Genomic DNA, 68462 nt, shown 5'->3' on the forward strand with positions numbered 1-68462 from the left:
GTAGGTATACTCTCGTCGAATATGAAAGGGAACACCTCATCTATGTTCGAACCGATATTTTTTTCTAATGCGCAAGCCAGAACTTCACCCATTGCTATTTGTTGTGTTCTGCTGTTGAAGAATGCTGCTCATAGAACTTTTCCTAATTACTAGCACGCACGTGGCTAATTCATTGTCCCCTTTCATATTGAACGCCCCTGTGCAAATGATAGAGAGCTGGCTCTCCCCCGCCTTATGACAAAAGTCAATATAGCTCAAAGGTGATGCAGTGTCCAGCCTGAAGCAACTCCTTAGCCAACATGAACAGCTGCCAAAATCAACCTTTGTGAACTCAACAGAAAAAAAATACAGATTGCAGAAACAAGAGAAAAATATTGAGACAGAAGCCGGCAAGTACAGTAACAAATATTTTACTGGCTCAGTCAACACAGCGTGCAAACATGAGTCGAAAGCACATTTTGTTCCCAGAGCCACCCGTGACGTTTCAAAAGAAACCACATTACATTATGGTGGGCTGGAAATGGGCCAAGGCTAACTCTCACTTGCAAAATTCATTTGCCCGACCAAAGGCGCACTCCCCTGCATTCATTTCCTCGAGGCTGCTGCTCCGCTGCCTCTGAGACTTTCCGCTGCCTGTTGTTGCAAGCGCCCAGTGTAAGACTAATTCATGCAGCAACACGAGAGGGCCACCGCAACACCCCCTTTATAACAGGACGGCGTCACATTCAGAGTGCACAGACCCTGCGTTACGTTCCAGATCTTTACTAGAAGTCCATACAATTAAACAAGCATGCCAACTTAGGGACCGGCGCCTTTTATCTTACCAAGTTCATGCTTTTGTCGATCTGTGGATAGCAGAAGAAAAGGCTGCTCATTTGTGTGGTATCACGGCTCGTAGCACAAATGCCTTCTATTACCTAGAGCAGGGCTTGACATCAACGCGTGCAGCGCTTGCAAAACCTTGCAGCGCTGAAACTTCGCACGTCAACGTCAGCGTCGTAACATGCAGCCTAGCGAGTGGAGGAAGCAATTTTCTGATAGTACACCTGTGAGAAAAAGTATACGGACCGCAGGGTGTCCGAAAAAACTAAATTTCTTTGCAATTTGCATGCATAAACTGAAATTTACCGGTAGACTGGAAAGTTCACCATGCCAAGCTTGGACTACAGTCCTCAATATCAAGTTGCATTCACAGGCTTAGGAAAAAAATCGGCTTTATCGCGCAATCCCTGGTCCGTATACTTTTTCTCACGGGTGTACATGGTGCTATTTCGCGTCAGCAAATTTACCGCTCGTCTTGAGGCGCATGTGTCCAGGTCCCGACCTGACTACAAGCACCGGTCGTGCTAAGACGTAGGAGCGTATGCGCTCCTTGCAGCTCGCGTGACCCTGGACAGAGCTTGACTCATGGAGGAATGAAATAAACGATAGGAGGGATAATCAGGACAGTGTAAAATTCCGCCTTATTGTCAAATTATGTAATGGTGGCATTTTAAACCAATCAGAGACGCCAAGAGGGCTGCTACGGCCTCTCTGATTGGTTCAAAATGCTGCCATTACCAAATTCGACAAGATGGCGGAGCTTGGCTATGTCCAGAATAGCACCTTCGGAAGGAGCATCACCTCAAGCAACCAGCGTTCGCAAGTAAATTCATCGTGAAGCCATTCCCTTTGCCTTTTCTTCTTGAAAAGGTAGGCCTAACATGTGACCCTCCTCACCGGACCCGGCCCAGTGTGCTTGGTTCTTGGTGGGGTTCAATGCCCACCGATCTTTATAGTACATGCCACATGGGCCCACTCTGCTTATGTCATAAACAAAAACTTCAGTATAACCTCCAAATGGATATTTTAGAATCAATAAACCTGTCATTAACTCATTAAATAAAAGAACGTGTCATTATCGAGTAGCCTGCGATTTTCTTAGACCCCTCCCCTCCTATTCCACCACCGAGTGCTGTGCACCGGGTCACTCTCCTCCCTTTGGCAGGAACCTTCCGTGTCAGGCGTCGTGTTAAGGCACACAAAAAACTAATGTTTACTTGAGAATTCAAAGAGGCAAATGATATGCGTGTTCACAGCAGTTCAGCTTCCGTTGTTTGCGTGGTGTCGGCGCCGATAGGTTAGCGATGGCAGAGTGTGCCCAGGGTGCACGCACTGTAAATGTCTCTTTCCAGCGCGGCGGTGATAGTCACGAAAACTTATCGCGACATGACCACGTGTTGGGCCGACTTCCTTGGCTTCAATTGCGTTGCGCGTTGCTCGCTCCTAGATCGTTCTTTCCTCCATGGTTTGTCTAACGCATCGGGCTAAAGCAAACGTTAATACAGGAGCGAGACTGTCATCGTTCGAAGAATTGCACCATTTTCCTGACATATTTTCGTTCCGCACTCAAACTGCTGTAGCGCCTTCTGGCCAGTGCTTTTTAGTCATATACAGCTTTGAGTATAACAGACGCTACATAGGTTTTACCTTCAATTTTATTGATGGAGTTGAGAATGCGCTTTAATCCGTGCAATTAAACCGGTCGATGGCATATTTCAGAGGAGTGACGCACTCGTAAACGTCCTGACACAGCATGAGCAGGGAAGGAATGGCTATTTTCATTGCTATGTATTGAAAAACATGAAAGAGTTGAGAGGGCTGCAGGACCCCTCCTTGGCGCTCTTAGTTGCTTAAGCGCTCGTTTGGGATGACAAAAATATTCGGCGACTCAGTATCAGTTACCGCACTATACAACCAAGAAAAATATCATTCTTGTTTTTAATTAGTACCTGTTGCTCATGCTTTTAGCCGCTCCGCGATCGCAACGGCCCGTCAGTCATGTTTTGTGCGTCTTCACACATAAGAAACGTACGTGTATGTGTGTGCACATGGTGGCTCGCCAGTCATGTTTGATAATTCGTATGTGTGTACGAGGGTCACTTACCACGCGAAGCTTTTCCACTGTGTGCTCTCACCGTTGCCTAATAACTTTAACCTGCTGGCTGATAAGTACCGCTACTGCATATACGTGAATTCGGGATATGCTACGGCGTACACCATGCAGTCTGTCGAGTCTCTTCTTCATCCCGATGTTCGTTGCTGCTCACTGCGGAAGATCGGGTACCTCCAGCTTCACGGCTACAGATTTCACGCGTATATTACCATTACGCCACCGCAAAACATCCGGACACCTCGGTATACGATGGTAAGCGCTGTCTCGGCGAGTGAAAACGCGATGGTCGATAAAGCGGCAACCACATGAAGAGTATACGTTTCGATCGCATTTTTCGGCCATGCATCTTCCTTATGCGATGCATTACGCTCGCGCCGAAATCACTGTCGTCGAAATATATTGCACGCAATTCTCGCTTTAAGGTACGATCACACGAGACCCATTTCGGCTGTATAAACTCGAGAAAGCATACTCTGCATGATCATCAGCACCTCAAGCGCAACCATCGCCTCGTTTCCTTCATTTCTATCTGCGTGAATCTCGAGTAGAAAGCCGGAACTTGACGCCCATCAGTTTGATTTCCCTAGAGACTTTCTGCCCGATAACCTCTCCCTCTCTCTTGGTCGTAATTCTGGCGAGGGAAGCGTACTGCGGAACGAGCGATAGAACGGAAAATGTGAAGCCTGCGTAGCGTTGATATATAGAAAGGCACGACAGTGTGTATTAGATAACAAAAGATCGCATGTGGTATCTTTGATGACATTAACTTTCCACCACTCGACACTTTGCCTCTACTACAGAAAGTAAAGTTATGAGTAGTGACCTGAAGTGGTAACTACGGTTCTATAGTATTCTACGGCGATTCCCGAGTGAAAATTTTATAACCATGCACTCCTATCACCTGTTAGAAAAAAAAAAACATGGTTTAAAGTGTCGCTCTCAAGTAGCTCCTCGTCGTCATTAGGAATTGCCAGGTAGCGTCGCTCAGGAGCAGTGTTTTCTTGAGTCGATGGGCGGCCTATATTTCTAGCACACTGTAACGCTGTGCTGCTCTCGGTAACATGTTACTTGGTAGATTCGAGAAAAGCTTCGGAGTCGAGCACCGTTCGCGAATACGCGGCTAAGACGAAGAATTGTGGTTGCGTAGGTCGAGCAGCGTGCATAACAGTTAACCGGTGGTCGAATACAGTAAATAAAATGTGTGCCGAGGATAGGAAAACACAGACAAGTGCGACGAATCGGATGGAAGCGTGAGATTTGAAATGTTCAGCCATAGGATGGAGCCCGTCTGCGCAGGACAGAGAAAATTGGGGGTTGCTGCATGGTACGGGCCAGCGTCCTACAGCGAATAATAAATATGGCTGTGGTGGTTGGCGGTGACTACGACGATGGCGACGACGATGATGATAATGAAGACGATGGCGACGGTGGTGGTCACAAAAAAAAAAAGCAGCGCTAGAACACTGGACGCGACAGAAAGGTGTGCACATACACCGCACTGTTTCTGTATGTGAGGTGACGATGGTTACCGCGCGACGTAAAGTAGACGCGACGCAAAACACGGCCGTAAACACTTTCGACGGGTTTACAACGGGGCTACGCCTGCTCCTCATCATCGAGCTCCTCGTCGACGGAGATCTTCTCCTCGCGTATGGTGCGGCACCCTCCTGCATGGCTGCTCTCCTCGCTGCTGGGGATGGTGCCGCCCGATTGGCTGGCGCCGTCGGCGCGCGAGTCGGCAGCCGAGTTGCTCTCCGAGCCGGCGTCGTCGCCGGAGCTCGGCACAACGACAGCGGCTGCGGGCGGCCGGGGCTTGAACGAACGCATCAGCTTCCGCAGCCTCTGCCGCAGCGTGAGGCCCTCGCTCTCGGCCAAGGAGTCCCAGGAACCACGACTCCGCTTGTCCTGCTCGTGCTCGTACAGGGCCTTCACTTTGTCTAGGGCTGCAGGGTGGAAGGGGGGCGTGTTAGGCTTGAAGCGATTTGGAGCCCGTGTGATATCATATCTATATAGTCAAAGAAAATGAAGTTGTTCTTCAAGTAGATAGTCTTAGCGCAGAGAGATAACAATAATTAAATTGCCCTTGAGTTAAGAAGAAAGTGCACCTTCAGCTTAAGGTCAATAATTTATGGATTTTTACGTCGCACAAAGAGAAAGAAAGCTAGAAGAGGAAAGGTGGGAATGTCAATGAGACGCGTGTCCGGTTTGATACCGTGCACTGAAGGCAAGCAAAATGGACAACAGAAATTTTAAAACGCGGATAGAGTTATCACTTGTCGCATACAACAGTAAGTACAGCAGAACTCCAGACAGTCACTCAGGCCGGTGTGCTTCAAGGCACCGCAAACTTACACAACGGGTTATCAGGGACACTGCAGAATAGAGCTAAGGTTTAATTACTGTGTCTAAGCCTAAAATTTAGTAATTATCACGCCTTTTCGATTCATCACCATAAGAATGTAGTCGAGGATCAAGTATACTAATGGCGGGGCAATGAGAAACACATCAAGTTTTGCTTCAGTTTCTCTCTGCAGTTGACCTTATCACACTCGTTTAGGCTATTAAGCGTTTAGATTAAATGTATAGTACAGCTAAAAGCAACCTGCGTTGTTTGAAATTATTTGTGTACTGCATGTATTCAGAGCGACGTCCCAATTTCACCCTTATATTAATATTTGACCATTATACGTGTTAAAGGACGCCTGCATTTGTTTCCCCGAAAAACTACACCAAATAAAACAAGAGTAGCACTTGATCGGCTTAAAGTCATACCAGAAACGAAGGGACGAAAACTTTCTTATGTGATCGCAAGAAAGGCGGACAGGGCGGATTTACTTCAAGTTGTAAAGTAAGCGTCCAGCCACCCTATTCACAAACTTTATGCTTCTAAATGTCAAAATACATATTGATCAATTTTACGAAAGGAAGGCTATGCTTACCTAGTTTAAATTCGACTTCTTCGACGGGAACTTTGTTCAGATGCTTCCTAAAAACTTGAGTGAGCTTCTTCCGATGGAAGTCCGCCTCTATTTCTTGCTTCGTTCTCGGAATACGGCATTTCATGAAGCAGCACATCACCACCACTGAAAGTAAAGAACACGCACGGATGTCAAATGAGCGTCTTGCCGTTCATTTCGAAATGCTGGTTTCGATTACTATCACTTGCAGAGTCTGATTTTTCATTTAGACAGCAGAAACAAATGTTTGAGAAATATGCGACGTCTTGTCCATTATTCAAAAACATCCAGCCATAACAGCATTTGAACATTTTCAAAAGTAAACTTGGCCGTACTCATAAAACTTCTATTACCGAAGGGGCTTCTTCCTTGGCAGATAGATGAGCATATGCTAGCAGTACATCTGATGAAGCCTTTTCTATCTCTTTTTTCTTTCGCCAATGCAGAGTCCCTCTCTATGAGCACGCACGATGCCAGTGTCGTCAGAGCACCACAGGGCACAGAAAACATTGACGCTGTGTACTCCACGTAGTCTTAATGAAAACGTGTGAGACACCTAAAACCTTATCTCTGCGCAAAAGTAATATTCATAATCTTCTTTTTATTTTCTTTATTTATACCACACTGCAATTTGAATGCCTAGCAAGAAGGTAGGGCTGATAATGAAACTGACAAAAATGCAAGAGACCAAAGGGTATTTAGGTATGGCATTGATGAAAAGTCAGTAGACTCGACCAAGTCATCCACCTATGAACACGTTTACTGTGAACGGCAGCTACTCCCTCGACTTTCCCGATCACATCGAGCTTTGTTAACAGCTCTTGCAAATGATTCCGTGGAAAATTTGTCGACTTTTTAAAACGACTAACACAATGGAGATGACGAGGACGACGACTGCAAATGAGCCTGACCCGGTGTACCTGTGACTATAGGGGTACATTTCTCAACACGAAGTAGCCAGTTGTCTCCCAGACGCAACGGCTACATACCGATAGGGCTGGAATGCAAAAACCATCGCGTACATAGATTGATGTACGCATTAAAGAACTCCGACGCGTCGAAAGTAATCTAGAGCCTCTCCCCCCCCCTTCCCTTCCTTACTATGGCGTCTCTTACAACACATGTGTTACTTCGACACGTTAAAACCCCGTAATTGCTTATATTTTCTCATTCAGATCGGGCTTTCTCTTCAAAAAATATAAAAACTCAATTTGTGATCGGCAAGATTGTTTCACTGCAGACATACTATTTAACAGGTGAAGCCACTTAATACCTCGCAGGGGAAAGAGGTTGGCGTGCAGAGGTTATGATGCTCGAAACTACAAAAGCGACACTGCTCTGTCAACAATAAATAAGTCTGTCGCAGATCCGAAATTTCAAAGATTGTTTCACAAAGTGCGAAATTACACTGATCTTTATTATTGGCTACATGTTTTCCTCAAATCAGAATCAGAGCGCGTGTATCCTAACAATTTATTTCTGCTTGCTTGAGGTAAAAGTGCACTGATGCTCTGAGCTACTGTCGCTGCTTCGAATGGTCGCTCCGCGGCTACTGAACACGCTTTAAGGTACTCGTTAATATGTGATCCCGCTTGAGAGCTTGGTAACCAGTACTTCAAACGCAGTCAACAGCTACAATTCCCCCAAATGGAAGCCAGCGTCACTGCCAATTAGGCGCGGTGGGAATGTTGAACAAAAATCTCCTTCGATCGCACAGAGTGGCCTGATGACCCCAAGATAGCTTATAATTTAAGCCCGCGCGTACAGTCGTTAAGTGCCGTTCTATTTTACTTTCGTGCAATGGCAGCCACGGTGTCCTTGTCTCCCGTCTCGCTGCCCACAGCAGGGACTAAAGAAACAGCGCAAGATGAGTCTTACTGACGACGATGAGGCCTCCGAGAGAGAGGAACATGAGCTGCCATACTCGGAAGCCGGCGATGACGTCTTGCTCCAGCCAGTCTGCCGTGTCCTCCACGTGCAGAGAGGGGACGCACTCCTGCGAACGCGGAAAGGCCATCGTACACGTTTGAGTGACCACCGCTGCCACGAAAGACAGAACACGACTGCGAACGATGACTCGCGGTCAATCCATCTAGCAAGTCGCTCTTGCAGTATCTGCATGAAATGGGCATTCATGCTTACATATAGTTTCGATCCAACGTTACCCCGCGTGGCTGCACAGGCGAATAAAAAGAACCTCATTCGATAACATTTAAAAGAAATAAATACCTCACCCAGCTTGAACAGAACCTGCAAAGGCACTACGCCAGCGTGAAGTACAGGCACCGAAAGACAATTTGTGCTGAACTTGGGACAAAAAGTTATTCTTCTGCGAAACGTTGCGCAGAGACAGTAGGTCTTGCTTGCGGCTCTCTTCTTTCTTTCGTTTCCTTGATTTATCCCCTTCCCTAAGTGATGGTTATAAATCCAGATGTGTGTCTGGTGAACCCTTCTGCCTCTTCTTGCTTCTCTCTCTGTCTCTTTACCGGTGTATAAAAAATGGCAGAGGCAGCACAGCGGGCTTATTAAACTCACAAATTTAGTCCGCTGTTATGACTAAGATAAGACCCGTCCGCAATGCGCACTTAACGATTGTTAGGTGAGGAAACACGGGGCGAATACTTTGAGTGTCTGAAGGCAAAACGGCGGCGGATGCGACGGGTTTCTTTCTTGTCTGTTTCTTTGTTTCTATTTTTATATGCGTTGGAATGTGTGAAACATTTTGTCATTTTGATGGCATCAGTGTAGAGCAACGCGGCGTCCCGTCCTGTTCACGAAGTCAATTTTCTCGCAACGATGGTACTTGTTTGACGTCGCGTCGTTATCACAAGACCATTTGTAATGTGACGAAAGGGAACTTAATCACTGTGAACAAACATCAAACTGTACGTGCGAGGTCCTTTCTGCGCGTTTTTCGACATTGTCTGTCTTCTCATACTGACTTGTAATCTTATTGGGAATGACAGATGTGCATTCAGATAGAAATCACAAGCGCGTAAACTAGATATTTCGACAAGGTCGTGTTTCTTGCCTTTGCATTTCTTCTTCTTTTTTTTTACCTATACCTTCGAAGCCAACGCAGGTACTCTTCGCAGATATGTAGATTCTTTTTCCAACATGGTTCGTTTCATGTAGCACTTTCAAATCTATCTGAAATAGACTATATGCCTTGCGAATCGTCTCAGGCCTGAGAATAATAAAGAAAAGGCTCAAATAAAGTGAAGAAATCATCCCGTTAAAAAAAGGACTCTCGTTAAATTGGTTCCAAAGTAAGTTTCGACAGAGTGACAGATTGCGACCGGAAGCAAAATGCGTAAGGCGCGATGTGTCCCGGTTGACAGCGAACGAGGCCAAGTCTCTGCAGGATGCCGGCTGGGCGTTGGCCCTTGAGCGTGGCCATTTGGTTGTGCGTTATACGTAGCTGCCTCTATCCTTGATCAGCTCGACGGGACACAGTCGCGTTCATTCCTATTGTATGTGCCAAACCGCTCTTCCGGATGAAGCATGGGACAACGGCCTGCGGTGGCGTCGTGCGCCGCCGAGCGAAAACCAAAGGTCAACAACAACAGCAGCTGCGTTGTTCCAGTGTGACTAGTTTCAGGGCCGACTGCGTCCTCGAAGGGCGTGGCACCGACGCGGTGTGCGCGAGTGCTAAGGACGCGCGCGAAGTCTTCAGGCATGCGCAGCACGATAAGAGTGAAGAAGCTACGCACGACAGCGAATGAGATAAGGGTAATTGGCAACGGTCTCGGCGGCTTAACGTTCGGGTGCTTGTAATTCACGGCTGAGCGCTGTAAAACAGCTAGAGAACATGCGAGAGGTTCCCTGTTTCTCGTTAAAATTAATGCGGGAACAAGAAGCTGCCATTTCGCGTATGTGTATACAACCAAGTTGTAAACAGACGCAATTCTATAGGAATAGGAAACAAGTGAGGGTTCGCCATCCGGTAAGCTAATGCCGATAACAAGGTTCGCCAGATGGTTTTATTTTTTTAAATATATTTTCAGTGGTTTTGCGTTCACTGGCGGAGACAATTTAGGGGACGTTCATGGGAGAATAGTGGTGTGAATCTACAGGCTGCAAAAAAAAAAAAAAAAAAAAAAGACGCTGCACCAAGACGAGGATGTTTATGTGCACAGGCAAAAAACTTAAACAGTATCGCACCGATTCCGGGGTTGACGGATGCTAACTCGAGTGGTGTCCTTGAATGCTGTAGCTTCTGGTTGCGGTTTCGCGACGTTGTGTTCAGGGGACGTTGGGTGTCTGCGCGCTGAGCTGATTTCGCGCGAGTTGAGGGTGTGGAAGAGGCAGCCGAAGAAACCCAAAGCAGAGCACTCTCCAGGTTTGCTCGTCGCGTGCCTTAGTACGACAGTCAGTGCATAACGTTGCATGTACTTTCATAGCATTTATTTAGTTGCATAGGGCCGTACCATCGCACTGAGTATGAGCTACAACGCACGACCGCTTTGTCAGCGCTGACGCGTTGAAGCTCGTACTGAGCTCTATAGTGCATTCTTGCATAACGTCATGTACAGTTGCATAACGCCCAAGGGCTCCACCGATACAGGTCGTTCAGGAGTAGTGCGAGGACAGGTGCTGTTTTTGTAGTATTAATTAAGGAAGAAAACCCGTACTTCGTGGCTCTTTTTGAGAGCCACCGGAGGCATACTTAGCTTGCGTTTGTCGGTATCGGAAACAGAATATCCAAGAAACTAGAATTTGCCAGGAATTGCTGCGTAAGATTACTCATGTTTACCACCGTTCTTGGTTTGACATTTTATTCATCATCCAGATCTCTATTTCTGCAGTAATTGTTGCACTCCATTGTGTTTTACAGCCACTTTTAGAACATATGTAAGAAATCATGTCTTTGGTGATGACTGACAACGACAAAGGGTTCTTAGGAACGAGAAGTTTTGTGAATGCTCACTGACCTCTCCAGGTCAGTGAGCATGCAATGCAGTTGGTCTCCTGAGTTACTAAGCAAGGCAATATCATCAGCCAATCGCAAGTTACTAAGGTATTCTCCATTAACACTTATCCCCAATTCTTCCCAATCCAGGTCTCTGAATATCTCCTGTAAACAGGCTGTGAATAGCACTGGAGACATCGTATCTCCCTGCCTGACGTCTTTCTTTATTGGGATTTTGTTGCTTTCTTTATGGAGGACTACGGTGGCTGTGGAGTCGCTATAATATCTTTCAGTATTTCTACATACGGCTCGTCTACACCCTGATTCCGTAATGCCTGCATGACTACTGAGGTTTCGACTGAATCAAACGCTTTCTCGTAATCAATGAAATCTATATATAAGGGTTGGTTATATTCCGAACATTTCTCTATCCCCTGATCGTCCTATATGCACCGTATTAAATTTCGCGTCCTCATCCTCTGCGGTGGCTCAGTGGCTATGACGACGCGCAGCTGAGCACAAAGTCGCGAGTTCGATCCGAGCCCCAGCAAAGGCCTTTCTGGGGAGGGCAGAATGTGAACGCGTTCCGGTACCGTGCATTGGTTGCATGTCAAAAACCCCCAGGTGGTCAAAATTCCTTCGGAGTCGACCGCGACGGCGTGCCTTATAATCAGATCGTGGTTCTCGGGCGTAAAACCATACAATGAACTTTTATTTAATGTTGGCGTCAAATAAAGGTGTATAAGCTAATATCCAATGTGAACCAGAACCTTAGGGCACCAAAATCGGGAAACGGAGCTTAAAAAGAAAGTATTTTAAGTCGCCAGTACACTAGCGTTGTTTCAAAGACTACAGTTCAACTCCGTTTCGACCTACGTCAGGCATGGGGGCCTTGAGCTCGTGCTGTGAGTGTAAGCTGCAAGAATACGGAGCCTGTTTATCTTCTGCGGAGCATTGGTAACGGAACGTCGATGAATGCGGCGAAGGATGGCCGCCAATGCGCTGGAGCGGCGAAGCGGCGTTATCACGCCTCGCTACGGCCAAGTTCAAGCAACATCGGCAGTGTGGTCGATCCATGTCGGCAGCAGACAAACAAGCCTGAGCGAGGAAGTAAGGGGCGCATAAAGGCAGATTGTTACAACGCGGTCGGCTATTACAGGCGCTCCTACCACGCTTCGCCGGAAAGCAGCCAGGTACGTAGAAGGGAACGGTTCCCAACGAGCTTCGACGCGGCGACCCGCCCACGTTTACGCCGATACAGCGAAGACATGAACGAAGACCGCGTGTGCGACGATGCGCCACTGCATATAGAGTGGATGCCGCTTCTAACGCTGATAGATGCGCGCGGGAATTTTCCCGACGTCCGCATAATGGGAAGCGCGTGCATGATTAACGAGCGCGGAGAATTTACGGGCCAGTCGTCGAGGCATTCGGTGTGGGGGCCACCCTTGAATGTCGTCCTACGAGACAATTATATTAGTACATGTTGATTAATGTGTCCCAAATGGGGACCGTGGGTGAGTTTAGAAGAGAAAAAGTAAAAACGAAAAAAAGAAAAGAAAAATTGGTAGCGAGACAAATTACGCTGCAGCACGTACGTCTATTGATCGCCATTATTGCATTGTTCGACTTCGTCAAACTGCGCCGTAGGACCGGCCTGTCGCTGTTAGAAATATTAGAGATCTTCTCCCTTTGTTTCTGGACTAGATAGACAAAAGGAAGAAGGGACAGGAGAACAGAAATTTGAACGGACACGCTCGGTGGCCGGACTCTTCCTCGTGATGTAATGTCACTATTCTTGATCCGCGAGCTGAATTGGTGAAACTGTTGAATCGTAAGATTTCTTTGCCGTCTGTCTACTGCCTTTTGTAATAGTACATTACATACATACGAATACATACATCACTGTCGGTATTGGGTGATTCCTGTTCTTACTAACCGTTCTCGCATACAAACTGCTTTGTGACTGTGGTCCATGACTGAAAATATATTCACTCACAATGTCACAGATGTTCAAGATGTTCACAATGTCATTCGAACGTAAAATGACATTGTGAGGGCGAGCGCCAGTCAAGTGCGATAATGAACGAAATATCGGCGAGAACGCTACCTGATGACAAATAAGTTGAAGCCCTATCCAATATGTTGCGACAAGTCATGGTATTATGTAACACCAATTTGTACCACTATTTCTAACAACTAATTTGTAACTAATTTGTAACAATTAATTCGTAATAGGGTGCCAGCCATGAGGCTGCCAGGCTGTTACAAATTAATTGTTTCAAAGAAAATGCTTTCTGATTAAGCCCTGCCGCCAGGTGTTGGTGTTTCGGATACGAAAGCAAATGGGCACAACGCAATTCGGTCGCTAAAGTCGTTCGTAAAAACAGACACGTAAGAAAGGCTAGAGTCGGTGGTCATCTTATTAGTCAATGGTTTTCTTATTGGCAAAGACAGAGTAGTTTTTACAAAAGGAAGCTATTGTAAGTTCGGTCCCTGGTCAATATATTCAATAGGATGTCGCTTCTGGCTTACTGGAAATGTCAGCTGGCTAGGCTGGCTTTTCATGAAAACCGGCAAATCTTACAATACAAGTTTGACGCACAACTTTCGCAGACTAGCGTTGGGCGGATCTAAGTGTCGCGCTAACTGTGATACAACGACAACAAGAAAAAAAAGTAAAGCAGTATCGGCCATTATGTAACACACGCTCTGAAGTCATTGGATATTCCAGGCAACCCACGAGCACGTGTCAGTTCAATGAAACAATTGCACTTAATTTATAAAAAGAAAACACAAAAGGCGCTGGTCACGTGGAAATTGATATATTACGTAGCTACAGCTGTGTTCACTGAAGTGCAAAAGTACTTGTTTCAGTTGTTTGTTACTCGCGGCTAGCCACTAGATATTGCTGCACATGTTGCAAATATCTGCACATATTGACGAAGCTCTGCTCGAGCACCTCCCTCAAAACGATGAGGTTGGACACTTACCTGCCATGCCTTTGTCGCATATCTATCTATCTATCTATCTATCTATCTATCTATCTATCTATCTATCTATCTATCTATCTATCTATCTATCTATCTATCTATCTATCTATCTATCTATCTATCTATCTATCTATCTATCTATCTATCTATCTATCTGTCTATCTATCTATCTATCTATCTGTCTATCTATCTGTCTATCTATCTGTCTATCTGTCTGTCTGTCTGTCTGTCTGTCTGCCTGTCTGTCTGTCTATCTATCTATCTATCTATCTATGCGTGCGTGCGTGCGTGCGTGCGTGCGTGCGTGTATTTGTGTGTGTGTGTGTGTGTGTGTGTGCGTGCGCGTGTGTGTGCGCGTGTGTGCGCGTGTGTGCGCGCGTGTGCGCGCGTGTGCGCGCGTGTGTGTGTGTGCGCGTGCGCGTGTGCGTGTGCGTGTGCGTCTGTGTGCGCGTGCGCGTGTGCGTGTGCGTGTGTGTGTGTGTGTGTGTGTGTGTGTGTGTGTGTGTGTGTTTGCGTGTGCGTGTGTGTGTGTGTGCACAATTTACCTAGCAAGTTATTCGATACAATACTAAAACTGGTGCAGGACTTAGAGAAAAAGTTTTTTTTTACGCCCACGTCAGGCGTTTCAAGTTCCAACGGTGAACCAGATACTTCGAAAGCGTAGAACTCTTCTCAAAAAGGACTGCGCAACTTGGACGCTCAGCCGTTAGCGGCCCCTTTCTGCGAAAAAAAAAAAAAGGTCGATAACCACTAAATCTCCCGCTTTCGTCGTTAAGGCACGTGGCCTGCGTGAAACTACGTCGCGCACGCAATGACTGTAATTCCCAGAACCACCACCAGAGCTCGGCTGTGGACTAGGCTTTTCAGGAAAACATGGCATCGCGTGCTCAAGGACACGACACACTAAACAACCACAGCTGACTCGCAGTGGCAATGAACCAGCAGCTATCGAGCAGCGACTGTTGTTGCTGCTGTTTACTCTGTGATTGCAAGACGGAGACGGCTGTAGGGTACTTTAGCGCCTCATTCTTAAAAGCTTATCTCTAATGTGCAACAATGCGAACAAACGAAGTAGCGATCGATTAGATAGGCTACTTGTCAGTTGCAACACAAACGGTGTACGATAAATCAAGCGGGCTCACTGGTGGATTGCTCTAAATCGTAGCTACCTTGTCAGCTTGAGCCAGCAGCTGAGATTTACGAGTGTGAGTGATTTACTTGGCTGACACTGGAAATGTTGGCAGCTGTTGCGCCACCGGCTTCTCCACAAACAATAAATTGTCCAGTTATTCAGGATGACAACACAAGGTGATATGAAAAGAAAAAGAAAAGAACGTTTCAGTGAAGCTGTATTGAGAACGACGGGAGAGGAAGGGGGCATAGCCAAAACGGGGTCCAGAATTCTTATTTCTAGCAATTCTTGACATTTTACAATAGCGCAGGAGTCAAACACTAACAAAATAATAAGAACAATAAAGATTACGGAACACGGCACTTCACATGCATAGGACTTTACTCAATGCAAGGCTGACTATTTGATTGCGCAGCCTTACATAAATGTATAACTTAACTTCTAAGCGTTATGTAGAGAGAGAGAGAGAAATAGAAGAGAGGAAAGGCAGGGAGGTTAATCAGACGTACGTCCGGTTTGCTGCCCAAACGTGCGTTATGTATATGTACAACTCGGCTTCAGAGAATAAACAGCGCCTGCGTAACGCATAACGGCAAGCTTTGAGACGAAAAGTTGTGCGCAACGTATTTTTTTTTCTTTCGCGCTTCTTTCCGACCCTGTCCAAACCGCGTGTGTTCGTTTTTTTCTTCTCCTTTTCTTTTCTTGTAATCACGATACACTTGCAGCGAAAAAAAAAAACATTTAGTGTTAAATGCTACAGTTAATTATTCTATACTGAGCGCAAACGAAACTATCCACACCTTACGGAAAGCGCCAACGAGCACGCCAGCACAAGCAGATGGCCTCCCCGTTCTCTATTTGCGGGGTCGCGCAACCAGCCAAGGCCATCGATTGATCTCGCGGATACCTGAAGCAGATGGGCTGCGAGGTTCAGCGGTTAAAGCTATGGCAGTTCACCTCGGCGGCCAACTATGCAGCGGTAGAGAGGGAGATTAAAAATGTACACCGTCCAGATTACTTAGGAGCTGGCGCGAACGCTTTCACCGGACTACGTGTACAGGTAAGAAACTTAGTCCGGAGAACGCAATTTTTTTTTTAATTTACAACATATACAGTGTGTAGCGCTTTTGGTATTTTATTTTCACAGAGCTACGAGTACGACTAGATCATACGCCGCTTACCTCATTCGCGTACACGATATATCACGTTCTCCTCGCGCCGCCATTCTTGGTGCATTCGTGACATTCACTTAGCGGTACACTTTAGCTCAGTAGGGAAAGGGTCGGTGGTGCTTGCGGTAAGTTCTAGAACACTCCCTTTAGTCGATGGCTGATCCGAAATTTGCCTTGGGGCCGGGCCTAGGTGTAAGCTGTCTGTAGGTGCAAACTAGGGCATAGCTGGCCTTATGTGCAGCGGTAAGCGATAACAGCCTGCAGGCGGGCTCACCGTCGCCGACTTGTTTCTTTGTTAAGCTCGCACAAGTCCCCTTCTCGGACAACATCTTTGAGACGGCATCATGGGAAATTGAGAGAGCCAAGTCACCGCGAACACTTCAGTCGCTGTCTCTCTCTTCTTTTTTTATGTCCCTAGCAATCTACGAACTTTAAGTTGAAACCAGGGGTCAGAAGGCTTTTTTTGTTAATTTCCTTTACTGCCAGCCAAGTGGCCGGTATGTAAGGCACTGCGTCCTGTTTTCCAATACACGTGATATTGGCTAGACAAGAACACAGCATGCAATTAAGTGAACGCGAGACCTGTTTCAGGGAAACCCCGCTAGCTCTTCAGAGAGAGGACAAAACGCAGCGCGAAAAAAAAAAGGGCGCAGACCACGACGCGAAGAGTGAAAGGAGGTCGCGGCCCCTCATTTCCCGCAGCGAAGTACGGGCGCCGCCTCGCTCCCTCCCCAATGCCGCAGCTGCATTATAAATGAGGAGAGTTCTCGCATCGCACAAATCCGAAGCGCTTGGCCTGTTGTGGGCGCTTCACTCTTATCATTATTATCCTCCTTCCTCCCTTTATTTTGTCCTTTTCGTCTCTCTCTTTCTTTTTTCACCTAATACTCCCTCCCCTTCCGCGCGACCTGTCAACCTGGTCCCGGGACTCGAAAACGAATGGGCATTCCCCATTACGGCTGCCAGCACGAGGCCGAGCTCAGAGCAGAGACGTCGGCCGGTATGCGCGTCGTCGGCGTGTATCGCTCACCAAGATAGATGTAAGCCCCAATGCACGTGTGGCGTGGCGCTCGTTGGCGGCTGGTCGCGGATAACGGAGAAAGGTTCGACCGGATTTTGCTTCGATTTGTTGCATTCTAAGTACACCGGGCTTTTCCTTTGTTCCGACTTACGGTCGGCCTTTGCTGAAGCAAAGTGAGAGCGAGACAGCAGTGCTCGTTTTTTTTTTCTGAGCGCGCTTATTTCGACACATCGCTACGCGTGTTCTGTGTCGTAGGACATCCGTCTTCTGTTCAGCTCTTTGTACACAGTCGCAAGGAAAGCACCATCTTTGTCTCTACATCACAGAGCGAGGAGAGGACGATATTGGGTCGCTATTCTTCCAGTTTACTAACTAACGCCGCTACATCTACGTCGTCGTCACAACTTGCTCTTCCCTTTACATTCCTTATCCTACACTTACGTTTCTTACGCCCAGGGCCGAACTCACTGGTACAGGTGTAATAATTTGTTTCAAATATAGTCTGCTATCTATCTATCTATCTATCTATCTATCTATCTATCTATCTATCTATCTATATATATATATATATATATATATATATATATATATATATATATATATATATATATATATATATATATATATATATATATATATATCTATCTATCTATCTATCTATTGCGACACACGGAGTTACCACCTTTATCATTTTTTTCTGGCAGCGCACAACAATCAGTTCTGCCTTCAACATTCGAGTCTCTCGCTATGCACTATTCATAATTTAATTCCAATGTCTCCTTGTTTTATACTTGCATCGCTATCCGCTGCTGTCGGCATATATCTGAGGAGGTTTAAACACCTGCATGCATTTCGTCAGCGCAACTTCGCCCAGCTGAAATAGCCCGCGTTAAAGACGTGGAGCGTAGCAGGAACCCATTAGCACCCGCGAGCACCGTGGCTGAACAAGCACAGATTTAATGCCCTCATATTACTAATGGGCGCTGGCTGCTTCTTTCCGAATGAATCCGGGTCGACAAAACTACAGCAACGCCGCAATATTTCTGTGCCTTGTCTACGTCTGATGCCGCGTCAACGCACATACGTGTACGGACCAGACGTACCAGCGCGAGCAGTACAGTGACATATACAAGCGCGCGTTCTCGTGTGCGGGTGTATACACGTGGTGAGCTAATCTGCGAGAGCATGTTCCGAGGAAAGAGCGTATATATTATGCACACCGAGTGGAATGTACAGAAGAGCTTCCTGGCAAAAATGAAAGCGTCGTGTTAGTTGTTTGGCGACCACCAGCGCCACATCTAATATTGCAATCTGGACTTTTGTAGTTCCTGAGTCGGGATCAAAGATTTGGTTTGTCGAAGAAGTAAGTCACATGTTATGCGCCTTGCTTCAGAGAATATGCATATGTTAAATGCATTATGTCGTGTGCGCGTGTGCATATGTATGTGTGTTTTCTTTCAAGGCGAAGTGGCTCGTCGCAATGGCTCCTACCCGAAATAAGTGGCGTCTAAGTTAAAAAAATTTCCTACTAAGTCGAGTGGTATAAAAAAAGTTGACGAGTGGTACAAAAAATATCATCATCAGCAATGGCTCATACCCGAAAAAAATTACATAATCTGGAATGGCTCACACCTCAGTAAGCAAGCAAAGATGCAATGGCTGAATATGAATGAATACACGAAAGAAAAAAAACGAAGAAAAGAAAGAAAGGAAACATCAATATCAGGAATGGCTCATACTCCCGTAAGCAAGCAGATATTCAATGGTTGGATATGAAAGAATACACGAAGAAAAAAGAACGAGAGAAGGAACGAAATAAAGAAAGAAAGAAAGAACGGACGATAGAACAAAGGAATAAAAAAAAGAAATAAAGAGAGAAAGAGAAAAGACAGAAAGAAAGAAAGAAAGAACTAAAGAACCTCTGTATAGGGCATTAGGTACTCGCATGTATCGTTAAGGAAGTCGATTCAAGCGCAATACCTTTACTTCGCCCTGCAGCTCGTTATGTCTTGAAAGAAGCCTCACCCCTCCGATTGGATAACCTAATGCATTACCACCTGTGCCAGCAGGCTTTCACCTTCACGTGTTACAGGAGTCTAACATGCTGCCGATTTTTACTTTTGCGCTTCCAGTAATGCACTTTCCTGCAAAATAGCGGCAGGAAACTTTGGGAATGCGATCGTACGGCCGTTATGATACCTCGAAAATTGTGCATTTATCTATGATTTGGCATGGATCCACCGATATAGTATGACACAGCTTTCCTCATTGTGTGGGTTTTCTTTTCTATTTTTGTTTCTTTCTCTCTCCTCCTTTTTTCAGTTCTATTGCGTGGCATGTTACCCTCTCAACGTTTCCTTAAAGCGAAGCTTTCTTGACAAGCCATGCCGGACGTTGCTGACTGTAGCTGCTCCTGCTACTGCTGTTACAGTGCGGTCTAGCCGAACCACTCACGCACAAAAAAAAAAAAAAAATATACGTGTCTGATGGCGGTATGAAACCTGGCTATCCAACAACAGTCCGATGCTCCAACCACTGTGCCAAACCACGAGTGGATGCGTATGCTTCTCTCGTGCCAACAAGTGAGCTCTTTGAGACGATTGCCGCGTACTCCAGGTCAAGCGGGAAGGTGAGCACCGAGAACACGAGCGCGCAGAAAATGCACGCGCCAGCTTTTATAAGACGCAGCTGCTCTTGCGCGAGAACTTCGTATAGCGCACGAATACTTAGCTCCTGCGGTCGGTTTGAACGCTATGTCGTCTTTTTATCGCTACCCTGGCTGACGGTTGCGGTCCCCGCTCATCGCGGAAGTCTGCTACGTGTCTCTTATCGAGGCGCTCCGTTTCGTCTTTCGGGCTTATCTTATAACTTGGTTTACATCGATTTCCACGGTGTGCGTAATCTTCGGGATTTTTTTTTTTTACTGTGGGTCAGTGTTTAGGGGTCACAATTATTACATTTCATCCCGTAATTCTCAGCGCGTTTAAAGGGATAATTAAAAAGAATAGGTTTAGATAAGGCTCCATTACATTCGCGCGCCAATTGCTCTGCCCTTACCGCCATCGAGCTGAGCGAAATTTTGTCCACCCCGTGAAGCAGTCGCACAATCACCTGGTAGTGCTCGCCGAAGAGGCTGATGAAATTAACGTAGCGCTGGGCGAAAAGCAACGGTGAACCCCGTGCACTGAAGCCGCCTGGCTTTGCCTAACATTTGAGGGTAGACTGCATTTTGCATCTGAATCAAGGACGTGCTTGTTCAGTCATAATGAGCCCTGTACGTCACCGTAAAGACTCAGCATATTTTCTGAAGCGAAGGGCGTTGAAAATTTTTTTATAGGAAGTGTCGGCCGGCAACCGCTGTTGGAGAGCGCTGTCCTCGGCCTGTTACTAAAACGGTGAAGAAAGCAATTCCGTTAAAGAAATCTTTCCGTCAGAAGAGACGGACAAAAGCCGCTGGGAGAAAAACACAAGACACACCACAGGTTCACCAGCGGTGTGTTGACACCAGCGGTGTGTTGACACCAGCGGTGTGTTGACACCAGCGGTGTGTTGACACCAGCCATGTGTTGACACCATTGGTGTACCCTGTGCCTCCTTCCCCACTGTTCAAATCACTGTTTCCTGACGGAAAACGTTCTTGTGCTGTGCCGACCAACGAGCTCAGGCTCGGACAGTTCCCACGCATGACACGGAAAGTCGAAGTGCGGATTCAGTAGGGCCATTGTGTAATACGCATCCCATATATCCTAGTTCTTGATCATCATTTCTCATTGGCCTTGCTCCAATTTTCTTCTTCCCCAGTGCATTGTAACGCTAGCGCACCTGCCAGAGCTAAGGTCGGCTTCTCTGGCTTTCTGGTGAATAAAATATCTTGTCTCTTGCCAGCCACTCACTCTTTGCGGTCCGTTCTTTTCGTTGCAGGCGAGCTTCTTTCACTTCGCCGTTTCTTTATCGTCGATCTACGTATACTGCCATTCTTAAAAGCGACGCTTCTTCGCCTCTTCCCCCTCATTTTCCAGCCAATCGCCAGTAATCGGTCATCACGTCTCCAGAGACGCGCGTGGCGGAGAAATCACCACTCGCGGGCCACGCATGCGCCGTCGATACCGTGACAGCACGACGGCGCCGGTGGCCCGAGCGCACCTCGACTGTCCGTGTAATTGCTGTCGCAATGAAACGCTCGTGTATTTAGGTGCACTATAGACAACAGCGGCCGGTGGTCAAAAAAATTATCCGGAGGCACCCGCAACTGCGGCGTCCGTCGTAGCCCACTATGCATTTTCGGGACGTTATAGCCGCATTTATTTAACGTTATTATTTTTTTTTTTCGTAAAACTCTTACGCAACTGCCGTTCCCGATTGTGCATCACCGCGCGTGTCATTTCTTTATCGTACCGGTCCATAGCATCAGTATCCCGCCGAACGCCAGATAATGACGCTACGCTCCGAACACCAATCAATGAGCAAACGTTCTTGCGTAAGATACATTTTGCGAATATTGACCCTAAGATTAATATTGTGACACCACCGACGCACAAACCTCAGCTGGCACGCATTCGAATGCATGGTCCTACTGCTTTGTATTGGCAAGCTACAATTTTCACAGAGTCTCCCTCAACGAAACGCTCAACAAACACGTAGCAATTTAAAGCGAAACTTTCTTCACCTATTTGGCTCATATGGATCTATATAAAGCATACAGAACTTTTCATAGGATAGCGCATGATATCCAACGGCTGCTTTGATTTTCTCAGATTTCTTACACTTGAAAACCCCACTAGTGGGTCACCGGATACGTGCCCATATGCTTGGCCAATCTTCTAGAATGAGCGCATGCCAGTGTGACACAACGGGTACAAAATCCTTACATGCACTTACATGTGTGTTGTACTTTTCTGTACGTACACCTCTCGTCACCATTCTGCACTCGACAAGCCTCACACGTTGCCTACGTCCTCGTGGCGTATCTGCGTCGTGTCGCGGTGCGTATTCACGTGCGCTGGGAGTTTGCATTTCTGTGTAGCTGACACGTTAAAGAACCCCAGGTGGTCCAAATTATTCCGGAGTACCCCACAGCGGCGTGCCTCATAACCAGATCGTGGTTTTGGCACGTAAAACAACATAATTTAATTTTTTTTTCTGTGTAGCTCGCCTAATTTTTTTTTTTGGAAAATAAAGTTTCATTTCCTTCCTTCCTTGTCAACGGTGCAGTGCATAAATATAAACGTTGCATGAGGTTAAATCTGTGACACGTGTTGTGTATAAACATTAGCACTGCATGAAATTACACGTTTCATTGGATGAAAGTAAACACGATGGTAAGAATCGCGTTCACTTGTAAAGCACTTGCACTTCGCCAAAGCTTCGTTTCAAATGGATTCCAACATGTGCGTGGGAGTTGCATACTGTTTGTCCACCTATATGGATAATGATTTTTTTTTAAATGCTGCGTACAGAAAGAAGTGCATGTGCAACTGACTCTTTACGACATAAATGTTAAGGTAATAAACTTACGCATTGTAAAATGTATTGCTCGCCTAGGAAGCTGTAAAGGAGAACCGGCAGAAACAAGCCGCTACCCCACTTTAAGTGGATGCAACCTTCCTCTTGAAGAGTGGCGCTTATCTCGCACGTACCCCCCCCCCCCCCCTCCCAACGACTGCTTCCTCGTACCTTCTTTATCTAATCGTCACGGGTTCTTACCCATGCCGTTCTGCCCGACGAAAAGCCACGAAGGTCGCGTTTACGGCATAGTTTTCCCGTGGTAAGCGATGTTGCACCTCTTACGCAGAAGTGTGCTAGTTGAAACCTGTTGCGCGGACCTATCATCATCAGCAGCAGCAGTAGCATCAGCCTATTTTAATGTCCACTGCAGCATGAAGGCCTCCCCCAGCGATCTCTAATTCCCCCTATCTTGCGCTAGGTGATTCCAACTTGCGCCTGCAAATTTCCTCAATTCATCACCCCACCTAATTAACTTTCTGCCGTCCTCGACTGCCCTTCCCTTCCGTTCGCACCCATTCTTTAACTGTAGTGGTCCAGCGGTTATCTACTCTACGCATTGCATGGCCTGCCCAGCTTCATTTTTTTTTCTCTTAATGTCACAATATCGAATATCCCCGTTTTCTCTCTCATCCCCGCCGCTCTCTTCCTGTCTCTTAACGTTACACCTAACATTTCTTTCTTTGCATCGCTCTTTGCGCGTTCCTTAACTTGTTCTCGAGGTTCTTTGTTACCCTCAAAGTTTCTGCCCCATATGTTAGCAGCGGTAGAATGCAATGCTTGTACACTTTCTTTTTCAACGACACTGGCAAGCTCCCAGTCGAGATCTGGTAATGCCTGCTGTACTCTCTCTAACCAATTTTTAATTATTGCGTGTTTCTTTCTCATGATCACGCGGACCTATATGTTAATTTAACGCTGCTACATTTCTGTGCGTCGCCACTGTTTATCATAAACTTAGCAAAAGAAAGTCACGCTACAATTTTACCTGAATTTAGCACGAAGTATATCCCGCTCGCGCACGCTGGCAACGCGAGAGCCCAGATATATTATACGGATATTTCGCGCACGCGGGATGTTAAAAAATTTTTTTTTGTTTTCGCCCTTGCACAACCTTTTGTGCGATGAGACGCCCCCCCCCCCCCCCCCCCCCCCCAAAGAAAAAGGAAAATCCGCCGCATTAACTCAGTGGAATTCTCGACCATTGATTCGGTCGTGGATTCCATTCCGACCGCAAGTGCCATATTTTATTGAAACGAAACGCAGAAACGCTCGAGTACTTTGATTTAGGCGCACGTTAGAGAAACCCCGATGGTCAAAATTATCCCAGCTCTCTCTCTCTCTCTCTCCTCAGTGCCACATGCATGTATCAACATGTTAAAACACCAGTGATCGCAATCACTGGTACTGAATAAAGCGGGAGAGAAAACAAAAAAAAAACTAAGAAAACAGACAAACACTGCGGCACGTTTTAGGAAGCAGCTCACAAACAATGGCTGAGCCTAACGGGTGACGTCAGTGAGATAAATTAACGTCAGTAATATTGCCATTGAATAGATACTTTAATATACGAAAAGACGAAAACATTACGTCATTGCTCCTTGTCCAGTGACTGTTGGCTTGCCTCTTAAAGAAGAAATGAGTGCGTTTCAGCGCCCACGAAGGCGGGGAAAACTAATTAAACCAATAAATGCGCCACGCGGCGCCCGCGTGCCCGACCACACTGCACCGGGCCACGCACGGTCGGGCACTCCGCGTTGACGAGCACCGCATGGTCGCGGAGTCTGCACGCGTGCTACCACCACTGGCGGCCGGCGACGTGTGGCTACATGTTTGTTGGATTGCCGGTGGTGTGGTTGGCGCGTCCCGAGTAGTCGACCGTGTAGCCGTAAACGTCGAGCAGGTAGTAGGCGAGCCCGCCGATCGCGTAGAAGAACACGTACAGGCCGCCCACCACGAAAACGACGATCCAGCGGTCGTTCTGCTGCTGCGCGCTGAAGGCAACGTCGGCGGCGGCCCCGTGGGGGTCTCGCTGCGCGTGGCGCAACCGCTCGAACATGTCGCCGGTTTCGGAGCGGCCTACCACGGGGCTCACGTCGGACGACCTGCCGAGGACGCTGGAGGAGAGTTCTTCCTTGGAGGCGCTCAGCAGCAGGGCGTCGTCCGAGGGCCCGGAGCCGCCGCCACCGGCCCCGCTGTCGTCGGTGCCTTTGACGCCGAAGCCGCCGCTCGCACCGCCGCCTCCATCACCAGTGACGTCGCCACCGAGATCGTCCGATCCTACAGGGCCACCTGCCGCGTTCTGGTCGGGCGCGAGGCCTTCGTTGCCGCCGCCGCCGCCGCCGAGGTCGTCGACGTTGCGATCGTCCGCCATATTGAAGGCGCCGAGGGTCTTCTGCTCGAGGGACCTACCGAGGTCTTCGCGGCGGCCTCGCTATTAGGAGCCCGACGACAGCGATCGAAGCGCAGGTCCTGGGTGGCGATGGAGCGACAGGGAGTAATCGGTCCACTCGTGGTCGCGGTCGTCGTCACCCGGAGCAAGAAGGCTGAGAGCGACTGGGGAATGGCCTTGGCCGTGCTCCTGGCTGAGTGGGTTTCTGCCGCAGCTGTTACTGCTGCTGGTGGTGGTGCACGTAGTAGAAGCGGAGCCGTTCGAACCACCGGTGCCACCGTCTGTCACGAGCGGCTCGAGCTCCTCGCGACCAGTTTCGTCTTCGCCTGACCTGAGCGAGATCGCGCGCCCGAGTCACGCGACATTCGCCACTGCTTTCTTCTTTCTTTTTTTCCTTCGCATGAAAAATCTTGCTGATTGTTAAAATTAATCGTCCGTGTTGATGAGCCGGTCGAGTTCGTCTGTATAGCTCCGAGGTTTCATGGACATGCAGATTTGTCTTCTTTGAGTCAAGGGTGAATGTGCTTCCCTTGCCTTGTAACACATCTTCCGATTGTGGCTCGAGACTAAGCAACGCGTCTGGTTAGATGCCCGCATAGACTAACAGAACCATATCTCTTCTTTTTTTTTTTTTAAGAGCAGAACAAGCCTATATATGACACGCGACATTCACAGAAAATTGCGCTCATCGGGACTTGCCAGCCATCGTTGAGTTGACAACCAGCGGTCGCTGACTTTTTCACGTTCCCGACGGGGCACGACGAGCTTGTGTTCTACAAGGCTTCCCTGAGGTTCTATGCACGCTTTACAGTCCTACACAGCAGAGCCCTCATCTTCGCGTACTGATAAAGAATATGACAAGGGGTCTGGCTCAAGAAAGAAAAGCAAGAGCTTCAAAAAAAAAAAAGATAAGGCACTTGAGAACGCAGGTATAGCCTATATCGCTTCCTTTAGCTGTCGTTCTTTCTGTCCAAGATTTACTTCTGCATTGCGCCATGTGAGAAGTTATCACAGGAGATATATCTTACTGTACGGGTTGCCTGGAGTTGCCCCGAAGCACGGCCTGCCTATGGTCATCACAGCGTGTTCGCACGCTCCGCAGTTTGTTTTGTTGTTTTATTTTTGCCACGTACCATCTCAAAAATGAAAATGGCGAGAACTTTCGTACTTCGCCTATCCACGTCGAGTCGTCGCGGAAAAAAAGTAAGTAGAGGTGTCGCCGTGGGCCCTTTAACTTCAGTCGACAACGACTACCCACTGGTTGAAATAGTAAAATTAATTAAAGTGTAGGATTATACCTGCCATAACCAGGATTTGATTATGAGGCACGCCGTATTGGTGACGCCTTGTTCTGCTAAGCAACCAAATCTTTACGTAGCATTTGAAGTGCTGGATCAAGTTGCGGTCGGTGGACCAACCGGCACTGTTGGACAAAGATAACCGCCAAGTTGTCCTTCTCACCTTTCTAAATACGCTTGGTGTGTGTGTGTGTGCGAGCAACCCACGGTTTGCCTTCTTCTCGTTCACGTTAACTTATTAAACCATCATAAGGGCTGGACATCACACTGCAAATACGAGGGCGAATCAGAAAGTATTAAGTATTTGCCCCTATTTCTTTCAGCCAAATTACAACTGTAAATGCGGAGTCAACATATCCATTACCAGCCGTGGACCTTTCTTGGATCGGCCCGGCCTTATTTGCAGGTATCTCCGTGGCACGGCGCTGCTGTCAGTTGTTGAAGGTGGCTGTTGTGCTTCACACGTCGAAGCCGTCCGAGTAACGAAGTGTGATTCGTTTTCTAGATGGAGCAAGAGACGAACGCCCATCGACATTCACAGGGAAATGCAGCCCACGTATGGCGAAACGTGTCTCGCTTTGAGAAATGTGAGGTGGTGGTGTTTTGAGTTCGCAAAAGACCGTGTTGCAAAAGGCCATGTTCACAAAAGGCCGTTGATGCGTGCGTCGCTGACTGACGACAGCTCCGGTCATTTCACTGGGAGAGTCTGGACCACCCACCATACCTCGCCCCTAGTGATTTCTACGTTATCGATCCGCTGAAGAAGGTCCTGGAAGGACAGCGATTCACGTGCAAGGACGAAGCCAAGACAGTAGTGCGACGCGACGGTGGTTCCACAGTCAACGTGACGAATTCTACCACAGGAATATCTCAAACTTAGTGCTGCGATGGGACAAATGTCTGAATCGGTGTGGGGGCTATATGTAAATATAGAGTAAGGTACGTGGAATGGTACGTATATGTGTAATTACACGTATGTAGCTTATTTTTGCTAATAAAAAATAGGGGCAAGGAGTTTCTGTTTCGCCCTCCTACAACGACAAAAAAGCAACATACTATTCAAACAAATTTCTAATGATGTTTGGATCTGTAGTAGAGGCGATGAGGTGAAGAAATGGTTGCAATCTTTACATGTTTGATGAATGAATGAGATAAAGTGTTGCTTTGCAGGACAACGAGAAACGGATACGTTGTGACGATGATCTTTTCGGGATGATGTAAATGAAAGATCAAAAAGTAATACACTTTTAGAATGCGGATTGCGATTACATATCTTGTGAAATCGGAACATACGTGTTGTTCTTCCGCGTGGATAAAGAGACGAAAGGTGTAACCCTCTTTCCATACTGTAGGTGATAGGTTGGAGAGACTGGAGCACTTCTATAAGGCTAAATGTGCGCTACGGTTCTGTAAATAGCTGTTGAGTGTGTAACCACAACCACATGAAGCGGAGAGATAATGAAGCCAAGGAAAGCATAGAGGTAGTTATTTGTAGCTTTTAATTGAAGTGCAGAACGGATACGCTTAGACGGTTGCGGGTTCGGCTACCACCGGCGGCAAGTTGTTTATTTTCGTCCACTTTCATTTCCCCTTTGGTTTATCTCTCCATCTGAATTTAAAAAAAAAAATACAAGTAACTTGCCGCACGCTTTTCTCGGCTTCATGCGGTTTGGGGCTAACGAAGATTGCGCTCCTCGGTCCCCCTTCTTCTGGCGAGAGTTTGGCTCATTTAGTCCCGGTGCCCACATTTAGTGGGTGCAAAAATCCGTTTTACAGTTGTGTAAGAGACAAAGAAAAAAGAAAGCCAGGGAAATTGAGCTGCGCGAACTGATTGATCCCTATCTGCTCACCCAGCGTAGCTCCATTTCCCTTCAGAGTATTGCTACACGTGACCCTAAAGGTGCTATGCCGTCTTGCATTTGCCACGTTCCGTCAGCAATGGTGAAAACAGTAGTACTAAAGCGAGAACTTTATTCGCGAATCATCAAGCACTTTCCTGACCGTGACTGCTGGCGCTGTCTTGCCAAATAGCTCATATATTTGAAAAAAAAAAAACTGAATCTGGAATTACGTGCCCGATGGTGGGATCAAACCTGGGTATCACAGCAGCCAACGCCAACTAGCACTTTGATATGATCGCTGCATGTGTCACATCGCGTTTGACACGTGCGCGCGTATCAGTTGCTTTTACGCCGAACATGTAGAAATAAAATGGGCACATTTAGAGCATTTCATTAAACGCTTCACACGCACACACACACACACACACACACACACACACACACGCACATATATATATATATATATATATATATATATATATATATATATATATATATATATATATATATGTAGATTCGAAGATGTGCGTTCAGATCTGCACTTTTTTTTTCTTTCGTTTCCTAGGGAAATAATTAACTTGTACGTGCGGTTTGGACCGGCGATTCAAATCTTCGTAGTGAAAAATAAAAGATTCGACATTATTTACTGTACATATAGTCAAAATGTAATTATTCATTAATTACTATAAAACTGACTAGAAAGTGCAGAAGTGATCTTCCTGACAGCTTTTCTTTTCTTTTGCAGAGTCTTGAGCAGCTCAGAATAAAATTATGATACTTGAAGGCATTTATTGACAGTCTGTCGTATTTCGTGGCTGAAGGGATTAGATGCTTAGTTCCCACGTGTCAGACGCATAGTATTGTTTAGAATAATAGTGGTTTTCTAGAGAAAGAGCGCAAGAGAAGAATGGCCACAGAAGTTTCAATGTGTGTGTCTAAGCACATGGTTAACGTTATAAAAATAGCGATCCACACTGTAATCTGGCTTACGCCAACATTTTAATTAAAAATTCCGCACCATTCTTACATAACACCACGAATTCTGAGTGCTTACGTTAAAAGCCTTCACCTACAAACGAAAAAAAAATGATATAGAGAAATGATATAACATGAAAATGTCAGGTGGTACTTTACTATTGTTATAGTGCTTCACGGTAGGCAGCTGTCTCCCGTCAGTAGTCATCTACGAACACACTGCGACAATGAGCAGGCCAACGCTGAAGCAGAGATAGCCTTGCAAAATTCCTGTGAAGCAGGAATTTTTGGCCTCGCAATCGGATACAAACGCGCTACTTCGTTGAACCATGCGAAACCCTGTATGTTTGAGCACTGGACTCGACCAAATCGGCGTCACAGGTGTCTGCATAAAGTGGTCTCAGAAATGTACTTCCATGTGCTCCGTAAGCTCGAACGCAAGTCAGACAAGTAGGCTGCACGGGTTCGCCTTGGTGTCGCGTTCACCGGACGTTATAGACGCCTCACAGGTTGTCGTGACACTGGTCCGAATTGGGAACATTATCAGGAGCCAGAAACACTTACGCACGCGTTGTGCTTATGTCCTGCGTACGCAAGAGAACGGCAGAAAAGCTCTGACTTTTTTTCAATCGCACACGTCGATAGCATTATCTGATCAGTTCATTATGGGTCCGTGGCATGATGCAAACAGTGCAGTCATAATTATAATGACAGTTCTCGCTTTTCTTTTTTTGAACACAGTAGACCAAACACATAGCTTTAGAAACGCTTCGACTTGACGTACTTGGTTTTGTTTGGTTTCGTTGGGTTTCTCTCCAGAGAATGGCGCTTACCCTCCATGAGGACAGTCAGGTGCAGTGAGAAAAGAGACGTTTAGGTCTGACTAGAAAACAACGGGAATATTTGTGAAAGAATCAAAGGAACGGGGAGTGACATAATGCAATGATATTTAACAAAGAAAAAGAATGCGTTGAAACAAGCTGAAGTTTTTCAACGACTGAGCAACTATCCCCGTGTAAACTTGTATAAACGCTCTTTTATTTTCATAATCAGCCTCATTATTCATTTTCTTCTCCGTCCCCAGTGTCTCTCTGTAAATAAATTATCACTGTTCATTGTGCGCGTAATGTATGGAATCGCATTTGTCATCTCTCTGGCACCTGTCGACATTCCTTATGTGAATTTAAATTATCTTAAAGTCGTGCCTTACAGTCCCACACGGTACAACAGGAGCCAGGTTTTTCTTATAAAAAATACTTACGCTTGCCAGTTGGGTGACGCTTATACAGAACTTCTCTTAGCACCACCAACGGGAAGGGTTCTCTTCATTCCCCAACCACAATGTTTCTAGAATATATGCGAGCAACTGTGAAACCAGGTTAGGCCGTTTCCCAGTCTATTTGCTGGCTGCCGATGTTCCACAACGTTTTCGGAACGCTGTTTTCATAACATCTCTTTCCTATTACCGTTTGCTTCTTTTAGGGGAGGGGAGTTCCGGAATGTCGTCGTAACACCTCGTGTTACCACCAACAATTTACAGTTTGTGCAAAAGTAGGCGACGAAATAGCTTCCAGCATTTGCATTTACATGCAAATAAATAGATGGTGGTGGCACGAGTCACACGGCTATAGTCCCCGTGATACAAGCCCTTGCAAGCAAAACTTGAAGCACTTTTTCGTTTGACAGCATGAGTAACCGAAGAGGAGAGTGCCTCTTCTTCCAACCGAGTTTATGTTTATTCCGTAGCTCATTTTGCCTATCCAACTCGGCCATCACGGACACCCCACACATAACCAACGTGCAGTGTACAGAAGATGGGCAGTTTGCCTATTCGTCTTACCATTAAAATTAATTTGCAGCTGATTATAGAGATTCCGGTTTCGTGATTTTCGCGTCGTGTCTGTCAGTTTTGCTTTCAACCTTGCTTGTCAAGAACGAAGGCCGCTGCATCGCTCGACCCCAAAACAGAGGCGAGTGTCGAAAAATTATCGAATTTCGACTTAGTCACTTCGTTCGGACATCATCGAGAGAAAAGGACGGCTCAGACGTGTGCGTAACGAACTATATGTAATTAATTACTTGGGATCTATTACAACTCTTGGTATCTTTTTTTAAGTTAAGGATTACATTCCTTACTAGGTAACGCCCACTGTAATTCGGTAACATTGTTTTTTCAGTAGCCAATTATATGTAATTAGTTACTTTACTAGTCAGACACGCTGTAATAGTTGACGCAATTTTGGGAAAGTGAATTTGACGGAAACTACAGTAGAACGCCCGAGATTGCGCCATGCGGCAGCTAGTTGAGACAGGATACAACCCGGGAGCTCAATGCTTGTTTTCTCATGTAAAGCGCTCCACCACCCGCCGTGATTGCCCAGTGGCTATGGTGTTGGGCTGCTGAGCACGAGGTCGCGGGATCGAATCCCGGCCATGGCGGCCGCATTCCGATGGGGGCGAAATGCGAAAACACCCGTGTACTTAGATTTAGGTGCACGTTAAAGATCCCCAGGTGGTCGCAATTTCCGGAGTCCTCCACTACGGCGTGCCTCATAATCAGAAAGTGGTTTTGGCACGTAAAACCCCATAAATTAATTAAAGCGCTCCACCAGTTGTCGGCCGACAAATTGAACCGATCCTTGTATGTCTCAATATTGAAGGACACTTGGAACGTTAACGCCGGAATATCACCTAAAGACGATTTTTTTACAGTTTTTAATTGGCCCAACCGGAAATGGTCTTCAAGTCGCAACATCAATGACGCGGCGCGCGTCACAGAGGAACCAGATGCTGGGTAATTCTTGTGCGCAATATGTCCGTACGTTACAACACCACCGAGGTTCGATCCCACCGCCGTCGGTCACGTAATTCAATGTTGTTGTATTTTTTTTAAGTATATGAGCTATTGACAATGACAATGATGTTTATTTGCTTCAGTACATGACGCGAGGGGCATGCAGAAAAATCTGCCACATGGACAGCTTGACGAAGCCGCAGGCCCCCGCATTGGCGTTTGCGCGGCATTAGCGAGCACAAATGTAGTACATCATTGTTTGCAAATGTCCTTTACACAAAAATTGAGCATCGCAAACCATGCGAAGCAAATGAAGAAAATAAAAAAAGTACAAAAATTCTACAAGACATCAGCACCCAGCAAGCCATCGGTCAGGAAAGTGCGCGAGGGTACGCGCAAGGAAAAGTTTCGCCTTAAAAACAAAGGACAAGTAAACTTCGTTCTCCCTCACCATGGTTGTCGTCAAGTCCTCGCGGATCTCTGGCGGTGAGTCGTCTGCCGCGGTGCGTCGCGCATGCTTCATCGGCGTCGTCCGTGCTTCTCACAGTGTTCCGCCGTCCGCCGCCACTCATGACCTCCTCGCGGTGCTCGCGCCACCGTCGAAGCAGCAGCGGCACTCTTGAACCGAGCGCGCGAGAAGTGCACGGCTACGGACGGCCGGGAACAACCACGCAGCGGCAGGGAAACCCACTCTGGCAGGACGCCTCTCCTGCGCCACCCAAGAGGAACGGCGACGAGGACTCCGAGCGCGCATGTACGGCGAACAGCTGCGTTGACGCCAACCTCCTCCGCCGTGGTCCTAACCCGGCTCTGCCCGAGGGCCTCGAACCACCCCGATCCACGTACGTTCGTTTTGATACCGCTTTCCCGAACGCACGTTGTTCCCTTTCCTCCACCTGGTCCTCGGGGAGAGGACCTCGGCGGGAAAAAAAAAAAAGGAATGGAAAAGTCGCCGTAACTGCAAAAGACGGCCATCGCGCCATTGGCTGAAGGGGTTGTGACGTAACGATATGGCGCTTTCATTGGGTGTGGTGGCCCCCTTTAAGAGAGGCGACGACGGGCGAAAAGTGGACCCCCCGATCAATGTACGCGCTCCGTCGGCCGTGGAGTCTCGAAGTACGCCGTGCTTGCACGGCGGAGTGCTCGGTCGCGTGGCAAATATGCGGGTCTCTAGGTGACGCCGTTTTTCTTTTTTTTTTCTTTAAATTTTCTTTCTTAACTGGTTGCGTCGTAACTTTTTTTTCTGACTTTTGTCTTAAGAATTTAATAGCTCTAAGAGGGACGGTCAAGACCAAGTGCGCTGCAGCTGCGCGATGAAAAGGCGAAATGCGGGACGCAGTGAAAAGGCAGGAAACAGAAAAAAAAAAAAAAGTTTGCAACATGATTACTATGTTGCAGGAGCTCTGCGACGTTTGCGGCCGACATCTTGTTTGTAACCAAACGCGTCTCTATATTTCACTATATGTTTTTCCTACTTGTTTTATCACTCGTTTAAGATTGTCACTTCTCTGATACTAGTAAATCATCGCTGATCCGCTTTATCTTTGCCCATTTTAATTTCTTGGAGGCATGAAATATGGACAAAAAACACAGGAAATAATATATACATTTTTTTCAGTTCATGAAATGAACGCTTTGCAGAGTGGTGCCAGTGTGGTTACTCGCATTGGCGTTTACTGCGTTTTGTGGTGAGCTAATGAATTTCATTTCTCCTTCTTTCTCTTCGCTCACACAGTGTAAGGTAGCAAACTTATAGAACAACCTGGTTATTTTCCTTCTGTTTCCTTGCCTCCTTCTCAGTCTAATGGAGGTTTAGGCGTTTACCAGGGGCGTGCTTGCACTTGCTTACATTCGGTTCTTCAACTGTTTTTTACTCTCTTCGAATGAATTTCGAGCACGCTCTCGCCCCTCAGGGACAGTCTCTCTTATGCGGCGACCATACTGAACGCATTACGGGTGCATTACGGTGTGGCGCAAGCAGCCGGTGGGTGCGTCCAATTTCCGTTGCGCCGTGATTGTGCAGTATACTGCCAGCCTAAATTCGTTTTACGTATAACGTTCTCAACTACGGCAGAAACCCCCGAGTCTTTCTGACCTAATAGCAGCAATGTTTCCGTGTAGTGTGGTGTGAACGCGCCGACGCGGGCCGGCGTCTCACCGGTAATGCGTCGGAAATACGTTTCTTTCGGTTGCCACATTAAAAGAGAGCACACATGAGCGAACTTACACATGCGAACGCGGGGCGGTTCCGAACGCAGCATTTCTGCGCAAGATTTGGTCGTCTTCCGCCGTTTTTCTCTCGACGCACAGTTCAGCATTAGAAAAAAAAAATCAGTGCCTGTCTGGCGGTAAATGCCACCGAAATTCGTTAGCATTAGGTCTTACCTCTTTGGGCATCTGGATCCATGCTGCAAACAGCATTGACCACATTGCAAAGTGTTCGTCAGTAGCTCACTCGACACACGTCCCGCCCTTTCGAGAAGTATATATATATATATATGTGTGTGTGTGTGTGTGTGTGTGTGTGTGTGTGTGTGTGTGTGTGTGTGTGTGTGTGTGTGTGTGTGTGTGTGTGTGTGAGTGACGGCAGCAGCATGCACAGGTGGTGACGAGATCGCCTTCCATTGGTCGCTTACTATACTGTAGTTATGAGACACCAGTGGCGGTAATTATGACACGTCACGATTATGATTGATGATAATGATGACAAACGGCTACGAAAATGGCGCTGCAGTAATGTCGCGCTGCCCAGTTCTTGGCCCTTTGTTCTTTCGGTAGTCGCTCTCAGCTGCCGTCGAACATGAAGGGCTGCGGTATCGGTTATGCGATCGAATTCTATCAGCATACCTGATAAAAACAGCCCGTATTCACGATAGCGCTCCTACAGTAGAATTGTGCCTAAGATCAAATTTCTGCCAATCCTGATGCCAGGCATAATATTAGCGAACATTACCAGCCAAAAAGAACGAAGAGGTTTGTGAATTCGGCTCAACTTTCGCCTTCTTCTTTTTTTTTTATACGTCTTCGCGTTTCCTTAGCTTGCTGCCTTTTTTGTCATGTTCGTGAACGAGTGCGTAGGAAACTCTGAAGGAATGATTTAGCGCAAAATGAAACGGAATGTGCTTACAGGCGAGAACGTTCTCAAAAGAGATAAAGTTTATTTTAAATAGCCATTAGAAATCAGCAACTGTACGTGAATTGAGGGGAGGGAGCGAGGGCGAAGGGAGTACTACAATTGTTCTTAGCTCCTTCATGATACGTAAGAACATGCGCGTCCCTAATGACACCCGTGGCACACCTCACAGTACATAAGTTAGCAGCATGATGGACACTTAAACTGGCGCGGACATGAGGGGAAGCCCTGACGATGTGAAGTCAGGGCCAGCCAGAGTTAGCCGTAAGTAGCAGAGTTGCCATAGTAGGGACGCCCCTGACACCTACAGCAGTGATGAGACATTCGCGCACCTGTCTTGTATCTGTCCACGTTACATTGAAGAGAGGCAACGAGGTGCATGCATTGCGCTTGAGAGACTGGACAATCGCCCACTGTTAGTACAGACAATAACACGACAGTCGTCTGAGCGGACGCATCTGCCAGGGGCGGATAGTTCATTCTCTTCTTTTTTCTTTTTTTCAGTCAACGGGTCTGCTAGATAAGCTGTACGAGTGACTCGTGCGCGTGATTATTTTTGCACGTGATTGAGATCCTTATCTTTCCCACTTCCCCTCTCTTTACATGCCTAGGTCCCCTGCAGAAGTCGTGTTAGGCAAGTGGCTATGGCGCTGTGCTACTGAGCGCGAGGTACCAGGTTCGACTACCAGCCACGGCAACCGCACTTTAATGATGTTAAAAAAATTATGTGGTTTTACGTGCCAAAACCACTTTCTGATTATGAGGCACGCCGTAGTGGATGACTCCGGAAATTTCGACCACCTGGGTTTCTTTAACGTGCACCTAAATCTAAGTACACGGGTGTTTTCGAATTTCGCCCCCATCGAAATGCGGCCGCCGTGGCCGGGATTCGATCCCGCGACCTCGTGCTCAGCAGCCTAGCACCATAGCCACTGAGCAACCACGGCGGGTCTTTAATGATGTTAGGATCCAAACTCTCTTTGTGCGTTGAGAATTGGGTGCACGTTGAAGAAACGTAGATGATCGGAACAAGCCCGCAGCCCTCGACTACAGCGTTCTTCGTAGGCTATGTCCCTTCAGAACGTTACATACGCTTAATGAAAACTTACTTCCCGTTTTCCGCCAGGCAGGGATATCAACGGGACTTCTTTCTATAGACAACCTCTCTACCTTTTACTCCTTTCTTCCTAACTGCCTCTCCAACACGTTTATTAATGCGATAGTATTAAGGGCCCCGTGTCACAGAAAATCGCGTGTCGGTGTCGACGGAGTTGTCCGTGAGCGAAAATTTCCACATATATTTGGGTATATATATATATATATATATATATATATATATATATATATATATATATATATATATATATATGTGCCACGCCTTGCAATATGACATGCGGTGTATGCGGGTTATGTTGCCACACTAGTCTATCACTAGAGTTGCTCATACATTGCCCTACATTCTTGACAAAGCTATTCCTCGGAATTTTGAGTATGAGAGTCCACAAACAAATGTCACGAAACAAAACACTGACAGCGCGTGCCTTTTACGTTAAATGTTCTCAGACTGAAATATTAACAGCGCGAAACAATAACAGAAACCTGAAAATTATGTAATTTTTGGCACGGCTGCGCAATACCTCAGTGATTGGCCCACGCAAGAGGCCGCGTTTCAACCAAAAAGCTCACCTGCGTGCTGTTGGAATCGTACCGCTGGCACGAGTTGTTGGGGTCTCGGTTCTGACGCCCGTTATTGCCAATGGGTCGCAAGCCCCAAGGGTAGCGTTGGCCTGGCGGCCTGGGGCACTGGAAGCATCCGAAGGTCCCGGCAAAGCATGAGAAGACTGGTAACAAAACAACTTGTTTATTCTAACATAGCAAAAGAGCGGCCGGTCAGGTCGACCGAATTGGAGAGACGGGAGAGCACGTAACTCAACAGTACAAATCGGAGCCTCTCCTCTGGCGTCCGGGGGCAGCTGCTCTTATACCCTCGGCGTCGCGGTCCAAAAGGGAAGGAGGGAAGGTCACGGGATGAAGGTCACGGGACGGCGGAGCATGAGCCCACGACGGCGCGAACTGTCGGGCCGAGAGACCTGCTGAACCGAGTGTAGTGACGCATCGCCAACCCTCACCCACACGACGGCGCGAACAGTTGAGCCGAGAGACGTCCAGGCTCCTCATTCGGGGAACTCCGCTCCCCGGCTGCCGCGCTTTGACAAGCGAGGGCACACACACACACACGCACACACGAAGACACGTGGCACTGAAACACGCCTGGACACGCTTGGCGGGTAGGCGTCGCGGCGGCGTCGGACGGGCCAAAATGTCCGCCGCTTTGAACAAAGCCCCGGCGTCCGTTGCATCCGCGCCGGCATTACCGCGCGTTGTAGGCGAAACGTAACAGACCGCCCCGCCGGGGGAAGGAGATCCCGAAGGTCAGGGGACTGCATCCGCTGTCCGGAGGGATGTCACTCGATGATGCTCATAACCGAAGTTGGGCGTCCTTGGGCGTTTCTTGAGCGCAGCGCACAGAGAAGGCCTCGTTCTCACGTTCAGGTGCACACAGGACACTGCAAAGTGACTTCGGGAGAGTTGACATTTTTGTCCTCGTTTCCGGCAAGCGTTAGAACCACGCCAAAAGTCAACCGCTCAGTCAGCAAGCACGGCACAACCCTCACTAAGCCCTGCCAGGCTCTTTCCCCCTTTTTTTTTTACTGCTGCCTAGTTCCTTACAGTAGTTTAGCAGCACTCAGAACGCGTCCACAAATCGAAAAAATTGCACTAAAAAGCACATCATCACTTTGAAACACTACACAAAAGCAATAGGTTAAAAATCCTGCCTCAGGAAGAAAAACATCAGTAACAAGCAATTTTGAGGCTGATTCCCACGTTAGGGGCTTCGACTTAAGCCATCGGCGTTACCGTTGAGACTCCCCTTTTTGTAACGCACCTCAAAGGAATATTGTTGCAAAGCGAGGCTCCAGCGCAGGAGGCGGCCATTTTTGGGAGAGATGGTCTGCAGCCATTGGAGAGGGCAGTGATCCGTTTCAATGATAAACCTCGAGCCGGCTAGGTAACATGACAATTTCTGAACGGCCCACACGATACACGCACACTCTTTCTCGGTGGCGCTATACGCCTGCTCACGACTGGTCAGCTTACGACTAGCATACAGGACGGGGTGTTCTACTTCTCCATTTTCCCGTTGGCACAGTACAACGCCCATGCCTCGCTCACTAGCATCACACTGAACAACGAACCCTTTTGTGTAGTCGGGCGATCGTAGCACAGGCTGGCTTGTTAGGGCGCTCTTTAGGGCGCTAAAAGCTCTTTCCTTCGTCTCATCCCAGACGACTGTTTGCGGCTCTGTCTTTCTTAGAGCATCCGTTAGGGGAGCCGCGATATCAGAGTACCTGGGGATGTACCTCTGATAGTAGCCGGCGATACCTAAGAACGACCGAATATCGGTCTTCGTGCGCGGTTGCGGGAAGTCTCGCACAGCGGCCACCTTTATTTCAGAGGGGCGGCGTCGACCCCGACCAATCACTTGTCCGAGGTAGACAACCTCGGCCTGTGCTAACTGGCACTTGGGAGCCTTGACTGTCAAGCCCGCATCGCGCAGGCGGGTTAGCACTGCCCGCAAGTGCGCCATATGCTCAGGCCAGGATGCGGAGAATATCGCTACGTCGTCTAGATACGGTAAAGCGAATTCTTGCTGTCCCCGCAACACTTTATCCATGAGGCTTGAAAAGCAGTATGGCGCGTTCTTCTAACCAAAACTCAAAACTTTAGGACGGAATGTCCCCATTGGTGAAATGAACGCCGCATACCTACTAGCCTCTTCTGTAAGTGGAACCTGCCAATAACCCCTGACAAGATCTAGGGTGGAAATAAACTGAGCGCTACTCACTCTCTCAAGGCGCTCCTCGATGTTAGGGATCGGATAAATTTGATCCTTAGTGATGGAATTAAGCCTGCGGTAGTCGACGCAAGGACGAGGTTCCTTGCCCGGTACCTCAACTAAAATCAAAGGGGAGGTATAATCACTCTCACCCGCTTCAATAACACCGAGCTGTAGCATTTTCTTTACCTCAGCCTCCATAATATCGCTCTGGCGGGGTGACACCCGGTACGCCTTGGATCGTACTGGCTCTGGGGAGGTAAGTTCTATGTCATGAGTAAGGACAGAAGTCCTACCAGGCCTCTCAGAGAACAGACCTTGAAACTCTTGTAAGAGCTGGTGTAGTTCGGTTTTCTGCTCAGGCGACAGCGATGCTTTACTTATTAAGTCACTAATGACTTGATCGGTGTCTTTCCTGTTCGTCACTGAGCCTAGTCCCGGAAGCTCGACCGGAAGCTCTTCTAACTTTCCCGCATCGGGAATTTCCTCTCCAGTATCTGGTGACTTTAACGCTACAGGCTCAATTTTATCCCGTTCGGGCGTGCCCTGAATACCAGCTTGCTGCGCCTCTGACCCTTTTTCATCGTTCAACAACGTCGGTCCCGCATCTACCGCCTTTGCAGCGAGCTCCCGAACCTTCGATCTGGTTAAGGCCTGAACGCTAGCCTCACCAAACAAAAGCCCCTTCTCGCGCAGGAGGTGATCGGACCTGTTCGAAAATAGGTACGGGTACTGGGGGGGCAGCATAGATGACACTGCGGCCTCCGTCTCAAGTGCTCCGAAAGGTCCTTCAATAAGCACTTTTGCTACCGGCAGACACACGCTATGAGCTTCCACTGCTTGCTTGATCCATGCGCACTCGCCCGTGAACATTTCGGGTTCTACGTAAGAGGGGTGAACGACATCCATCGTAGCTGCGGTATCGCGAAGCACTCGGCACTCTTTCCCGTTCACGAGGAGGTCTCGCATGTAAGGCTCGAGAAGCTTCATGTTCTCGTCAGTGCTGCATATAGACAAAAACACGACTTGTGTTTTTGTTTCTGGACACTGCGCCGAAAAGTGACCCGGCTTCTGGCACGTATAACAAACGCGCGCTTGCCTCGTCTCGAACCGCTTTCTGCGTTCGGCTTCGGTTGCCGCCGTCTCCTTACGTTCGGTCGGACTGCTTTCACTCGCATCCGCACTACGTGTATCCCCCTTTGCTCTCATGGGTGTGAACTTCGGCCTCTCAAACTTGGAGCCAAATTCACCCTTTTGACCGTCCTTAGCTCCACGAGCCCGACGCGTCACAAACTCTTCGGCTAACTCAGCGGCTCTAGCCACCGTACTAACGTCTGGCCTATCCAAGACCCAGTACCGCACGTTCTCAGGTAACCGACTATAAAACTGTTCTAGCCCGAAACACTGCAGAACTTTCTCGTGGTCACCAAACGCTTTCTCTTCTTTGAGCCACTCCTGCATGTTTGACATAAGCCTGTACGCAAACTCTGTATATGACTCACTTTTGCCTTTCTCATTTTCCCGAAACTTCCGACGGAACGCCTCCGCTGACAGCCGGTACTTTTTTAGCAGACTCGATTTCACTTTGTCGAAATCCTCTGCCTCCTCTCTCTCCAAGCGAGCGACTACGTCGGCCGCCTCGCCGGGTAGCAAAGTGAGCAAGCGCTGTGGCCACGTTTCCCGAGAGAACCCCTGCTTCTCGCACGTTCGCTCAAAGTTAACCAGGAACAAACCAATGTCCTCTCCAAGCTTAAACGGCCGCATCAGGTCAGTCATTTTGAACAATACTCGTTCTCCTGCACCGTGTGCCTGACTTCCATTACGAGCGCGTTCCATCTCTAACTCGAGACGCTTCATTTCCAAAGCGTGTTGACGGTCGCGCTCTTCTTTTTCTTTCTCTTTTTGTTCTTTAAGTTCGCGCTCCTGTCTTTTTGCCGTCTCCCTCTCCTCAATGGTCTCAAGGCATTCCGACAGCTCGTCATCCTCAGCTTCTAACTCAAGAATAGCCCTTAGCAGTTCTGGTTTTCTGAGTTTGTCTGAGACATCCAGACCCAACTCTCTTGCAAGTTCCAGCAATTTCGGTTTGCGCAACGACTTCAAATCCATGGCTGCTCTGAATGCTGCTTTCTCTACTGCCTACTATTGTCTTGCCGCAAACTAACCCGGTAGCAACGACAACCACAATTACCAGCTCTGTTTCTAACACTAACAAAAGCCTGGCAAAACTCAGAAGAAGAAAGTCCCGCACTCACCAAACCTCGCAGCCAAGACTTCAGCGCAGTCGTTCCGCTGCAGGCAACCAGTCATCACACAGGGCTCGTTGCGCTGCTCCCGGATGGTCGTTGAGCTGCTCAGCATACAGTCAACCGCATCTCTTCGCTGCTGGCCTCCGTTGTCGCGATCTCTCCGCTGCCAACCAGATGTTGTAATCGCACCGCTGGCACGAGTTGTTGGGGTCTCGGTGCTGACGCCCGTTATTGCCAATGGGTCGCAAGCCCCAAGGGTAGCGTTGGCCTGGCGGCCTGGGGCACTGGAAGCATCCGAAGGTCCCGGCAAAGCATGAGAAGACTGGTAACAAAACAACTTGTTTATTCTAACATAGCAAAAGAGCGGCCGGTCAGGTCGACCGAATTGGAGAGACGGGAGAGCACGTAACTCAACAGTACAAATCGGAGCCTCTCCTCTGGCGTCCGGGGGCAGCTGCTCTTATACCCTCGGCGTCGCGGTCCAAAAGGGAAGGAGGGAAGGTCACGGGATGAAGGTCACGGGACGGCGGAGCATGAGCCCACGACGGCGCGAACTGTCGGGCCGAGAGACCTGCTGAACCGAGTGTAGTGACGCATCGCCAACCCTCACCCACACGACGGCGCGAACAGTTGAGCCGAGAGACGTCCAGGCTCCTCATTCGGGGAACTCCGCTCCCCGGCTGCCGCGCTTTGACAAGCGAGGGCACACACACACACACGCACACACGAAGACACGTGGCACTGAAACACGCCTGGACACGCTTGGCGGGTAGGCGTCGCGGCGGCGTCGGACGGGCCAAAATGTCCGCCGCTTTGAACAAAGCCCCGGCGTCCGTTGCATCCGCGCCGGCATTACCGCGCGTTGTAGGCGAAACGTAACAGTGCATAGCGTTCGCCGTCAGCGTTTCCCGGTAAGCATAAGCTGCAGTTGCCGGGAAGCGTGAGAAGCAGTCAGGGATCTTTGAATGTTAATCGGGCTCCACTCTTAAAGGCGAAGCTTAAGCGTGCTCCAAGTTTTGTGATTAAAAACTGATTATCGCAGCGTTTTGCCACAACCTTCAGCCAATTATCGATAATCGAAAGTCGAGAACAATAGTCTGAGCGTTGTATTGTGCATGGCTTACACCAAATAGTAGAAATAACACTTCGTCGACGAAGATAAGTGGCGTTTCAGCGTCACTCCTCGGAAACTTTGCATGTATTTGAGGCAAATCTTTTGCAAAATAAACATGCATTTTCCAATACCGCCGTCCATGAGTTTGTATTACATACATCATGCAATACATCATCACAGGGGGCATTATTTAATTGCTTTGATTGCCTACACTCTAAGAGCATTCCTTCGCTATACAAACGGACCGGCCCTCTATGCAGTGTTCTTTCTTTCTTTTTTTTTTACTTCGAACAAACTAAAAAAAAAAGGCCAGAAAGGTTACTTGAATCACGCCCTTACAGATTATTTATGTGACCAGGCGAGCATCATTCGGAAGAACGAAAAACCAAAAATATTCATTGCCTAGGTAAACAACATACATGGACTTCCTAGTTACAAACTTTACGCCACATATTTATATAGGAAAGTTGAAGCGAATCGCCATAAATGTCAAGTTCCGATTTTTAACATTTAAGAACGGCCGCGTAAACTGAAATAACTTGCTTTAAATTAGTCGTTGAACTTACCTGATTGCGCACGTAGCCATGCGAAGCGCGGATACCGGTGCAACCCTTCTGTAACGTGCAGAGCGGCGTTAAACGTAGCTTGTCTATGCGGAGCGATAAAGCGGGCTGTCTATCCTCTGCTGCTGAAGCAACTGTGCATCCAATCGGCAGTTACGCCCGGCGTCAAGCGAAATAAGATCGCGGGGAGAGGGAACTGTGGTCCTAGCTTCGCTTTACGCCGCTCTGCTACGTCACAGGAGGGTTGCACTGGTTGCACCGTGAGCCGCGCTCCGACTGCTGTCTGCGAAATCGGGCAAATTCAACGACTAAGTTGAAGCAAATTATTTCGGTTTACGTTCCCACTTTTAAATGTTGAAGAGCAGAACTGTATTTTTATGACGATTCTCTTCAACCTTCCAACATAGATATGTGCCGTAAGGTTTGTAACTAGGAAGGTAATCAATGTAATTCGTTTATTTATTCAATAGATTGCCTCGACTTTTCTTGCAAATGATATCCGCCTGGGCGGATATTTAATCTGTAGTGACGTTATTTGAGTAACTGCTGTGGGCTTTTAAAAAATAAAGTGTTCGAAATAAAAAAAAACAATATAGGTAATGATTATTGCGCATTTATTATTCACGTTGACTCGCCTACTACTATTAGAGAACTGCTCACTTCGTCGACAAGTGCGGGAAACTATTAAAACTATGATAATTATGATGGTGCTCATTGTGATGATGGTGTGGTGATGATGATGATGAAGAACTCGAACTATGGCGCATATTCACTAAGGATTGACCAAGAATCGAATGGTGCAGGCAAAAATGTATTAATCGAAATTACTTCTAAATCTAAAAAAAAGAAAACTGAATTGAAGAAGCGCAGAAAACGAACCGCGTAATTTTGCACTCGGAAGCGGGTGATATAATACCTGTGCTTCAATTAAAATGCTTACATAGCACCCCACAACAGCGTATAGAAATACTTCTTCTGTTTAACTTCGACGTTCAATTTTGAAATGATGTTGCTAATTTTTTTTCTGCTAACATAAATACATTACCGTGAACCTTTCACAATTTTATTTAATTAGATTACTGAATGCCGTGTTGAGAACAAAACAGCTGGATTAACATACTTTTAAATTACCAGCTGCGGAAGCTGATGTCTGTCAACTGGCAGCCATGGTGGCTGCCATGACCACCTGACCTGGGCGAGCAGTAGCGCGTCCTCCTGCCAGTGGGACATGCTGCTTCAAGCCTGCGCAACGTTGAAGTCGTCCACCTATATTACAGCTCGCCCAGGTAATACAGTGTCGTTAGGCAGAGTTGCGATTTACGGAAAACCGTTTTTGATGTCGAGGTCCCTAAGGCGCGCTGAAAATTTCAGCGCGAGTTAACAAATTTGGTGTTTTCTGGCTATCCACAGGGCAGTTTAGGCACAGTGGTCATTGCCATAGTGACGAATGTTGGTAGTTAGCCAACCTGATTAGGGAGTAAACAGCCATGCAAACCAAACGCAGTACATCTACCCTAAGCTCGTCATTTGGGCGCAGCTATGCATGTTCGAGTGCTAATCGCACTGGAAGGGAAGTCGTCACTGTCAGCTTTTTACGGAAATTTTCTCTTCTTGTGAACTGTCAGATAGCTCAACCGTCTAAATGTGACGAGACATACCTAATATGCTCCCGACAGGTTGTATTGTCAATAGCTCGCTCTTTATAACGCGATATGAAGCTCAATAACGTTAAATCAGTGGTCACATTTTCGCTTTCAAAGGCTTCTCGAGGCTTTGGAGCAGATACGAGACGGGTAAACATACATTGGGCAGAAGCATCAGATGTTCATAATATGTTCCTTGAACTTAGCTTGTCATCTCGCGCCTCACAGAACTCTTCTTGTCGCGCAGTGGAAAGCGGAGGGAGGTAGACCCTCCTGGATGGTATGCGTCCATGACCGGTCACCAAGAGCTCGTTCCCTCTGCGTGCGATCGCCACGGCGCCTGCGATCAGGGAACGTAACGTCGTCGCCGGGCTGTGAACACTACACACTCCGCGCTGTGTCATGACACGCCATCCCTTAGACGGTGCTCGTTCAAGCGGCCAAATGAGAGCGGCAGCATGCTGACGACGTGTAGCTTCGCGTGCCTTTTGCTTCTGCTGCAGCTCACGGAATGTTCACCCACGGCTTACGACCTCAGCAGCTCCGAACAACCGCTGACAAGGGAGAAGCTACAGCTAGTGCAGCAGCAGCAGCAACAGCAGCAGCAGCAACAGCAGCAGCAGCAACAGCAGCAGCAGCAGCAGTCACCATCGCCTTCGTTCAAGCCCGGCCGCAGGACCAACTACGGCCTGCTCAAGTCCGAGCCGTGCAGTTCGGACCAGACGTGCAGCATGCGGGATCCGGCTTCGCGCTGCCTCGAACAGTTCTGCGTGTGCCAACACGGGTTCACGGACCAGTTCGGCGACCGCTGCAAGAAACTCGTGCCGCTGGGCGAGGTCTGCTCCGAGAACCTGGTCTGCTCCGGCGACGCCGTCCAGTGCTCAGACGAGCGATGCGTCTGCGAACGAGGCTTCGCCGAGGACGAGGGAGCCTGCATCAAGGTACTTCGGGCACGCATTCGACTGGTAGCTCTGGAACGTTTCTGAGCGCTGTCACCAATTCGGTTTGCATTTGGCTGGTCGAAAGCGAGTGTTCGGAACGAATTAGTATGGCTCCTTCAGGGCGCCACAGAGGCGCTTTCACCTTCGGGCTGACAGCGCGACCGAATTCTGACAGAATATCCCGTTCACGAGACTCGTACGTTTGCCCTGGGAGCAGGTGGCTGGGGCAAACGTTCTCCGGCTCTATTCTCGAGAAGGCGCCGCATCGCTCAAACAGGGTTGTAGTGGAACCAGTCGAATGTACGAAAAGCCATGCCCTGCAGCAGCTCATTCGTGGTGCAACCATTAGAGAAAAAAAAACTAATTTTGGATGATTTGTCGGTTTCCCACAAAAGCGAGGGTTTGCATCAAGTTGCTGCCTGCTTGCAGTATAATTTCCGTACCGCTTGTACGAGACCACTTAGTTGCCCATGCATACTGGCTTGCGTGTGTGATTGCGACAGCCGCGCGTCAGGCGTCTCAATATAAAGCGCATTTAGCTCAAAGTTTCCAAATACTTGTTTCTGGATGCCTAATTTAACGCAATATGCTTCGCTTTCGGTGTAGATATCAGGGCACCGGCGAGCGGCATTCAGATATTTTGCCCTTATTTTGCTTCCCATTACCGCCAAGCGGGAGGTATCGTTGACGCAGCAGCTGAAAGCAGCCAGGGCAAACCGCAAGCATATTCAGGCATTGGCGAAACTCCATTTTACGCCTCCCGTGCTGTTAACCACCATTTTGTAATTTCCGCTTTCCTGGTTCCGGTTCTCTCTATTGCTATCGAGGAGGTAGCTGTGCCAGCACGGCGTGCTCAAGCTTCCGCAAGGCACTAACTAGGCCTTTAGTTCAAAAGCATGCGCAACTCGGGACCGCAGGCCATTCGCATTTAACTGACTCAAGGTACGGAGAAGGTGGCTCTTGTCGCACGTCGTTTTCAGCCAGGTATCCTGGTACACAGAAATCTCGGGGGAGGGACAGAACGCTGCCCTGGCTCCGCCAGAGCCGATTGAGACACCGTGTCACATGACTTTGTCGCTTTCGCAGCCAAACGCACTGCGCGTCTCTGGAAACATTCCACGTGCGGTCCGCGCATGCGCGGCAATACCGTGACAGCACGATGGTGGCGCCCAAGGCACGAATGTTCCTCAAGTCGTCATCGTCATCATCATATTATTATTATTATTATTATTATTATTATTATTACGTCCACTGCCGGACGAAAGTCTCTCCCAGCGATCTCCAATTAACCCCGTCTCGCGCTAGCTTATCCCAACCTTCGCTTGCATATTTCCCAATTTCATCACCACACCTAAATTTCTTCTGTCCTCAACTGCACTTTCCTTCCTCGAATTGGGCCTGCCCGGATCGCACGCCTCCGGATCATGCCCTCGAGCTCTGGCGAGCACTGCTGCTGTTCCTCCAGGACACGGCGGCACCACCGGTCGGCGATCGGCTCCGCGACAGCCACAAGTCATGCGGCCCCCACTTAGCTGCCTCCAGGACGTTCGTTAATAAAACGGAGGCAGGCTCACCCTTCCCCTTTTGCAACAATACCCCCTCCCTTTCCACCGCAGCGCCCTCGGCGCATTCTAACGTGGAATAAACGTGGTTTCATTCATTCCTCGAGTATATCACATTAAGATGACAGGGTACAAAAGTATTCACGCTCGTCGCTGATCCACCTTCCGCGTGCGCGTCGCAGGTAGACCCATCGCGGGCCTCCAGCCGCATCCTGCTGTACGTGGTGTGCGCCGCGACTGTGCTGTTTGTGGTGGGCGGAATGTCGTCCATGCTCTACTCACAGGTCAGGCAGCGCCACTTCAAGGACCAGGCCTGCGACAACTGCTTCCTCGCACAGTGCACGATTCTCTGAACTGTTGTTGCAGCCTCACGAGTACATTCCTTCCCAAACTGCAGCTTGCGGCGTGATTGCCGTCGCCATCGATTGCCGTCGCGCATCTGAGACATGGACGGCTCGGCGGTCAAAATGACCACTGGACGCTGCGGATGATGCTTGTTAATAGCAGACCGTATCAAAATGCAACGCAACTTGAGAGCGACGAGCTTTACCTGTTTCACTTGAAGCCGTGCTGATAAGATGGACTGACTGGCGTCATGCTCCACATTAGGCGCACTGCTTCTGATGTGTCGCGTGAAATGTTCGTGTCGTTTGTGTGACTTGTGAAAACACGTTTTATGCAAAAGTCACCCGTGTTTACAGTATTCGATTGGACAAGTCCTGCTCTTCCTGCCCTCTATTATGAAAGCTACTTGCTTTGTCAGTTTTACGTTTTATTGGACCTGTGCAGACATGCACCCTATAAAAACACAGCATCGCACAGCCGGCTTCCTCGCCCCCCTTCTAATGACGGCACTGCTTTTAGAGAATACCAGCTGCGTCTTGGAACTGCATGCCAGCTTTGCGGCTACCAGCACACGCCCCCTACCACCGGTTCTTGTACAGTCGGGTTCAATATGAGTTGCAAAAATGCCCGTACAAGGACCCCAAAGCGTACGCAGTGCCGACATATGAAAAATTGAAGAGCTATACGCCGTTTCAAATAGTGAACTTATTTAACCGATTTTTTCCGTGTTGCGGCGCCGCCGTACAATCGTGGAGCTCTTTCGGCCAGGGGGACCGACCATGTTGCAGCTCATATTGAACGTGAGTGTACGTTCGTGTCATTACTCCAAGCTTTCGTCAAAACTAAAATCTATTCTGCTTAGCGGTAGTGCACTGTATATTAGCGAAGCTTGTTTCATTATCTAAGGTTTAATCGCACATACACAAACAAAACATACACGAAAACCGAACAGGCGCGGACGCATCGTTCTTGCATTGTTTTCTATGATAATCGCATACAAACTAGTTCACCTTAGTGTCCCACTGAAGTTTATTAACGATGATAAACCAAGAGGTTCAACTGCCTAGCTAAAGACCCACAGGCTTGGTAGACTTAGCTTCATTCACGTTTCAATTTCTAAAGCCACGGTCACGGGAGAATAGGCCGCAAGATGACGCGTATGAAGCATTCGACGCTTGGTACACAGGGAGGCAACGAAAAAGCAACATATAGGTCACCACATTGGGACTTCAACAGGATTGGATACGGAACGTACATTATATCACTGCATCGAGCCACCAGAAACAACTTCCTGGTCACGGTCCATGTCAGCTCCAGGACGCACAAAGAGCAACGAGGCGTCCAGCAGCTAAACGAGTACACATTGATACCTGGCCGGCTCCTCGCAACGTACCGTGTACAGGGAATGACTTCATAGTCAAGAACTCCTCAGAGACCTAAGATTTCTTAATTTAACTATAACGAGCTATATGTATATGAAGCGCGCGAGACAAGAAGCAGCAGCCGCAATTTAAAGGATGGCGCAGGTGACGATGAAGGCTCCCTTGAGTTCGTCGTTGAGGTCGTATCGCTTCTGACAGAACGTGTAAAAGAGAACGAAGCCGATGGCAAACACCGTGACGGCGATCGTCGTGTATATCATCATCAAGTTTAAAGTGCTTGGAGGGCTCTTGTCGCCGCAGTCGTCGTCCCGTTCGCCGATATCGCTGCTACACTCGCAGACGCCCTCGTTGCAGGTCATGCTGTTTCCGCGGCACACCACCTGAGGTCCGCAGCGCTGGTAGCGGCCCACGCGTTTGATGCACTGCGCGTCTTCCAGCGTGAACGTGGGGGCGCAGATGCAGACGCCACCCTCGCACAGGGACACCGGGTCGGTCGCCGCGCACAGCTCGTCGCTGGCACACGCCTGACCGTGCACCAGCCTGCTCGGCGTGCTCCGCCAAGGGCGGCCCACCGGGCGGGGCCGACCTACGCAAAAATACAACAACGGTAGCGGTAGCGTACATCTCACAGCCAGGAGCTTCGAGCTCTATCGCGAATTCCGAGCGTGAGCGCCCACGATGGATCATGACCCGAAAGTGATGCCGGACGACCGCCGTCTTTAAGAAAGGGGGAGGGGGCACGATAATGCATTAGCTTATATGATGCGGTAAAAAGAAAAGCATTTTCATGTACTTCCTACGAGTTTAGGGTGACTGATTTTGCCGTAGGGATAGTACTGGCCGACGTGTCTCGTCGTGTTACCGATTTCAGTATGAAGCCTTAACGTCTTGAGAAATTTTATTGCAGATCACGTCATCGTTGCTCAGCCGAAGGTAACACTTTTGTCGGGAACAACTAGCCTTTATTTTCTAATTAACCTAGCATATACTATAACAGAGCAAAATAACCTGATCTGTGAGCCGACACCAGCCGACGAGGCTCTATTTCAGAAGTGAAGTAGGGACAAACGGTGGTCTCACTTCTAATGACAAGCAGCTGCGGGAGCTTGCCCTTCAGATTATTTTAATGCGTTAGCAATAGGAGCGTCAAAGTGGGGGAAAAAATAATGCGGCGATATAGCGGTAAATTCGAGAGAAATGCGTTAGGATTAAGTTGCACCTCTTTGAGGTCACGGATCCATTGTTTAAACCGCGTTCACGACATTGTAAGGTGTTGTGCAGTAGCTCACTCGACACGCGTCCTGCCTCTTCGAGGAGCTAAGTGCATCTGCCGGTGGTCCGGAGCAGACAACCGGTCAGTTGCACACTTTATGTTATACTGGGCGTCTCACGCAACATGAGTCAACATTAAAGATATGTAAATGCCACGTAGCTGGGCAGAACCAATGTAATGCTGTTTAGCGTCACTTGGAGATACTGGAGATAGATTTTTTTCTGCCGATAATAACATAATTAGCATTAGCTAATTAATAAACTTCATCAATATTATAATTAGATGAACAACGTCAATGAGAAAATTGTAGGGCAACAAGAAAAACTCCCGATACAGCTTTGTGTCCAGGTTTCATATACAGCTTTGTGTTCGGCTTTCGATACAGCTTTCAGCGTTCGCTGCACTTCGCAATGTGGTGAACGGGATTTAAATCTTGGATCCGGGACCTGAAAGAGGTGCCACGTAATGTTACCCCATTTCTCTCCCATTTACCGCTAAATCACGACTGAAGTTTATGCGAAGTATAGGGAGCTCTCAGCAACCTCATGCAAGTTTTACTTTCACTTTTTCGTTCCACCTTAAAAAAAATATCTTTTCCTATCAAACATCCGGAAAAACAATGATACAGTCTTAAACGAGACCTAACAATGCACATAAAACTGAAAAATCTTGAGGATATATGCAGCAGTTAATTATTAAAATATAAAGTAAATATCACTTTCTTCGCATAACAGTGAGTCGGCCTAGTTGGCACAGATTCATTCTTAAAAAACTTTTCGTGCGAGAAACAAAAAAACAACAACAAAAAAAACAAACAATCATCATATCTTTAACGCATTTTCATCGTAAGAGCTTGTTTTATGCGCCTTGCTGCTTTTATGTTGACCGGGTAGCGTTGTTCCGCGGCATTTTATTACAAGTGTTGTTATATGCGCTATAGGCGTGCTCTGTTGACTAGATCGCGCAGATCTGTGGGTATTTAAGCAGGTGCTTCTTCGAAAATAAAATCAGTTTATAGAAAGCACTCGTCCTTATGTTGCTCCTTTTCTTCGTCCCTGCTTGTTTTGCGCACAAAAAAAATGATTTTTTTTTTAATGAATCACTTTCTTCGTTTTGTGAGGCGTGTGAAGTCATGAGCTAGCTTTGGGGTTTGAAAACAACCATATGTATTATCTACGTAGTAAAGGTTCATTTAAGGTTAGTCACATGATCATACAATAATTTGGGATTCCTGGGTCGTCTGGGCACGAAGGCCATATCACCCGCAACAATGTCCAAAGCTCCGCCCTCTTCACGCGCTAGAGGAGCAGATACCGCGCAACTGGCACGCATCCATCGCAGAGACGCGCGCTCATTGGTGCAATGAGTGAACACCGGACGCCACTCGTCACTCTCCGCGGCTGCTCCTGATCTCGCGAGGACTGCAAACATGCCTCGACCTGGTGAGCATTGCGTCTACGTCATGCGCCAGAACGGCCACGGATAGGTGGCGCTACTCTAATCTAACGGAAGAGAAGTGAAAACCTTTAGCTCGAGAACGTGCAAATATACAATGCAGTTGCTCACACCCTGATCATGAGAAGAAAATTTACAGAAGAATAAAAAATGTGTTATAACTAAGGTATATTCGAAACTACAAGGTGTGAAAGATTGAAGAAGCAGTAGAAAATGGCCGCAGCATGAAATCAGTGAGAAGAAAACTTGCCATAGGACATGGCAAGACTTGTGCAATGAAAGAAAACCAGGGTAGTGTCGTCAACAATTTCGATGATGAAGATGATGATGATGATGATGGTGGTGGTGGTGATGATGATGATTATTATTATTATGATGATGTAATGCTTCGCACCCCGATAATTCTCCTTAGGGGAGTTTCGACGGTTATTCTGTAAGCTGTCTTGGCACCCACTCCCCTTGTCGAGGAAAGAAGGTAGGGGAACGCTCCGTGGTCGTTGGGAAGAAGAAGCGAAGATGGGGGGTGGAATTCGGGGGCGCGAGTATTTTCTATAAGCTAGCCCGTGCTGGACTCTAACAGCAATGCACACGTTATTGTAGCAAGCTGGACGTAAGCACGCTCAAGTTGGCGGAGGTCGCTCGGTTTCTGCTGCGCCAAAGTGTTGGACGCGATTCGCCATGTGTTTCACTACATCACATGCTGACCCGAGCAGCCCGCCTGCATCTTTTAAACCCGGCGCGAACTTATACAGATGCGCTGCTTCCATATATGTGTGCTGTAAGGTGGACATTTTTAAACGTGATAGCATTTCTTAGCTACCCCTCGGGCAAAATTTCCTCGTTCTACAACGATAAACAAAGACGTACGGGAAGAAAAACGGCCATTGTAAAACATGGCGTCAAAGATCGGCAAGAAGCACTGCCGTCCTTTCAAAGCCAACCAGATGGAGGTAAGAAAAGAGATTCATGCTCTGCTTCTTGTCCAAAGAAAATGAGAAGAAGATAGAAGTTGAACGAAGTGTCACGACGTTCAAAGCTTGCCACGTGACCATGAATTATAAAAAAATAAGCACCACTAATCTACATTGGTTATATTTAAAGTGTGCTAGCATTCATTTGCAATTAATTCTGGGCAGCGCACAAAAGAAACACGAGAAAGAATACAGGACAAGCGCTTGTCGTGTATTCTTTCTCGTGTTTCGTTTTTTATGTGCGCTGCCCAAGAAAGGTTACCCGCCGTGGTTGCTCAGTGGCTATAGTGTTGGGCTGCTGAGCACGAGGTCGCGGGATCGAATCCCGGCCGCGGCGGCCGCATTTCGATGGGCGCGAAATGCGAAAACACCCGTGCACGTTAAAGAACCCCAGGTGGTCGAAATTTCCGGAGTCCTCCACTACGGCGTGCCTCATAATCAGAAAGTGGTTTTCGCACGTTAAACCCCATAATTTAATATTTTTAAGAAAGGTTAGGTTCCAATGCGTCCACTTTTCAGTCCTTCTGCAACTATTCGTAATTCGTCTGCCCTTCTAGTATAAACTGTGCAATAGACGCGCTAAATCTGTTAAACAAACAAGGTCGAACATAGTCACGATGTTTGACGCTAAAATGCTGCCGCATATCAGAACAAATCAACGCGGATTAATGTTGCTTGAGTATTTAGAGTTCGCCACGTGTAATGGTGGAGAACGCTAAGCTGCTGTGAGAACTCGCTTGATGATGATGACAGTAACTGTTATTGAGAACGACACTCGAAAACACGAAATACACAACTGAAATAGCTTTCTCCGCATATTTTCGTCTAATCAATGAACGCGCGCACCTTGTAAACGTGCACAAAGTGTTCAGTGGCTACTTTCACTAAGAAAGCTTATCGCTGCAGCTGAATTAAGACCTGCTAGCGTTTGATGCGCGTGCGTCAACCGTTAACCGTGTTAGATTGTCTCCTGCATACGTAAATTAAATCAAATTAGGGAGGTTATAACGACCCAAAGCTCCGCAGTGGGGTATATGAGCGACGCCGTATAGTGGAGAACTCAAAAGAATAATTTTCACCACCTGGGGTCCATTAACGTGCCGCCAAAGTGCGGTTCGCGAGCATTTTTATTTTATTTTATTGCATTCAACTCCCATAGGAATGCCGCCCCCGCGGCACGGAATTGAACTCGCAACCTTGTGCTCAGCAGCAGAACGCCGTAACCAATGAACCACGGGCGTTGGGTTGATGTACACGAGCGTCTGTGGATACACTTACGTGTGTTACGGTACGTACGCTCGCGCAAGTGGCCATGGTTGAAGATACATGTTATAAACACCGACCGGACAACACGAAGTGCACGCCCTTGGACTCTCAAAGTCTCCAGGCGGGGAGAAGTTCAAGCAATGACGCGATATGCATTTTTTCCCACAGGTTTTCGCGGTCATTTCATTTCATTATACGGGCTTGCGGTCCCCTTTCCTGACGTCACAGCTCGGAGCACTGATACTGTTATTTTACCTCGCATATCGATTATACGAAGCTCTTTAGCAGGTGGCTGGAAACTTTACATTGCACTGGACGTAATACAACAATAGTGCAGCACAAGCTCCATCATAAGCTTTTGACTAGACATGTATAATATAAGGGTCCTTTTCACTCCATCGTACTCGTTTCTTATCCACCGCCTATATACGACCGCTGCCTAAGCGCAAAAAAGGAAAGAAAAGCTTGAATAGCGTAGTTACATTCATTCGGCCCGGGAGTCCACACTATTGCGCCACAGGACTCGGCAGTGTATTCTGTAACACTGCGAGTTTCACTACGGTGCGTTGGGCATAAACTTGGTTTCGCCAAGATATATACTGCCTCGTCTGTGATCAAAACATTGGCGTGTCGACCCCCCCCCCCTCCTCCCTCACGCTAATGCGTACCACTCACCTCCAAATGACAGCGCCGCTGGCACGAGTTCTGGGCGCGTCAGCGGGTCGCGACCAGAGGCCGCTGTCAGGTCGGTTTCTCGGCGACTGCCGGCAGTCACACGTACTTCGAACCGCAGCTCGTCCACGACCACGCCTTCCACAATTATTCGGCAAGAGTACATTCCCGCGTGCGCCGCGCCGCAACGACCCATGTCCAAGGTGCTGTAATGTGTCGCGTGCGAATGGCGGCCAGCTTGTCGCCCGTCAGCGACCTTGTACCGATAGAGTCCTGCGCGGGGATCCGAGGGTATAGCGAGGCCGTTGAAGAGCCAGGCAAAGGTGGCGTTGAGCGGCGATGCAACGGTACTGTCGCACCGCAACCGAAGTACGTCTCCCGCCTTCAGCGACAGGGTGCGAAGCGGCCGACGCTCTGGGACGACGGCGGTGGAAAGGCGCTCTGGCCCAGCAACGTCGCCTCCCGTCGCCAAAAACCAGGTCGCGTTTACGACAGTGATCCAGTGAAGGTTCGTCATGACGATGATGACAACCGCGACGACGAAAAGGAAAATTCGCGTCTCGTTCGCGTCTTTGCTGAATTGCGGGCACGCACTCGCTATGATGCAAAACGTGTTGCAGAATATCAATATTTTTGTAGCGTTTAATTAACCACTTCACATAGATTCCAATATGTACGTTGAACATGCTTTAGTCTTTCTTTTGCTTTATTAAAGTGAAGCTTTCATTGCCGCTTCCCCCTATACTTTACGGGTGCTGTCTTTTTTTTTTTCTTGCTCTGCGGCATAGATGTTTATCTAAATAAAAGCGCGTATGCCATGCTCAAGCGTAAACCACATTAGTGGCTTAACGAACTTATCGCTGCTGTCCTGCCGAATAGACAACAACTTGCGATACTGGGTACGTGCCCGAAGGTCGACAACTTTGGCCACCAGGTATGCGCCGTCGAATATGCGCCCGAATAGGCAACTTGGGCCACTGGTTGTGGGCTAGCTGGGTATGCGCCACTGCGGATGTGGCCTATATTCTGGCCAATGCTCCAGAATGGGTATGCGCCACGGTGCGTGCCCGAAAAGACGAGAGGCAAGAATTGAAGAAGTCAGCAGCAGAAAATTAAAGAAGTGACGAAATGGGCAGCAGAAGCGGCCGAGCGGAGAAAGAAGTGAACAAAATGGTTCATGCATGCAGCGGCTGACCTCAACTATCCACACAAAGTGTCCCGTAAGCTGAATCACAGTGTTGTGCTGCAGGGGATGACCGGCCCAAGGTGGCATAAAGGACAACGCGAGAGGCGATTGTTGTGTTGGAACTGCACCGCAGTAGCTCCACCCGTGCCAATGTTCGCACAGATCATTCGACATGACGCTGCTACTCTTCAGCCAGCTGTTGTGTGGCTCTCCGACGTTAATTCTTTGCGGAGTGATGAGTAACGTCAGCGTGGGCCTCTTCGCAATACTGACCCGAATTGCGACTTTCGCATGCTGCGTGGCCTCCACAGGAGTCATCGCGCGTGTTTGCATCGCATTCGGCTCAACGACGCTTTGTCGCTCAGTATGGGAACGTCCTCATTTTGACGCGGCACAGGAGTTGAGGCGTATAGGCCAAGTCTAAGCGTTGGTGATGGAGGAGCGTTTCGAATGTGCGGTCAATCATTTGGTTCCTCGAGAACCAAGGGAATGGTTCAACTCTGCACGGGACCGAAGACGTTGAGTGTTCGTCGAACCATATACCATTGCGAGGAGCGTTCTCGGCGTCTGATACGGAAAATGTAGCAGGAATTAAGGTACTTAATGCGCGTGCTGGAGCAGATAATTTGTCTGCTACCTCATTCTCGTGCTATATACATCCATCCATTCCATATACAGCTTCGTCGTCTTCGATGTATCAGTTGCTCAGATTGTCATGCATCTGTGACAGCGTTTTCTTTTTTTATAATTGACATTCGTAATGATCTGTCCATTATGAACCTCAAAAAGCTAGGCCGACTCGCCATCTTGTTAGTTTATCATTTCGCCCTTGGACGATAGACAAGCTGAGGAGGAAGGGGTGGCATGACAACACAATAACTACGATGGCTTGACGACGCAAGTATAACGAATAATACAGACACAGCAAGCCCTCCTCCTAGCTTATCACTTAGGTCGCAGCAAGTGAAGTGATCGTTGGCGTAGTTCTCATTACGGAACGGGCATGGAGAACAGGGGGCCAGCCTATGCAGTACGTGTTCAGGAAGGGAATTCGTCAGTATAATTTATGATCGAACTTGCTTTAGATGATCACTTGCTTTTGTTTTACGCAATATGAGGCAATGTTCATAATTGTAAATACATCTTTCCCTTATTTCCTGACTTCATTGATTCGCGTCTTTGCATGTTGTTCCCATTATTTTATTTCATTTCTGTTATACTTACGCCACATGATCGAGGAATATCCTTGAACGGGAGGCTCACTTCCTACGCACTTGTAGATATTTGGTTTTATGTACGCCCTTCAACACTGTCCCTCCATGAAACCAACGGACAACAGTAATAACAAAGCGTGCATGTCGAAGCGATGACCAATGTTGGCTGCTCGTTTCATGCATGTTTCCCTATACGTAGGACAATCCTAAGTGATACCTGGTTCATTGATCTTCACATCCGGGGATTTCTGTTTATAAGATATGATTGTCTGGAAGAGCAAGCGTTGACCCTTTTAATCACGGTGTACACATTCGTGTAAGCCAGTTGTGTTTGCAAGTTCTGTATAGCAGTGACAAGGGAAAACACACACACACACACACGCACACGCACACACACACGCACACGCACACACACACACACACGCACACGCACCCACACACATACACACACACTCACGCGCACACGCACACACACACACGCACACACGCACGCACACACACACACGGACACACACACGCACACACACACACACACGCACACACACGGACACACGGACACGGACATTAGGCTTCGGGTGAACTGAACCTTCGATTTTCCCAATGTCATTCCATCATTCCATTTCCCTTCGGTCTGCTGTATATATATATATATATATATATATATATATATATATATATATATATGTGCAAATGAGATAAAGGCAGGGAGCTTAACCAGAGTTAAGGCCTCCTGTTTGCTACCCTACACTAGGGGAAGGGAAAAGGGGAAGACGGAAAGAAGAGTGGGGACAGAAAGAAAGGCGTGAAAAGAAAAAAAAGACGGGATCATTATATTCTTTCTAATAGGCCATTGCCACGTAAAAAGGTCAACAAAGCCCTGACCGACTTTCAGTGCGACGACAGTTCATGTCGGCATTCTAAGACTGTCTGTTCTGAAAGTGGCCTCTCGTAAAGGCGTGCCACACACTACCATATCACTACCATGTTTGACGGGGCTTTCGACGTGCCGCGTACAATCAGCAATAGCAAATGATTAGTTTTTAGTCCCTCGCAATGCCTGCAGCCAGTAATTCATTTGTGCATCTGCTTTGATCATGTGATTCGATTCCTTTTACGAAAGAAAAAAACGACACATGGTTGACTTGGTAATAAAGCCCTATTTAACCGCTCTGTGATAACGAAGACTAACTTTAATATACGCAAAAGATGACCCTGTTACCTAGACTTTCTTTCAGTGGAGCCTGCCACTCCTTGGAATAAAACTATGTAACTTTGGCGCACAGCTTATCATAATGAATGAATAAATGGGTTACTATTAAAATCACGGCAACATAAGCGAAAGATGATCATAATGACGACGGTCATCGACTACGGTACGTACCCACTACTTAAGATACGCCATTGTATCTAATTCTCAAGGCCCTATCTGGCACGTATGAGAGTGTGCGAATCACTTAAAACTACGTACTCGCAATAGGGCATAGGGGCGGTTAGTCAAGAATCTTGTGACATGCGGTCACACCTCAGCCCTGTCACGGTTCGCCAGCGGCAATCGGAAATAGGAAGAATGAAAAAGTAATAAGGCTTCTCGCCATGTGTCAACCCAGTCTAGATAACTACTCTACGTTCATCTGGTCTCGCAACTCAATTACGCATTATTCCGTTATTTTCGAGTATCCAATAGATAAACTTTTTTTATCGTATATTTATCCTACTAGTAGTTTATTTTTACCACCCGATTCTTGTCCGGTCCCCCTGTTTGGTATACGTGCCAGACACGTTTGACGGTCTTCAACTTGGTTACTGATCGCAGTATATCTATGATCTCGAATTTGAAGTGTCATTATTGGGCAATCCTTTAGAGGCACTTACTTCATTATTATGAAGTAAGTGTTTTGGTGTATTACCAGAGTCCCTCAAGGGACTCTGGTATTACTAAAACATGAGGAATTAATTTATTTGCTCTTTCTTTTTTATGCTTTGTGGATCACATTCATATATTAAAAAGAAACAACAACTTCACTTTTCTTTTTTCTCACTAATAAATCGGACCAATGCTAACTAACGTCTCCCCCGCATGGTCAATTTCCTAGCGCCCTCTTTTCATATGTTTAAGTAACATCTCTTACAAGGATGAAAACGCGTTACGAAGTAAGAATTATATCGAAATAAATATAATGCATGCCAAAACTACAATCTAATTATAAGGTACGCCGTAGTAGAGAGACACCGGATTAATTTTGACCACCTAGGATTCGTTGACGCGCAGCTAAGCAAGCAAGCGTTTTCTCACTTAACCGCGGCCGGGATCGAGCCCGCAACCTCGAGTTCAGCAGCGCTACGTCATAAGCACCGAACTACCGTAGCGGGGGCTTACAAACTCATTTTTGGGCCTAATTCATAAGTTTGTTGTTCTACAAAGCATTGAACTGAGCGTATCGGTAAACAGTACGCATGCCATGGAGGTTGGCCTACGCCTACTCTTACGAGCAGCATTGGCGCACGAAATGCGTTGCGGACGTGGCCCTCGTCTTCTGGAATTTATCCTTTATTTTCTGTCATTTTTTTCTATAACCTTCATCACCGTCCGTCCCGAATGGGTTTGTGGCGTAATCTGGGAGCAACAGCAGCAACAATGTGCAGCCTCCCGCTGCGGGTGATACGCGGTACAGTTGTGGTGGACGAAGAAGAAAATGAAAGATGAGCTTCGCTACGACGCCGTTTCTCGCTGCCGGCCGACACCGCGGCCCGCCGATGCAATTCCGACGCCCCGTTCACAGCCTGTGGCTGGTGCAAGCAGTGGCACCGCTGATTTACCACCACTGCTCCGCCGCCGATGAAACCCCGACGACCGTTTCCGGCGCAGCGTGGCTCACCACGTCCAGTCCTCAGGCGACGCTGGGTTCGGTCGTCCGGTTCACTTGTGCGGCGCCCGTGTCCTGGGCGGCCACCTTCCAGTGGTACGCGAACGACGCGCTCGTCGAGGGGGATCAGTTCGCTCCCGGGCGGCCGTTCCGCGTCGCCCTTCGCCGCGGCGAAGACCGCGGTTTGATGCCCGAAGAGCTCGCGTACACCGTGCTCGAGGTGCGCGCCGAACAACCGAAAGTGGGCCGCGTCAGCTGCCTCGTCACCACCAATGACACTCGCGTTAAGCGGCCGCGAATGAGGATGTCTTCGCCGTACATCGTAAGCTCGGACGGCGGTCGCCAGCTTCACTATTCGCACAACGCCACCTGCGGCCGCGAGCGAAGGTGCGTGGACGGGAATTCCAGCTGCTACGCCGACCTCGCCGCACAGGTACGAGCTAAGAGTAGGCAGCGTGGCACCGAAAGCGGAATGAATTCAACGTTCATATGATAGCAATGTTCAAGATGATGTAGTATAAAAGTCGCGTTTCAACAGATACGAGAAGTAGCGAATAGGAAACCAAAGCTGAATCTCTCAGCGGACGAGTACCACAAACTGTACCTCGAAAACAAACAGCCTGGGGAAGCGACGGTATAATTCAGAGGCCAACTTGGACCAGCATTGTATCAGGCTTGAGGGTTATAGAGGTGGTCAGGTCCTGATGCAGAAAACGGGGAAAAATAAAACTCTAGAGCAACCAAAAACCTGTTTCGGAAATATCAATACATCGTGTGTATAGGGCGCACGAAGATGCCTTTACGTGTCTGTGCGGCTGCGCCACGCTGACGCTTACGCAGGTTCGCCGCTGCCTGTGCGTGCGCGGCTACCCGTTCTACTCGGAGCCGCGAGCCACTTGCCTCAAGCACTACACGGGCCTGGGCTCGCACTGCGTCAACGACCTCGACTGCAGGGACGAGCCGAACTCCGTGTGCGGCTCCGCCGGCCGCTGCGTCTGCGCGCCTTCGTACAGCGGGGAGTACAAGTTGGGACAGTGCGTGCGCGAGGTGCGTGCGAAGCGCCCCAACAATGGTCGACGCGCCAACCACATGGAACGTATCCTGCGTTTTTGGAGCGAACAGCTTCTTCTGGCGTTGGTGCGCCCGCGTCGCGCGTCGCGACCGCACTCTTATCTCAGCCACAATTTGTTCTTCGTTAATGCAAATTAAAGTGAGTACTCCCCCATCCTCCTCCTCCTCCTCCCCCAATCGAGACCGTATCAGTGGGGTGGAAGCGTCATTTCCACACGCCGCAAACTGCGGATGTCGACGGCAGAAGGCACGGCTCCGAAGATACGTCGGAAATACGCTCCATGGGGTTACCACATTTTAATGACATATAACGGCCCATGCATGCAGAATTGACTTTCTTTTTCGCAACGGTGCGCTTAGGGGATTAGTAAACGGCAGTGCTGATGCCGGTGGTGCTGAAGCCTTAAATCGAGCCAGAATCTGACTCGTGAATGCCACCATCGTTGTAGGGCAATGCAAAATCAGTGTTCGCCAAAACTAACCTGTTGGATTATTGTTCCCTTTTTTATAGAACAGCAAAAAAGCTAGATTGTAGTGCTTAATAATTCCACAAGTTACGCTTGTTAGTGTTTTTTGCACATTGTTGCCCGATGTTTGGTCAATTTCTGCCGCTATTTCTTAAACGTTTCAACGGACTTGTTACGCTATAGTTACTACTCCCGCCGCCTCTTTCACTTATGTCTATGTTATTCTACAAATGAATTAATGAGGAGTCAATTCTAGCCAGAGGCTGCAGTGCCATAATCTTTGACAGTTCAGCACGAAACGCGTCTAAAACCACCGAACGGAACCCCGCAATGACCCATTTAGGATTCGTATAGAACCGCTGTCATAACTAAAAGTCGAAATATCATCGATTTGCTTAATAAACGCCTCCAATATATGCACTATTTTGCATTTGCACAAATACGAGACCCTAAAACATCTTCCCACCAGCACCTTCACGGGAAGAACACGGGCTAGCCGTTTCGGTGAGAGCGCGTTGTCGCCACTGATCCTCAAACAGCGAGATAGCCTTTGAACGCGGTTCCATTTTTTTCACGCCCTAACAAACCTGCTATGTCGTCCCTCCCCGCTAACCAACAAACCCCCTGCGATCCTCCTCTTAAAATACACCCTAGCCATAGTGCGTTGCAGGGCTCCCTTGTTTGCAAGCGCGCAGACTGTTTGCGATAAATGAAAAGGACAAACGCCGACCACAGAAAATTTAGCGAAGTTACGATCGGGAACCTTGTTCACCTGGCGCGAGTCTTGTTTATTTAACTGGGCTCCTGCGCAGTGAACAAGGCTCCCTTGCAGGAACCGGGAGGTACACTTTGCTATATATTATGTGCTCAGGGTTTGTCTTCTTCATTTATTGTTTGTGGTCCTGACGCCTCTGCCTTGCGTTGCCTGGCCCTATCTGTCTGTCTGACTGTCTGTCTGCCTTGCCTGTATGTTTCTCTGTCTCTCTTGTCTGCCTTGTCTGCCTGTTTGTCTGAGCGGAATGCATGGCGCCACTGTACCTGTTCGCAGGTGGGCCTCATGGGCGCCTGCAGCGCGGAGACCATGTGCAGCGCGGAACATTCGCACTGCAGCGCAAACCTCACGTGCCAGTGTTACCAGGGCCGGCGTTACGACGGCTCCAAGTGCGTGACCGACGTGCGCGGCGAGGGCCTGCGGCTTCGCGCCGCCTTCTTCGTGCTCGCCGGCGCGTTGTGCCTCATCACGCTGGCCGCCCTGGTGGGCACGGCGTTCGCGCGAGCCGTGTGCCAGCTGCTGCCGCTCAGGCACGGCGCACGGGACAGCAGGCACCGCCGGCTCGCCGTCAGGCTGCTCTGAGGGCGGGCAGGCATCGTCGTCCTGCGCCTGAGTCCCCTCTGTCCCTGGCGGGATGTTCTGCAGGGAGCGCTGGCAATAAATATGACTATACGCCGTCTCTTTTTCTTTCCGCGAAGAATCGCTGTTGAAGGCATACGAATGAATTCTGAGGCTGTACGTGCCAAAACCACGATTTGATTACGAGGCATGCCGTAGTGTTTCTGTTCAGAAACAGGAACACTCACACACATAATGTGGGAATGCACCTCGCCCCCGTTCTCTCATCCCCCCGTCAGCAGCGAGACTGACTGGATAGCCTGGCTCAGTTCCGGGGACGTGGACCGACAACTTGAACTGGTGGACTGGGCGGAAAAGGCCAAGCAGGCCCAGGGCCTTACTTGAGCCCAAACCCTCAGCCACGTCCCTCTTTACCCTTCCCCCTTTCAATAAAGTTTATCACCACCACCACCGTAGTGGGGGGACTCCGGATTAATTTTGACCACCAGGTGATCTTTAACTTGCCCCTAACACACGAGACACGGGAGTTTTCTGCATTTCGCCCCCATCTAAATGCGGCCGCCGTGGCCGGGATTCGATCCCGCGACCTCGCGCTTAGTAGCGCAACACTGTAGCCGCTGAGCTACCGCGGCGGGTGTGTTAAAGCAACATTTCGTGCCGAACCTATCTAGCCAAATGTACTGCGCGCAACAGCAAAAAAAAAAAAATGTCGTGGTGTCGACGATTAAATGAAGTATAAAAGTTTGAATAAAAAATAAAATAGCTGCCCCTCAGTTTGTTGCTCCTCCTGCGCAAGAAACTGAGGGACCATTGGCAACGTACGGGGCACACTGAAACACTTTATTAATAAACTTCGCGTTACTAAGCCACAACTGGCCACCAATAACAAAAATATGATAAACTTTGGTTATTTTCTGCCGTCTTAGGTCTCACTCCTACCTATTGACGGGTGATGATGCTTCTGTCGCCGATAAATGTGGCGAAACGCCAACGGTCCTTCACATCTTGTTAGAATGTCAGGAAGTAGACACTGAAAGAAAGAATGACGAAACCTTCGCCTATTGGAAAATCGGAGTAAGCGAAGCTTGCCCGGCGTGCACCTGACCTTCGTCACGGTTAAGTAACCCACAGGTAACAGTGCCGGATTGCTGGATCGATGCGCCGACGGCGAGCCCTTTCACGGGCGAATCCTCGCCACCACTCGTCGAACGCTGCCAGTTCCTCGGTTCATCCATTTTCCGAGAATGGATTGAACGGGAACGAAGCCGGCACAGCGCGCGCGATACCCTCTCCTGCCCTTTCCCTCTCCGGCGGAAGCGAAACGGCTCTGATTGGCTGCGCGCGTGGCGGGAGTGCACGCCGATGCAGCAGGAATCCTTGCTAATGACTCCCGCTCGGACGCCGGCACAGCTGTCAACTCATCAAACCGCCCTTTACCGCAGCTGCTCTGCCCTGGGAGAAATTGGGTTTTTTGCATGACCACAACGCCACCGAAACTTGTCAGCCAATACAAGCTTCACTTGAAAAAGTAGTTTGCCCTGCATACAGACATTCCCTCCATCCGGCAATGTATCTCGGCATTTAACCAGTTTTTGGTTATAAGTTAGTCTTAAAGTTTTGAGGAGATATTGCTACATTGCATGTTATCAACCCAAGGTATACGTAGCGCATCCTCTCACTAGAGGCTGCTGCTGCGCATTTCTCTAAAACACTTGCCTCCCAGCACTTGCGTTCAAGGGCTCGCTGGTGAGATACGAGTGCTACTGTTACACGTTTACGACATCATCCCTTTGCAATAGAACTTTTATGCTAATAGTATACATAACAAGTCATTGTCATTATTATAATAGCTGTACACTACGCACATTACAGAGACTAATTTTTAAGTCTCTGTACAGCCAAGTTACATCTACCATTCGCAATTTAACAACTCTGACATTTGCCACGTTAGACCATCAACAATCCATTCCTTATCTTTTGCTTGGCGCTCCTTGGCCATACCTTGCCCTTGTGCCATAAAATCCGTAAATCAGCTTCCAATGCACAAGATCACGGAGGCACTGGACGCATTAGGCATGTATACAACACGCTGAGCGAGATTTCGGAGGCACAGGAACGGGCACAGATTACCAGGCCATCCGGCACATCTGCGGGCAGATGGATCCTAAGACAATTCGGCGTCGCGCCTCGGGAGAGCGAGTGTAACAGCCACGGGCTAACACCCGACCTAAGGAAAAAGATCAGGGCAGCCCCTGCGCTCAGGAATAAGAACCCAGAGCACATCGACAGAGGACTTACTCGAGCCAAAGCACTCCTCCAACAGGCAGCCGCCTCGGGGAAAGCATGATGCTTTACCGACGCAGCCAAATATCCTGGCAGACGAACGTATGTAGCAGCGGTGGTCAACAAAGATGGCACGGTCATCAACGCGTGCACGGTCCGCACTGATAGTCCTGAGGTGGCCGAGCAGGCGGCCATCAGCCTTGCACTCCTAGAAGGCGCTAAAAGCTGGGTATACTGCGACTCCAAGAGGGCAATTCTGTCCTTCGGAACAGGCAGCATATCCCCGACCGTCGGCAAAATACTAGGTACTCAACGCCTCTCCCCACACTGCATCAGTTGGTTCCAGGCACACATGGGACCATTACAGGGGCCGCTCACTCACCTCAACGAGACGGCTCACGAGACCGCATGAGACCTAACTCACCGTGCGAGCCCGGACTCCCTCTCGGCAGCATGGGAGAGTGAGCGCGACCCCCTCGTCACTTACAACGATCTCACCCAGCACTATAAGTTAGTCAAGAGAACCATGCCGCTACCGCACAAATCGCTCAATAAAGCACAAGAAGCCACGTACAGGTGGCTTCGGACGGGCACCTACCTATGCCCGGTCTTCCTGCACAATATCTTTCTGGATTCGCGCCCCTTCACAATGTGTATCGCTTTGTAAAGATATAGCTAGCCTTGCTGGTGGATGGATGGAAGTTATGAGCGTCCCCTTTGGAATTGGGTGGTACGTTGCGCCACCAAGCTCTTGCTATTATACTGCCTAATGTTCTACCTAGGTTAAACAATAAAGAAAGAAAAGAAACGCTAGGAACTCCCACAACCAATTTTTCTGATCCCCTATTGCGAACTGTGCTTTTGTACGTCTCCGTTTTTGTCGTTTCCTCACTTTTATTCCACCAATCCTCCAATCGCCTCTTACTAATCCCTCTTGCAGACATGTTTACTTTTCCATTGCTCTCGCTGAACGCAAGGGCTTCAAGGAGGCCAGTGGTGCCTAATTCGACCGCTGGGTAGACGTCTTCACATTCTAATAAAACATGCTCCATAGTTTCCCTAGCTAGCTTTACCCCAGCAAGCACATGCTTCTTCTTCCTTCTTATATCTCGCTTTATAGGTGCATGTTCTAAGGCATCCCGATCTCGCTTCCAAACCTAATGAGCTTCCCTTTGAGTTATCATGAATGGTTTCTTTCCTGACTTCGTTTTTTCCTCTTAAGTAGTTACTCATGGCAGCTTTATTTTCCATTGGCGCCACCCATGAGATTATTTCGGCCTCTTTGACTTTCCGCTTGACGTTCTTTGTTGCTGTGTTGCCCACCCTACAGGCCGCATACTTGCTGGTAAGCTTCCTAGTTCTTTTCCTCCACTGTGAATCAATGTTTTTTTTTTTTTTCTGTACAAATACATCAACACTTTACCAGTCCATTTACTTTCTTCCATATTACTCTGTCGTTCTTCATACTCAATTTTACTGCGAACTTCCCTCACTTCAAAACTAGTCCAGCCCATATCACCCTGCACAGCTTCATTTGTAGTCTTCCCGTGAGCGCCAATGCGAAGCGACCCACTGACCTTTGGTTCACATCGAGTCCTGATTGTACCCCTGATTTAAAGCAAACAACCGCATTTCCAAAAGTAAGCCCTGGAATCATTACACCTTTCCACATACCTCGGAGCACCTTGTACCTGTTGTATCCCCATAGCGATCTGTGCTTCATAATGGCTGCATTTCTCTTCCCCTTCACTGTTATTGTTTTTTCCTGCGTTTCCATATATCTGTTGCCTTTGTTTATCCATATACAAAGGTATTTATATTCTGTTACCCGAGGTATTTACTGGCCTTGTATCGCCACTGTCTGTTCACTGTTTTCATCGAATACCATAACACCTGATTTTCTAACATTAAATTTCAAACTAAATTGTTGCCTTCCTGTCCACAGATATTAGCCAGACGTTGCAAATCACTTTGCTTGTTTGCTAGCAAAACGATATCGTCCGCATAAGATAAACCTGGAAGCTGCTGCTCTGCTACTCTACCCGCATGTTTGTATGAGAGAATAAAACCGATATTACTTCCTTCTAGCGCCCTCTCCATCCTCACCATGTACATCATAAACAGCAGTGGGGATAAAGGGCACCCCTGCCTCAGTCCCTTGTTGATATGAACTTTCTCCTCGCTCCTCATCCCTTCCCATTCAAGGCAAACGGTATTTTCTAGGTAAATATCTCTCAAAAGCTGTGGGCAATCGTTGCCTAAGCCTCCCCCTTCCAGAATATCCCACGAAATGTTGCGGTCTACGTTGTCATAGGCTCCTGTAATGTCTAAAAAGGCCACAAATAGCGGTCTGCTTTCTGCTTTTGATATTTCAATAGACTGAGAAAGAACAAATAAGTTATCATCTAAACGCCTACCTATTCTGAAGCCATTCGGAAGTTTTCCCAAAATGCCATTATTCTCTGCCCACGCTTGAAGCTTTAATTTGATTGCCTGCATTGCTAGTCTGTATATTACCGATGTAATGGTCAACGGTCTATACGAGTGAATTCTATCTTTCTCCCCCTTACCTTTATAAATTAAATTCATTCTACTTTGCCACCAACTGTCTGGCATTCGTCTATCTTTTAAGGTTTTTACACTGCTTTCACCAGAGTTTCCCTACTTTTTGGTCCTACTTCATTAATCAGCCTAACGGGAACCTCGTCTAGCACTGTGGCTGTGCGCTTAGGAATTTTCTCTTCGGCTTTCTTCCAGTTGACATTAGTCAGCACCAGCTCCTTTTCCACCTGGGTTTCTTTCATGCTCTTTTTTTCTTCAAATACAACCTCGGCATTGCCTTGGAAAGATTCGGCTGTTATTTTTCGGATGTAATTTATTGCCGCTTCTCCTTCCAGTCTATTTTCATCTTCGTCTAGGATATGTTGTAGCATTGTTGTTGACTTCCTGCCTAATATTTTATGTGGTTTCCAAATATTCTAGATGCGTCCTTCTTTTTGTCGCGTATTTCTGACAACCAACGTTAACTTTCACCTTTTATTTTTGCTTGCGCCAGTATTTGAACCATAGACTTTTTCTACCAGTACATTTCCCATTTACTGGCTACTTCATCCTGCGGCAGCTGCGCCTTCTTTGCCTGCCTATGCTCTTGGGATGATTTCTGTCGTTCGGCGATCGCTTCTCGTATCTCCCTGTTCAACCAGCTTTTCGGTTTCTTTTTTCCTTTCCAACGAACATGTTGTTTCTCTTTCGGTATTTCTGTCGTTATTACACTTAGAAGCTCACTATATTCCCACTCTTTATTTGACCATTTGCCAAGTTCTTCCTCGACTCTAGTGACTATATTTGTAATTTGATCAGCGTTCAAATTTGGACTGGCCATTTTGCACTCCTTGCTCTCTTTCCCAACTACATATCCCATTTTTAAAATGATGTGTTTATGGTCACTCCCTATGCTGCTATACCCTTCCTCATCAATGACCATTTCTCTCAACTTATCATTAATTCCTTCTGTCATCAGACAGTAATCAGTGGTTGATTGCCGGTTTACCCCTTCCCACATGATCTGCCCTTCACACTTAAGCCCTGTATTCACAATAACGAGGTTATGTTGCTCACAAAGGTCTAGCATTGACTTC

At 48.1% G+C, this 68462-nt stretch overlaps 2 protein-coding genes and 1 long non-coding RNA gene across 3 annotated transcripts; 2 read left to right on the top strand and 1 right to left on the bottom strand.

Annotated features, from left to right (window-relative positions):
• Window positions 1-394: 394 nt before the first annotated feature.
• Window positions 395-32455, bottom strand: LOC126540753 (uncharacterized). The gene is made up of 4 exons (XM_050187600.3): window positions 32376-32455; window positions 7771-7888; window positions 5875-6018; window positions 395-4878 (listed from the first exon to the last, which is right to left on the bottom strand). Exons 1-4 carry the CDS (start codon window positions 32445-32447, stop codon window positions 4532-4534), a joined length of 681 nt encoding a protein of 226 aa, XP_050043557.1. The 5' UTR covers window positions 32448-32455; the 3' UTR covers window positions 395-4531.
• A 21-nt stretch (window positions 32456-32476) lies between these two features.
• LOC126540754 (uncharacterized) lies at window positions 32477-47849 on the top strand. The gene is made up of 4 exons (XM_050187601.3): window positions 32477-32766; window positions 44013-44164; window positions 44769-45462; window positions 47207-47849. The coding sequence occupies exons 3-4, from the start codon at window positions 44980-44982 to the stop codon at window positions 47375-47377; spliced, it is 654 nt and encodes a 217-aa protein (XP_050043558.2). The 5' UTR covers window positions 32477-32766; window positions 44013-44164; window positions 44769-44979; the 3' UTR covers window positions 47378-47849.
• Window positions 47850-60130: 12281 nt separating this feature from the next.
• LOC140215953 (uncharacterized) lies at window positions 60131-62986 on the top strand. The gene is made up of 2 exons (XR_011892562.1): window positions 60131-60699; window positions 62239-62986. It is a non-coding gene; the product is annotated as an uncharacterized lncRNA (long non-coding RNA).
• Window positions 62987-68462: the final 5476 nt, after the last annotated feature.

Source organism: Dermacentor andersoni, chromosome 2 (assembly GCF_023375885.2).
Source record: "Dermacentor andersoni chromosome 2, qqDerAnde1_hic_scaffold, whole genome shotgun sequence".
Taxonomy (NCBI): domain Eukaryota; kingdom Metazoa; phylum Arthropoda; class Arachnida; order Ixodida; family Ixodidae; genus Dermacentor; species Dermacentor andersoni.

Coding starts and splice junctions, on each gene's coding strand:
- LOC126540753 (XM_050187600.3), bottom strand. CDS start 32,447: ATGAAGCATGCGCGACGCACCGCGGCAGACGACTCACCGCCAGAGATC. Junction 6,019..7,770: donor CGGAGGCCTCATCGTCGTCA/GTAAGACTCATC, acceptor CTTTACTTTCAG/TGGTGGTGATGTGCTGCTTC. Junction 4,879..5,874: donor AGAAGTCGAATTTAAACTAG/GTAAGCATAGCC, acceptor TCCACCCTGCAG/CCCTAGACAAAGTGAAGGCC.
- LOC126540754 (XM_050187601.3), top strand. CDS start 44,980: ATGCTGACGACGTGTAGCTTCGCGTGCCTTTTGCTTCTGCTGCAGCTC. Junction 45,463..47,206: donor ACGAGGGAGCCTGCATCAAG/GTACTTCGGGCA, acceptor TGCGCGTCGCAG/GTAGACCCATCGCGGGCCTC.